The sequence below is a fragment of the Mustela putorius genome, unplaced genomic scaffold, assembly GCF_011764305.1.
Source record: "Mustela putorius furo isolate JIRA1106 unplaced genomic scaffold, ASM1176430v1.1 tig00000827_pilon_pilon_pilon, whole genome shotgun sequence".
NCBI lineage: Eukaryota > Metazoa > Chordata > Mammalia > Carnivora > Mustelidae > Mustela > Mustela putorius.
Window position 1 is genome coordinate 3971971 of NW_025421489.1, and position 72089 is coordinate 4044059.

General features: G+C 40.4%; 1 long non-coding RNA gene and 1 other non-coding gene across 2 annotated transcripts; both read right to left on the bottom strand.

Annotated features, from left to right (window-relative positions):
- Positions 1–3013: 3013 nt before the first annotated feature.
- TRNAK-CUU lies at positions 3014–3086 on the bottom strand. The gene has a single exon. It is a non-coding gene; the product is annotated as a tRNA-Lys (tRNA).
- A 5292-nt stretch (positions 3087–8378) lies between these two features.
- On the bottom strand, positions 8379–16156 carry LOC106006306. The gene is made up of 3 exons (XR_001180272.2): positions 15454–16156; positions 11996–12137; positions 8379–9483 (listed from the first exon to the last, which is right to left on the bottom strand). It is a non-coding gene; the product is annotated as an uncharacterized LOC106006306 (long non-coding RNA).
- Positions 16157–72089: the final 55933 nt, after the last annotated feature.

Consider the following 72089-nt stretch of genomic DNA (forward strand, 5'->3'; position numbering starts at 1 on the left):
AGGGAGAGGAGGAAGCAGGCTCCCTGCTGAGCAGAGCCCAATGCGGGGCTGGATCCCAGGACCCTGGGATCATGACCCGAGCCGAAGGCAGAGGCTTTAACCCACTGAGCCACCCAGGCGCCCCCTTAGAAATAAATTTAATCAAGGAAGTGAAAAAATGTGTACACTGAAAACTATAAAATACTGATGAAAGAAATTGAAAAAGACACAAATAGGAAGATATTCCATGTTCATGAATTGGAAAAATTAATATTATTTAAGTATCCATACTACCCAAAGCCATCCACAGAGTCAATGCAATCCCTATTAAAATTCCAATGACATTTTTCACATAAATAGAATAACAAATCCTAAAATTCTTATGGAATACAAAAGACCCCAAATAGCCAAAGCAATTTTGAGAATGAAGAACAAAGCTGGAGGTATCATACTTCCTGACTTTGAACTATATTTTTAAGTTACAGTAATCGAAACAATATTGTATTGGCATAAAAACAAATAGATTAATGAAACAGAATGAAGAGCCCAGAAATAAACAGATGCATACCTACATAGTCAATTAAATTTGACAACAGTGCCAAGAATATACAATGGGTTAAGGACAATCTCTTTAATAAATGGTATTGGGGAAACTAGACATACAATGCACCATACACAAAAATCAATTAAAAATGGATTAAGACTTGAATGTAAGACCTGAAATTCTCAGAAGAATACACAGGGAGTAAGATTCTTGACACTGGTCTTGTTAATGATTTCTTAGATTTGACACCAAAAGCAAACATAACAGAAGCAAAAAGTAAAACCACATCAAACTAAAAAGCTCTCTGCGCAGCAAAAGAAACCATGAACAAACTGGAAAAAAACCTACATAATGGGAGAAAATATTGGCAAATCAAATATCCATTAAGAGGTTAACATCCAAAATATATAAGAAATTCATATACCTCAAGAGTGATCAGTCAGTCAATTGATAAAAATAACCCAATAAAAATGGGCAAAATATCTGAAAAGACATTTTTCTAAAGAAGACACACAAATGACCAACAGGTACATAAAAAGATGCTCAACATCACTCATCATCATGGAAATGCAAGTCAAAACCACAATGAGATATCACCTCATACTGTTAGAGGACATCTATTATCAATAAAACAAGAGATAACAAATGCTGGAAAAGATTTGGAGAAACGGAAACTCTTGTATACTTGGTGGGATGTAAACTGATATAGCCACTATGGGAAACAGTATGGGAGTTCATCAAAAGATTAAAAATACAGTTACTTAAGGCGCCTGGGTGGTTCCGTGGGTTAAAGCCTCTGCATTCAGCTCAGGTCATGATCCCAGGGTCCTGGGATTGAGCCCCACATTGGGGCTCTCTGCTCAGCAGGGAGTCTGCTTCCCTTCTCTCTCTCTGCCTACTTGTGATCTCCGTCTGTCAAATAAATAAATAAAATCTTTTTAAAAAATTAAAAAATAAAAACATAGTTATCATATGACCTAGCAATCCAACTTCTGGGTATTTATCCAAAGGAAATGAAATCATAATCTCAAAAAGATATTTGTATTTCCATGTTCATTACAGCATTATTCACAAAAGCCAAGACATGGAAACAACCTAAGTGTTGACAGATGAATGGATAAAGTAAATATGATACACACACACACGCGCGCGCGCACGCACACACACACACACACACACTCACACAATGGAATATTATTCAGCCTTTAAAAAAAAACAACACCACAACAATCCTGCCATTTGTCACACTATGAATGAACCTGGAGAACACCATGCTAAGTGAAATAAGCCACATAGAAAAAGACAAATACTACATGGTATCATTTATATTGTGGAATTGTTTTTTAAAAAGTCAAACTCTTAGGGGCATCTGATTGGCTCAGTTGGAAGAGCATGCGACTTTTGATCTCAGGGTCATGAATTCAAGCTTCACATTGGGTATAGAGATTACTAAAAAATAATAATTTGAAAATAATAAATAAAAATAAATAAATAATAAAATAAATAAATAATCAAAACCATAGATACAGAGGGTAGAAAAGTAGTTGCCTGGGGCTGGGTGCTGGGGGAAATAGAAATCAATAAAAGAAGAGTAGAGAAAAAGAGAAATTGAGGAAGAAAAGTTGATAAAAGGGTACAAACTCCCTGATGAGTAAGGTCTGGGGATCTAATGTATAACATGGTAACCAGAGTTGATACAACTATACTATAGAGTTGAAATTTGCTGAGAGAGTAGAACTTTAGTGCACACCCACACGCACACACACAAAGGTAAATATGAGAGGCAGTGGATGTGAGAATCCATGCACTACGTATACCTATATCAAATAATATCAAATCTCAATAAATATCAATAAATACAAATACCAAATAACATTGTATACCCTTGATATATCACATTCTTGTTTGTCAATTATATTCAAAAAAGCTGAAAAAAAATTCATTCTAGCACTACTTGCAAGGGGATGAAATCAACATAAATGTCCCTTAAGAAAGGAGTCGTGCAATAAATGAGAGTTTATTTACCAATGAAATTATATGCAGTTGTTAAAAAAAAAAAAGAGAATAGCATATATGTATTGACTTGGAATAGTCTCAAAAAGATATTAAATGAGTAAGTAGGGTACAGACCACTGTGAATATCATTCTACTGTTTGCAGAGAGAAAGCTCTGGAAGACATACAAGCTATTGATAATTGTCACATCTGGGGCAGAACTGAATGACTCGAGAGCCAGGGTAGGAGCAAGACTTATTCTCAGTGGTATAACATTCAATATCTTTTGTGTAATATGGGATTACACTGACGATTTAAATATTAAAAAGATCATTTATAAATAGAGAATTAAAGCAAAAATAAGAAGGAGAGGTGGAAGAAGAAATTTGGATCTGGGCAGCCCTACCCAGAATACCCTACCGGGCTTATGAAACCATGGGTGTATCCAGTTGGCTCCTTTTTTGTTTTTTAAGACTTTATTTTCAAGTAATCCCTATACCCAGTGTGGGGTTTGAACTCACAACCTTGAGATCAAGAGTCACATGCTCTACCCACTGAGCCAGCCAGGTGCCCCCAGTTGGCTCCTTAAGCCAGAATTCAAGGTCCTCAGCTATGGGACAGTCTGAGGTGACAGGAAGAACAGTCAGCTCATTCCACTGCTGAGAGACCACCAAACCCAGTGTTCTCCTGCCCTGACAAGTGGAAAAAGAACTTAGTTCCTTAGAAACCCGTGCATTTCGGAAACAAATCTGTCCCCACCTCTCTTCTGACAGCGAGTGCTCACCATATCTGAAAAGGTTAAGAAACTTGAATGCCCACCTCCCAAGTCAACGAAGATCTTTCTTGTTTTTCTCTCTGCATCTCAGGAGGACGGGAAGAGGCAACAAAACTCACTTGTGTTTTACTCATACTCCATCTCTGGAACTAGGAAATTTGTCTTTAATTAGACTATTAGTTTCAGAAGCAAAACTGTAACACCAAGAAGAATCTATTGAAAAAATTACATTTGATTACTTAAGTTTCTGCCTCACTCCTCTATCCAGATTTTGGCTTATTGTGTATTTAATTAACTAAATATAAGACCCTCTTCCTCAGGAACATATAGTAAAGAATATAGTAATTATAGTACTTATACTAATGCTTTATTTTAGTAAGGTTTTTTTACTTAAAAATTATTGTTTTTTTCTACCATTTATGATATATAATTATTTTTCTGCAAATATATTTAGAATATCTCTGGAGAAATACACAATAAATTGTAGTATTAGTAATTCCAGGGAGAGAACTGGGGAACTAGAGGCAAAAGGAAGACTTGTTTTTACAGTATATTTTTTGTACTTTTTGAATTTTCTATCATGTGTATGTACTTCCATTCTTTCCCCAATCTGTTCTTTAAAAATCACCATTTACCTGACTAGATAGTAAGGCTAAATAAATTCTGATCATTGGTACAAAAACAAAACAAAACAATTGTTGTTACACGGATGTTTTCTACTTTGATTCATCTGAATTGCATGAATGGATTAAAAATAGCTGCACTATACCTATAAAAAGCGTAAGGTAATTAATGACTACAAAATCGTTGTCTTTTATAAAAGCTGTCAGTAACTCCCCAGTTCTTGGCCTCCATGATTAGATATGAAAGTATCAGGGGGAAGCAACAGATGGCATTGTTCAAGAGACATGTTCCTTTGACAAGTTCAGGAGGGAAGGAAGAAAAATACAGGAGAGCTCCAAAAAGTGGGTGGTACAAGCTGAATTTCAAGAAATGATTGTTTTCACCAGAGGGACAATAGGTGGCTCTCATTTCAGATAGAGGAAATAATATTAACAGGATACATTTTGCAGACTGCAAGAAAGTTACCATGACATGAGTCCCCAGAGTCTGTGTGAAGGGACAGGAGGTGAAACTGGGAGGTAGAAAGAGACCTCGCACCCAAGACATTGACATAAAACATTTTGGGTTTTATCCTGAAGACTTTGGGAAACCACTTTATAGTCTAAACCAACTACTGAGATTCATAAAACTAAAATAGAGCGATTTGCATCTAGGAAATTCTACACACAGATAGATGTCTTTACAAACAGTATGGTGACCTGTCTTTATCAACATCCCACACAGGATGTCCCTTGCAACCTTCTTTGGGGAGAGATCATTAAAGGAAATCTAGGTTGACCAGCTGTCCTTCCTGATGGTACAAAAATTCAGACAGTGACCTGCCAAGTGATAGAAAACCCGTCCTTCCTAAATTTTGCTGTGCCTCTTTTCCCAGATTAAAATCAGATTGAACTGGCCTGGAAGTAAAGGCATACTTTGCAAAAATTAGAAATCAAAAGGTCATTACTCAAGTTTTCCAGGAAACATCCTCGGGCAGCATGGCATGAGCCCACTACGGGCTGGGATTTTGCTGACCAAGATCCTTCACGGCACCAGTTTTGGGGAATGTTAGTGACCACTCTCCACCCCCCCACCCTCCCCCCAGGATAAAGGACCACATCCCCAGCTTCGTTCCGGGCTCACAAAATCTGCAGCACAGATGTCACTTGGGTGTAGATGGCTTTTCGTCTGCCCAGCTATGGCCTGGTTGTGAAAGAACGAAAAGAGGCTCTGGCTCCTTGGGTGTTGGGCAAGACAGTTTGGCTTCTCTCTCTTTGCAGGGATAGGCTGCAGCTGGCTTCCACTGACTCAGCTGGGAATTAGAATTCTTCTGAGACCACAGACAGCCTAGTCCTCCTGTTACAGTGACAGAGTCCATCTATCTTACAAAAAAATGCCACTTACTCTGCTGAAAGAACATTTGCCTCCTACTTGGGTATGTTTCCATTAAAACGTGCTCTCCCATCCAAGTACTAACTAGAAGGTATTATGCTTAGCGAAATAAATCAATTGGAGAAAGACAACTATCATATAATCTCCCTGTTATGAGGAAGTTGAGATGAAATGTGGGGGGTTTGGGGGGTAGGAGAAGAATAAATTAAACAAGATGGGATCGGGAGGGAGACAAACCATAAGAGACTCTTAATCTCACAAAACAAACTGCGGTTGCAGGGTGGGGGTGGGGGAGAGGGTGGTTGGGTTATGGACATTGAGGAGGGTATGGGCTACGGTGAGTGCTGTGAAGTGTGTAAACCTGGCGATTCACAGACCTGTACCCCTGGGGCTAATAATACATTATATGTTAATTAAAAAATTAAAACATTAAAAAGAAACAAACAAACAACAATAACAACAAACAGTGCTCTCTGTTTTACAAGAAAGATCTCTTCGTGAATCAGACAGAGAAAGCTACCTTTCTCCATCTGTTTTACTTTGATTTCCAAATTCCTCTCATGCTGGAGGGGTGGAGGGAGAAGGGGAGGGTCACAGATTAGATCCTCCAGAAAGCAGCTGTGGGGGTGGAGTCAGGGGTATAAACATTGGATTGCGGAGCACAAGTTACAAAGGGAAAGGGGAAGAAACAAGACTGGGCAGGGGAAGCTGTAAGACCACAGTGCAGACCCGGCAGAATCCACCCCCAAAAGGCAGGACCCTAGATCAGAGAGTGCCCTTGGGCAGAACAGAGAAGTTCTGCTTTGGGCAGAAATGACTAAGCCTTTGATCCATTGCCTTGCTCATCACTGACTAGAAGCCACCCCGAGAATTGTGTGATGTTGGCTGAAAGCTGAGGAAGATCCCCTCAGCCAGCACCTGGATGAAAAACACCCTGCAGAGTCTCCCAGAAACACGATGAATGTCATGTGAGCGAGAAATCTTTGTTGTTTTCAGCTCCTGAAATGTGAGGATCTTGGGTATGTGGTTTCATAGTTTTCATCTATTTTGGAAAAGTGTTGGCTTTTATTTCTTCAAATATTTTTCTGCTCCTCCTTCCCCCTCTGGCTTGTGACGGATACCAAGTATCTAGATCAGTGTCTACTAAGAGGTCCTTCTAGTCACTACTAGTAAATAACATCACAGTGCATAGGAGTTCCGGAAATGCATCATTCCTTCCTTTGTGCTGCTGCTTTGCCATGCACTTCCACTGTTGTGTGTATAAAACTGAGAATTAATTTCCTTGGACTACTGGAACCAAGTATCACAAACGGGGTGGCTTAAAACAAGAAAAATTTATTTGTTCACAGTTTTGGAAGCTAGAAGTCCAAAATCAAGAGGTAGGCAGAGCCAAACTCTCCAGAAGGCTCTAGAGAAGAATCTTCTTTTTTCAGCTTCCTAGCTCCTGGTGGTTGCTGGCAATCCTTCACATTCTTTGGCTTGTAGATACATCATTCCAATCTCTGCCTCCATCTTGGTGTGGATTTCTCCTCTGTTTTTCTCTGTGCTTTTGCCTTCATGTGGCCTTCTCTCTGTGTTTCTGTCCAAATTTCCTCCTTTTTTATTAGAATACTAGTTATTGGACTTTAATCTAGTATGGACTTATTTTATCTTGACTATCTCTGCAAAGACACTATTCCCAAGGAAAATGGCATGATAAGTATCAGAGGTTAGGATTCTACATATCTTTTTGGGAGACGTAATTCAACGCCCAAAGAACTACGTTATCCTTATATGCTTATGTGTAAATTTTCCTTAGTAGACTGTTAGCTTCTTGAGAGCAGGAACTTTACCTTTAAACTCTTAGTGTCTAGTATAGCATCTGAATTATAGTTGGGTGAATTTATACAGATATATCTCAGTAAATTATTGTATGAAAGGCATATATAATGTATAGATGGCAATTTAACCAAATAAGAACAATGCTTGCATTGCTAAAGACCAATTTGGGAGAAAAAATGTAAGAGAAATAATAGAATATTAAATATATATTTTAATTTTTTACTGAGACTCCAAGTCTTTATATAGTATTCCACTTACTATATAACTTTTGGTTGTAGGTAAGCAGAAAAACCCAACTCACACTGTCTTACAATAAAATGAGAACATTGGCTCATGGCTCTAAAAAGTCCAGAGGTAGAGTCTTTTTCATGTGATTCATTGGCTCAATGATACTAGCCAAGAGAAAATGTAGATTTCTTTCTTCAACCATGACAGAATACTGGCACTGAACTAATCATAAACAACTAGAAAATTGGACAAAATGTCTGAAACAACAGTTTTTAGACACTGTCAAACAGTCAGGACTGAGATACTTGAAAGAAATGAAACAAATAAGGTGAAACTGATGATCACTACTGGCTTCTGCCTAAAGGCATTTTCCGGACTGTAGCACAATAAGGGGAAGCTAGGCAGACCACCGTGTTGTCCCTGAACTGAAGAGAGTGGGATTGGAGTTTGGGGGCACTTAGGTGAATGGAATTTGCAGGGCAGAATGCTGGGGGAAATGGAAATTGTGCAGAACAAGAGTTCAAGAAATGTGCAAATCTTCATAAGACTGCTTAGTTTTTGGCAGGATACTACATGGCACATGTGCAATGCAGAACTCCATGAGGTCTTGCAAAAGAGCTGTAAGCTGAAAAATTCCCAGAGCTCACATGGGGCTGGGAGATATTTGATTTTCCAACTAGTGAAAAAGGAGAAACCATACTGATAACATAGAGCATCCAGTGGAGACCCCAGAAGTTTAACAACTTAGTGCTAGAGTAGTCCAAAGCTGAGGCTACTATACGCCCACCTTAACAAAGTTTATAAAGATGCACCAAAAGAATCAAACTGATCCACAAATAACTTGCCTTCCAGTCATAACAAACTTCAGCACTCTTTGAAAGAAGTTTTCATAGGGATGCCTGCGTAGTTCAGTGGAGTAGGATGCCAACTTTTTGTTTTGGCTCAGGTCATGATCTCAAGGTCATGAGATGGAGTCCTGAGATGGCTCTGTGCTCATCAAGGAGTTTGCCTCTTTCCCATTCCCTCTCCTTCTGCCCCTCTCCCCACTCATGCTTGCACTCTCTCTCAAATGAAGAAATAAACCTTTAAAAATAAAAGAATAAAAGAAGACACCCAACAATGTAATATTCACAATGTCCAGCATCCAATAAAAATTACTATAAAGGCAAAAAAAGCAGAATACTATAACTAATATAAGGAGAAGAAATCTGTTAATAAAATTAGATCACTGGCACCTGGCTGAGTTAGATGGTAGAGGACATGACTCTTGATCTTGGGGTCATGAGTTCAAACCCTACAGTGGGCATGGAGTCTACTTAAAATAAAACTAATAAAAAATAAAATAGACTCAGAATGATAGTGATAATAAAGTTAGCTGAAAGGACTATGAACTCATTATTAAAAATTTAGTAAGGAATTAAAGGAATACATGAACATAATGAGAGAAATTAAATCATATAAAAGTAACTTTTAGTGTTATAAAATACAAAACCTGAAATGAAAGTTTACCAGATAGATTTAACAGCTGGCTGGACTCTGCAGAAGAAAAGAACAGTGAACTTGAAAACATAGCAAACAGAATCGAATATGAAACATGGAGAGAAAATGGCTAGATAAATAATGAAAGAGTCTTAATTATCTGTGAGACATGATTACATATGTGTAATTGGAATCCTAAAAGAATAGGGAGCAGAAACATATTTGAAGAAATAATGGCAACCATTTTTCAAATTTGGTAAGTATAAATTCTCAGATCCAATATATTTTCCTTCTTTCTGAGTATGATGACTTTGTAATGTGCCAACTTGGCTAGGCTGAGCTACCTTTCCCAGAGTTCCCTTTCTTTTATGTTTCCAGTTAGACTTCTCTCACACGTTGTTACTGATCTCCTAATGTGTCCCACGGGCAGGAAGGAATTGCAGGAAATTGTTTTACCTTCCTCTGGATCATCCTTCCACTTCTCTGGCACCCAAGCCAGGCTTGCATGTTTAGTTCCATGACACAAGGCCTGGCTTCTGAAAGATACCTTTGTCACCAATGTCAGAATTAACAAGAATGGGCACAGATTTCAGTCTCTCCTCAAGGGGTTCCAGTTGGTGTTTGTGGGCTCCATCCTGCTCATGATCTTTCCATGCTGAATGCTAGCCCTGTGGATTTCAAGCTTCAGTATCAAATGCAGAGACAACAGTTTCACAATCTGCTTAACCAGCATAATTAATATAATATGATTAATTATTAATTAATTATTAAATTAATATAATATAAAAATTGGCGTCACATATAATTAATATAGTAAATATTAATTTTATATAGTAAATGTTAATTTTATATAGTAAATGTTAATTATGTATGATTAATCATTATTAATTATAATCATATATATTATATATGATACTAATTATATGATATACAATTATATGATATACAATTATATATGTATAATGATATATAATTATATACTTATCCATATAGAATATAGGGATATTTATAATAAATATATTTATTTACATATATTATATAGGGATAAATATATTTATTCCTATGTAATCCCTATAACTAATCCCTATATGTAATACCTCTATATTATATACACATTCCTATATATATTCCTATGTACAAAGAGATTTGTTCAGGAAATTGGCTTACTCACTTACTGGTATATTTCTATCCACTTATACAATATATATGTAGTACTTACACAGTATATATAAACATATACATATGTATATAATTTATGGATAGTGTGAGATACACACACACACACCCCTACCCTCCCTGTTTCCCCACTTCCCTAACTGATACACGGCAATATATCTATTAATTTTTAAAAATTCTCTTCCAGCAATTACTCTTAAATTTCCAGCCATGACTTTTAAAATTTGAACTTCTCTGCTTTCCATATTTTACAAGCATCTCATAGTTTTTGTTCTGCAACTTCCCCTCACCACCACCACCAAACAATCAGGGATTTATCAGTTTTTTTTTTTTAATTTTTCTCTTATTTCTAGGATTTGGAAGGTATAGAATAAGGCTTTGGTCTGAGCCCAATCTGCTATCATGAACCAGAATCCTTTAGTAGGCTGGGGTTTCTTTTGTTTTCTTTTGTTTCTTATGTAATCTCTGCATCCAACATGGGGCTTGAACTCACGACTCAAAGATCAAGAGTCACGTGATCTGCTGACTGAAGCACCCGGGCCCAGTTAGTTGGGAGTTTCTTGTTTGTTTTTTTTTTTTTTTTAAATAAAGTATCTGGAATCATTTTTTGATAGGTTTAAAAAAATGTCATCATTATAGCTAAGCCTTCTTAGTTTGGACAGTATGAATTTGTGAAAGGTTTAAATATAGAAATTTTAAAGGAACAAAGTGTGAAGCCATAACTTTCTGCAGCTGAAAATCACTGAGAGGTAGGTTGATATATTGTTAGAAGTAAAGAACATGTTCTCAAAAAGACATATGATAGAATTTCTACCTATTTAGGGGGAAAAGGAACAAATAGTCTGCTTAAATGGCAAACAGCTTCTTTCTGAGAAGAAAATTAATTATCAACTTTACCTTAATTTTTTTATGTCACACTAACATAAGCTTGATTTCAGAAAAAAAAGAAAACTCTCAAAAAATTATTGTCTATCAAACTTTGAACTCTCAAATTTGTAAAATGTTAACTACATTAACAAAGCATTGTCACATAACAGAGTTCTTAAATGAATCTCAATTAGCATATCAATTCTTATGTAAATGATGCTTCTGGGAGCTAGAGAAATGAATTCTAGCAGGATTTAATTCTTAAATAAATTAAGTTGAATAATCTTTTTCCTCTGTTAATTGTCACTCAATTTTCAAATTATTTATTTATGTTCTTTTACACTCTGACTAGCAATCAAGGGCATAAGGTATATAAAGCATTTTGTAAACTACAAATCACCAGGAAAAGGTAAGGTAGCATATTGTAACCCTTAGTTTAAGTAAGCCCTAATCTACTATAGTGGTCACTGAAAATGTCATCTCTCACTTGTATATCTTGTAATATTAATATTACGTCAGTAAGCCTTTCACTTTGTTAGGAGGAAATTGTACATGAAGTTTAAGTAACCAAAGATGAAAGTAACCAAATTAAAGTGTGCTAATGGTATTTGAAGACTAAAACCTCCCTAAGCCCCAATTTGCTCTTTTCTGGTCTTTGGCCTTATTATATAGTTAGGAAAGGAACACAGACTCTCCTGGGCATCATCTTACCAGTTCCAAGATCTGTATGGTGATGAATTAACTTGACTCAAGAGAGGTTTGGCCTTTGTCCCTCCTCCTGGGAGTTAATCTTTGTACCCTTGGAATTTCCCGAAGAATTCTAATAAAAATGTGTTATATTCACAGTGGGCCCTCAGACTACACCTAATAGTTTCTGCTAATTAGATGATTCATTGTGGGCATCTGACTGGTTATGCAAAGAGATAAGTCATTAGAGGGGCCCTGCCTACACCAATAGTTTTAAAGTGAGCACAGACCATACCGTAAAGACTTTGAGCCACATTATGACCAATCTTACCTCCCAGGAGGGGAGAGGGCTGGAGACGGAGCTTAACCATAATATGGGCCATGTTCAATAGTCATGCTTAATGAAACCTCAGTAAAATCTCAACACCAAAGCTCAGGTGAGCCTGTTACCTGACCACACTCCATGTGTGTACAGCCACCAGGAGAGTAACACTTCCTTGAGGACATGCAAGCTTCAAGCTTGGAGTCTTCTCAGTCCCAGATTCTGCCCAATACATATCTTCTTTTGGCTGGTTCAGATTTTTATCTTTTGCTACAAAAAAAAAAAAACTGTACTCATATACATAGTACTTTCTTGAGTTCTGTGAGTCATCCTTTCAAACCATCAGGCCTGAGGGAGTCTGTGAATTTGTGCCCAGTTAATCTGATGTGAGGGTAGCTCCGGGAACCGTCAAACTTCTGGGTGGTGTCAGAAGTCTTGAGCAGACTTGACAGTTTGGAGGATGGTGCCCTTCACCCAAAGCTGAAGTAGAGATATAAGATATGCAGGGGCTGGATTGAGTGGCTGATTGGAATTTGGAGTTCTGAGTGGGAGGTTGGCATGGAGGACTTGAGCCAGTTAGATACCTATATCCCAGTTCTTTATCTCCCTAGTGCCTCTGTAACACAATTTGCTTCCAGTTCTAGTGGGACCAATGAGTGACTTTTCTTTCATTCATCCATTCAACAAACGTCTCTTGGGTGTCTATTGTATACCCAGCATTGTACTAACATTGGACACTTCTTGTTCTCGTGACCCCCACAGACCAGTGAAGAAGAGAGATACAGAATAATTACACTGCAAATAGTGAGAACACGGAACAGCAGGCCCTGAGTTAGTCTTAGGAGTCAGGGAAATCTTCCTAGAAGTAGATGAGCATTCTAAGCAGAGTGATTAGCATATGCAAAGGCCAAGGCAGGATGAAGATCCCCCTGGAAACTGAAAGGGGCCACCCTGGCTAGGCAGCAGAAAGTTGAGGTGAGGGAAGATTGTGCTCATGCAGAGTCTGGTGCATGATGTTAAAGATTTCAGAGTTAATTCTTAGAGACGTAGGAAACAAGACTTTGAAGGGTTTAAAGCAGTGACAATTATTTTTGCGCATTTAATAGTTACTTGACATGCATGGTGAGACCCTACACACAATCCAGGGATATGACTGGTATTAGATAACTGTTTCGAGGTGGTGATAGGGCAGCTAGGAGTGGTGGAGATAAGTGGATAGATTTAAGATGATGCAGAAGCCGGATTCAATAGGATTGGGTGCTTGACTGGAAGTTGGACTACTGATATAGGAGGTCATGGATGACTCCCAAGTGTCAGACTTGGACAACCAGGGACATGGTGGTGCCATTCACTGAGGCATTATACTGGAAGAGGACAGGTTTGTCAGGGAACAATCCTAAGATCAATTGAACTTGCTGAATTTTTTTAAAGATTTTATTTATTCAGTTGACAGAGAGTAAGAGAGAGAACAAGCAGGGGAAGCAGCAGGCAGAGAGAGGGGGACAAGCAGGAAGCCTAATGTTCAATCCCAGAACCCTGAGATCATGACCTGAGCCGAAAGCAGAAGCTTACTTGCCTGAGCCACCCAGGCGCCCTGAACTTGCAGAACTTGATGTACCTAGACACCATGTGTTTGGAGATGTCTATTATGAAGTTCCATTTATGCGTCTGAAGCTCAGAGGGAAGGTCTGTGCTGTATATGTAGATCTAGAAGCTGTTGGTATAGAGAAGGCATCTGAATTTATGACAGTGATAAACTTACCTGAAGGTGCACAAAGAGAAGCTCTAGTACAATGTTAGCTGTATGCTCTGTTCAAACACATCAACCCTTGAGACCTTTATCAGGGAGTAAAGAGTAGGGTAGAGCAGAAGATAGGAGGAAGAGCCAGAGAAAGTAGATACAGAAGGTCACCATCTTTCCCTCCTTTTCCTCCTTCCTCCTCAAGGAGGAAGTTACAGAAAGTTGTAATGGAAATGGGTAGGCTTTAGGCATTTCTGGGGGCTGTCTGGAGATCAAACTCTTACTGCTGTAGGCAACTGCCTTCCCAGAGCTAGATTGCTGCTCCTTTTGTTAAAAAACATGCAGTAACTACATAGCTAGCACCGACTTTTCTGTGAGGCAATAAAAGTGTTAATGAACTAGATGGGGGGAAATCCTTTCACAATTTTTATTATATCAAATCATGTCTTATACTTTGAATATCTTACAATTTTATAGTAGGTCTCATTAAAGCTGAAATTTTAAAAAAATAAGAACTTCAGATAGCTTTTTTTTTTACTTTGTAGTTTTCTTTTTCAGGGAACAGGAAGATCTGTTTTCCATGTAAATATTCAGATTTTACTTTTTTCTATTCTTGAAGGCTCTTTTTTTTATGATTTTATTTTTGATTTAAAAAAAAAAGATTTTATTTTTAAGTAATCTGTATACCCAACATGGAGCTTGAACTCACAACCTCAAGATCAATCAAAAGTCTCACACTCCACTGACTGAGGAGGCCAAGCACCCCTTATTCTTGAATGTTCTAAGGCTATTATTCTCAGAGATTCTCAGTCAGAAGTCTTGTGGGGAATGAGACCTTTCACAGGTCATGTACTATTGCCAGCCCATTTCTCAGCCCAGAGACTCCACAATAATATGCCTTTTCAACCCATTCAGATACACCAGGGTTAAATCATATTCTATGACACAGAAAAAGTGAAATAACATGAAATTCTCAGCTGCATTCCCTCAACATCAATATTATAAAATGATTTCAGTCTCTTCAGAAGAGGGCCTGACAAAGTAGTCACTAAGCTATGGAAAGACTGGGTTTTAGCCAATATCATTTTCTGTCTTTAACCACTTAAATAGCTATATGGCCATTCAGCTCTCATTATGACCTTCATTTGTCAGGTGCTTGAAAATAGCCCAGACACTTTTTCCTCCAAAGAAAGGCACCCTCCTGGGAAGGATGAGCCAGAAAGAGAGAGAAGGGGAGAGAAAGAGCCATCAAGCTCACAGCAGGAGCTAGACGTCCTATTTCCTGGGAGAGCCATTTTGATTTGTGCGTTGATGAGACTGCTTTCTGCCTAGGAATGCTCTTTAAGGGACGCAGCTCTCCCATCCCAAGCATAATGTGTGATTTCGTCTCTAGCTTGGCCGTGTTTGCTTCCTTGCATTCCCATTTTCCCCCACGCTGGCCCTTTCTGTGCGCCTCCCCCATCCCAACCAGGCTCCAGAAAGATTTTACAACTATAAAGCTCAGAGATAGCCTTCCAAACATTTTTTTTTTCAGAAAAATATACATAAAGTGCTTGGCTACTTGCTCTGCTTCTCAAGCTCCTAGTTACACAAAATATTTCTAGAGTATATGTTGGACGCCCAGTTCTTCTTATGCCAGGAGAAAACTTTGGCTGATGAAAAATGTTTATCATCTTTACAACATTTCATGGAAGTTGATATAACTGAGTACTATACTCTTCTCTCACATCCTACTCTTATATTTAATGACCATGTGAGGAAAGAAAGCAGATTAAGAAGCCATTTGAATCTAAATCACTCTATATTTGAAACTAAGTGAGAGCCAGGACAAATACAAATACGCACAATAGTCGAGATGTTCTTTGTGGCCAAGCCTCCTTTCCTGGCGTGATTCCTTGAGAGTTTCTTCATATTTGTGAGGGTCCATAATCCAGGTTCATGGTCATTGATGAAAATGCCCTGAGCACAAAAGGGCTGGTTTTCACCACATCAACAATATCTTCTTGGTTATTTACACCGATCCATTTCAGGGAAAGAGAAGAGAGTAAGGTCTTGATATTTGTGATATTAAAAGAAAATCCAAAGGATCATGAGGGAACTTCTGTGGTTCTGTTAATATTTCATCTCATGGATTCTAGTTAAACAGCTATGTTTTTTAATGACAAGTCACCCAATTATACTTACCATCTGTGCATTTTTCTGTATGTTTAATACTTCAAAAGAAGTTCATATTTTTAAAAAATCCATTAACATAATTCATCTTCCAAAGCCTGATGAGCAGGTGACATCCAATCCATGGCAAATTTGACCTAGAGCTGTGTGGTCGAAATGATATCCACTAAACACATGTAGTTATTGAGAATTTGAAATGTGGCTAGGCCAAACTGAGATGTGTTGTAAGAATAATATACACACTAAATTTTAAAGACATGGTATGAAAAACAGGTAAAGTATGTTATTAATCATCTTATATCAATTATATGTTTAAACAGTATATTTTAGATATATAGGACTAAATAAAATATATTGTTAAAATTAATCTCACTTGTTTCTTTTTGCTTGTTATATGGCTACTAAGATATTAGATATTACATCTGTGGCTCACATTATGTTCTCTTGGACAGCATGGCCCTAGTGTCACCAACTCTGCCACTATGCTGAGTGTGAGGTCAGTTAGTGTAAATCCTGGCTTTACACACTCATACCTAATGCATATGCACCAGTTCCCAATGAAACAGCACAGAATATTTTTTTTATCTTCCAGGGAAAAAGAACAATGATTTACCTTGATTTGTAAATTTGGGTTAAACATACACACATTATATTTAACTTACTTTAATTAACACTCAACCAAATTGTGAATTAATAACAGTGAATGGTGTAAAATATTTGAAAGTTAAAAACAATAAAAGTAGGGACACCTGGCTGGCTCAGAGTAAAACGTGTGACTCTTGATCACTCTTGATCTTGTGAGTTCGAGCCTCATGGTGGGTGTACAGATTATTAAAAAGAAAAAAAAGCAAAAGTAACACTTCTAAATGGACAGACCTGGTAAGTCAGAATTCAGACAATCATTAGTCCAGGCCACTCTAGATAGGGAAATAGTACATTCTTTCTCAGGTTAAAAGTTTTCCCCTTTTTCTAATATTTCTACTTTCTGCTGGATACTTTTTCACAATTGATATTCAAGCTGTAGAAAACATTCCTCCATCAGCGGAATCTGGCACAATAAGAGGCTCTTTAGATAGCAGGGTTGGCATTTTTCAAATTCACTCTGGATTTGTTAAGTGGTTTGCAGCTGAGAAGCTAGACGAGCTGACTTTTCACTGTATGAATTCTAAAAATGCTCAGAGGCAAGCATCTTAAGAACTGCAATATTCTGTGGGCTATGTAATCAGTACATTATCAAAATATATGCATTTTTTATTATTACAGTAATCTAAAAATTGCTAATTATATAAGAGCTTGCTAACTAAAACATAATTATGGTTAACACATTATTTGATGTGTATTCCTGTTATTGGCAAACTCTGAAACCAGTTACATATTTTTCCTTGAAAATTTGAAATCCGTTCCAAAAGTGTTAGGCTCAGTCAAAGCTAGAAGCATTGCAGTAGGCTTAGGAAAATTACAATCTTCTACCATGACAGTTGCTGGGGAAACATCTACCAATGGAAGTTTGAGAAAATTGTATACCATAGGCAAGGGGGATGGAGGACTCATTGTGATTGCTTTCTTCTGTTTGCCAAGGTTCTAATTCCCACTCTTAAACTGATTATTCCCTTGCACAGAGCTCACAGCTAGAACATTCGATGTTTTTGTACATAACGCTAACCACTTTTATATTTGGTAGCTGTTGGAAAAATCAAAGCCTCAGCATCTATAGGACAAACATTCTTTAAAAGCAGCAAACTATCAAATAAATTTCATTCGGTCTTGCACTTGACTCAAAGATTGCTCTACTTGTGCTACTTACTGTAAGCCAGGTATTCAGAACAAAAAAGAATGTGGGAAATGAGAGGGAGGGAGAGGGAAAGCAAGGCTGTTGAGGGGAAGGAGGAGGAAAGAGATTGGGATGGTGCATCTTCTGGAAGTCAAAATCGCTGATTTGAGCTCATCTTATACTTGATGTAAATGGTATAAGTGTAAACCCATCCAAACCCTAGAAAGGCAAGTAGGCTGACAAAATAGCTATAGTTAACTAAGTAATGCTAAGTAGTTAGTCTTTCGAGCCTATTAGGCTTGAAATTTAAAATATATTGTCCTTACAGCAAGCCAGAAGCCATTTCTTCTAGGCATGTGTTGGCTAGCTCCCCAGCCTACATTCCTTTTTACCACCGTTTCAATAAGACCCCATCTGCCCCAATATCAAGGTATCCTATTTGCCAGGCCAGAGTACTCTGTTAAGGAGTAGGAAGAATAGCCAATCGGTGTAGTGGGACATCAGAAGCGATGTTTGGGGGCTCTCTGGGAGAGAATTATCAGAGTTTCCTGTAAGGTGCTTGTTCTTCTCCCTACACAATCATGAAACCAACAGCCCCAGTTGTGCCTGGCGCCGTCCGGAAACTGGAATGGTTAACCACTTTGAAAATGGAGCTGATTCCGTGACACACAGAGAGGAAACACAACTGGATCCCTGGTGGTATCTTTGCTTATTAAATCTTTATTAAGATATCAATAGCATAAGATAAAATACACCCACTTCAAATATATATATAAAGTTGGTAGTTCCTGGGTGCCTGGGTGGCTCAATCCATTAAGTGTCCCACTCTTGATTTTGGGTCAGGTGTTGATCTCAGGGTTGTAAGATGGAGCCCACCTCTGGCTCCACCCTGGGTGTGGAGCCTGCTTAAGCTGCTCTCTCCCTCTACCTCTCCTTGAGCGCAACCCCTCCCCCGCCCCCACTATTCACACTTTCTCTCTCTTAAAAGAAAAAAAATTGCTAGTCTTTTTAACTTTTTATTTTGAAATCATTTTGGACTTACAGAAAAGTTGTAGAGGGAATATGCAGAGCTCCAAAACACCTCCCCAGCTCCCCAGTGTTATCGCTGCTCAAGGATTTAGAACATCCATCTTGAACTTGTCTCTGTCCACTTTCATGTAATAGTATACCACTTCACACAGATAGCATGGTTTGCTCACCCTCTCCTGTCCCAGCGCTGCTATCATCACACACTTTGCTTCTACATGTGGTAAAAGCCACAAATACATTCTCATTCATTTTGATTGGCATACTCAATTATTTGAAAAATAATAAAAAGTGAGGAAAAAAGTTATTAATATTTACTAACATATTTACTGTGTCTGCTATTTTTCATTCCTTTATAGATCTGAGTTTTATCAGGGATCCTTGTTTCATCGGCCCAAAGAACATCGTTTTGTTAAATTTGTAAATTTTGTAAAATTTGTAAACAAATCTTGTTTTAGCATTTTTTTTTTTACTTGCCCAAAAATGTCTGTGTTTTTGTCTGTCTTTTTGAAGGATATTTCTTCTAGATATAGAATTCTAGGTTGACTTTTTTCCCCTTTCATCATTTTCAGAACAGAAATATTCTGTCTTCCAGCTTGCATTGTCTCTGATGAGAAGTCGCTGAATATACTTATTTTCCTCCCATGTGTAATTCTTCCCATCCCTTCTCCTCGTACTGTTTTTAATATTCTATGTTTATCATGGTTTCTCAATAGTGTGGTTATGGATTTTGCTCAGCTGATTTGGAAAACTGGGGGCTATTACTTCTTCAAACATCTTTTTCTTTCAATGACTTGTTTTCTCCTTTCTCCTCGCCTTCTGTACTCCAATTACATGGATCTGGACTGCTTGATATTTATTGTCTTCCTTGGTGCTACGTCTCTTCATTTTTTTCACGTTTTTCTTCTTTCTTTATATACATACAGATAGATAGATCTATATATATACTTGAGAGAGACTGTGTATGAGACAGCACGAGAAGAGAGGAGGGGCTGAGGGAGAGGGAGAAGCAGGCTCTCCACTGAGCAAGGAGCCTGATGTGGGGCTCGGTCCCAGGACCCCGGGATCATCACCTGAGCCAAAGGCAGATGCTTACTAACTGAACCACCCAGGCCCCCCACTTTTCTTCTTTTTGCTTCAGTCTGGCCACCCAACATTCTTCTGCAATGTTTTTAAGTTCACTGCTATGTTTTGTTATGTCTAATCTGTTGCCAATCCCATCCAATGAAATGTTTACTTCAGACATTGTGTTTTTCAACTTTAGAAATTTCCATTTTGTTCTTTTTAAATTTCTTTTAGCCTCCTCATTATGCTCTTGCTTTCCCTTAGATACTTGAACATACAATAGTTGTCTTAGGGGATTTTTCTGTTGATTCCATCATTGCTGTCATTTTGATCTTTTACTTTTCTTCCTGCTTTTCTATATTGACACTAATTTTTTTTTTATTGGATGCTGAACATTGTGAATATTATACTGTTGAGTATCTGAATTTTTCCCTTCCTGTAAAAGACGTTACACTTTGTTGAAATTTGTTTTGGCTGGTAGTTAAGTCACTTGCAAGACAATCTGACCCTTTTGAAGTCTGTTTATAAGATATTTTTTTTAATTTTATTTATTTATTTGACAAAGAGTGAGAGAGAACACAAGCAGGCAGAGCAGCAGGCAGAGGGAGAGGGAGAAGCAGGCACCCTGGCAAGCAAGGAGCCCGACATGGGGTTTGATCCCAGGACCCTGGGATCATGACCCGAGCCGAAGGCAGTTGCCTAACCAACTGAGCCACCCAGGCACCCCTATAAGTTTTTTTTTTAGAATATGTCTAGGGTAGTTTTTAAACAAAATCTAATTTAATCCCACTACTAAAATGAGACATTTCTATCAATTGCCTAAGTGTTCAACTAGATCTCTGAGTTCTGACTGGTCAGAACCTGATTATCTTCTAGCCTTGCAGGATTCTGGGGAGGGCTCAGGTTATATTGTTGGTCTTTGCCAGGTTGTAGTATTTCACTAGACATGTGTATAGCTCAGTATGCAACCGCAGACTTAAGACCATCCTATGCAGGCTTACCCATTTCTGGAACTCTGTCTCTGCTGGTTTTCTGCTTGGTGTTAACACCCACACCCACACACAGCATGGTTTAAGAGCCTGCTAGCTCCAAAACAAGCCATCTTGGCTATGTTGGGGAATCTGCCACTGAATTCAGAACCATACTACCCCTACGGACATTCCGCCAAATAGATGCCTCATTCTTGCCTCTCGCCTCGATTATGTCAGCTCCAATTAAGTCTCATGTTGTTGGAATCTAAATCATTTCAGGGACTCCAGATGGAAGAGAGTCTGGTTTTTAGATATCCATTCTCTGAGCTCAGAGAGGCACATTGGAAGGAGATTGGTATGGATCTTTTTAGCAAGGCAATTCATATTGACCACACACAAAAAAATATTTCAAACCATGAAAAAAACCAGAGTGAAATTCATTTAATATCCATGAGCAAATCAACCCACTTACCAAATACTAAAGTTTGCCATACCTGTTTCATCTTATTTTTAAAGACATAAAATTTAATAGATATGTTTTAAATCTTATTTTGACCCTTGTAGTCTTCATTCCTTTCCCCAGTAGTAATCACTATTTTGAATATTCATTTATTTTATTGATATGTACCAAAAAAGATATATCAAGAATATTCAACACACAAGTGTGATTAATATTTCCAATGGCAATTTCCATAATTTCTTATTGAAAGATACTTTTAGGGGCACCTGGGTGGCTCAGTCACTTGAACATCCAACTCTTGATTTCAGCTCAGGTCATGATCTTGGGTTGGAGATCAAGCCCTGCATCAGCAGGGAGTCTGCTCCAGATTCTCTCTCTCTCTCTGTTTCCCTCTGCCCCCAACCCCTGCACTCACTCACTCTCTCTCTCTCTCAAATAAATAAATATTTTAAAAATATTTTTACATGTATGTAGCTCCTGTGATGGACACCTTCTTGTGGTCTCCTAGGTAGGTAGCCCTCGCTCTCCCCTGAGAAAAGGAAATCTGGGGGAAAGATCATTTTCTCTCTCCAGCTATGTCATTTCTCTCAGGTACATGTGCTTCACTGCCCTTAAATCACAAGGTGTTCTCTGTCTCTGTCCATCACTGACTGAAGCGAATGGGGTGGGGCCTCCAGCTGTCCCAGTTATCACCTCCCCAGGTCTGCTCAGAGAATGAAGTGACTACAACCTGGAATCCATGAAGGATGCAGCAGTTCTACATTGAAGGGGTTTGAATGTCTACAGAGTTGGGATTTACTGGGACAGCTGACTGGAAGGGTGCCTACACTCTGGGTCCATAAGTTCTCGGTCAGAATACCTAAAACAAACAACTCTTACCAACCAAAAGAAATTTTTTTTTTTCCTGAACCTGCCCAACCCACAAAACATTCCTATTTTCCCACTGATATCATTTTGGTTTTGTTTTTTGAAAATGATGTTTTTATGCACAGACAGCATCAATAGTTTCTCTGACTAGAGTTGCTTCACAATGGAGAAACTCAAATCCACATTACTTCTCCAATTCTAAGAGAAAGAGTAAGATAAACCGATGAAATGGGAAGGGAGAATCTCAGTGCACATTACATTTCACGAACACATCAACAACCTAGACAAGAGGATGAACTACCTCATCCTCAAGATATATCAAAATATATAAAGATATTTTTTCAGTATATGAATCACAGGACTCCCTCCCCCTTTTTTTATTCCAATAATTCTATAAAACATGTTGTGCCAAATGACATCTCCCAACAGTAGATGATAGTGTATTTCTGTCAATAGGGAACAGTTATAATATGGCCATGCTCTACAAAACTGGAGATATGATTCTAATTACCCCATTTTTCTTTTACTTTCTTTTGTTTGGTGACATACTTATCTCTCCAGATCTAGTTTCTCTGTGGAAGAAACTAAAATTATGCTCTAGAGCGGGTTTCTCTGTGCTTCTTTCTACCTTATCTTTGTAAGGGACAATGGTTTGTCTATAAAAATTTGTTGTCCCATTATTAAATTTTAGAAACCAAGACCTACTATCTAATATGCATCACTTCCTTTCAGAGCTACTTTATTCTTGAGGGCAAAAAAGAAAAAAAAAGAGAGAGAGAGAAAGAGATAGCTGACCTAGGTCCCTGGCTAGCTTACAAAACCTTAAATGATTTTTCTTTTCTTAATTTAAAAGATGGCAAAATGATTTTTCTTTTTTTAATTTAAAGGAAGGTGATTTATCTGAAAATTGTCAGCAAATAAATGAGCACAGGCCATGTACCATTAACTTCCTGAGAGTCAGGGTAATGCACTGCATAAGCACACAGACTGCAGAGCAAGAAAACACTAAGGACTGAATCCCGGCTTTTTTTTTTTTTTTTAAGATTTTATTTATTTATTCGACAGAGATCTCAAGTAGGCAGAGAGAGAGGAGGAAGCAGGCTCCCTGCCAAGCAGAGAGCCCAATGCGGGGCTTGATACCAGGACCCTGATATCATGACCTGAGCCAAAGGCAGAGGCTTTAACCCACTGAGCCACCCAGGAGCCCCTGAATCCTGGCTTTTAAACTAAATAGATAAGTAATTTGGACATAACATTTTACCTCTAGGATTTTATTTTCTTATCTGTAAAAGGAGCTAATAATGTCTTATCATAGCTTTGTGAGGATCACCTGAGATAAGTTTTGGATACACCTGGTACATGGTATTCATTCATTCATTCATTCTATGCAACATTTCACTACCTACTTTTCTGAAAACATAAACTAGTTTGAAGGAAAATCCTACACTAATGCTCACAATGAGTAATTTTAAGCTTTTGGGGGAAATAATTGATAAAAAATTTGCAATAGAAATATCTGACAGAGGGGTGCCTGGGTGGCTCGGTGGGTTAAGCCTCTGCCTTCAGATCAGGTCAAGATCTCAGGGTCTGGGGATCCAGCCCTGCATTGGGCTCTCTGCTCAGCAGGGAGCCTGCTTCCCAACCTCCCCCCGCCCCCGCCTCTCTGCCTACTTGTGATCTCTCTCTGTCAAATAAATAAATAAAATATTTTTAAAAAGATTAAAAAAAGAAAGAAAAAGAAGTATCTGACAGAGAAATTTAAACTACTTTTACTACTACTGTTGAAATAGATATATATTATAGTTGACCAGATAGACGCTTACAAAATATTCAAAACCTGTGAATAAATCTGTGAAGTGCTATTTTATTTATAATTTTTTTAAAAAATTATGTATTTACTTGAGAGAGAAAGCAAGCATGGAGCCAGACATGAGGCTTGATCTCATGACCCTGAGATCTCAACCTCAGCTGAGACCAAGAGTCGGTCACACAACTGACAATGCCACCCAGACGCCCCATAAATTATTATTTTAAATAAGTTTCATTACAAATTCCTATCCCCCTTCACATGAGAAATGAACATGAAAAGAAAAAAAAAATCTTTTTATTCATAAGCATTTGCCCAGGGACCCTCAATATTTAAAGCAGCCATAGATGTCAGCGGAAGTTTTGTGGAACATTTTTCCCCATTGACTTCAATTACAATTTCAAGGGGAAAATTTAGTAATTTAGTATCATCCCTTAAATTCTATTTCAGATACATTCTATTTCAAGGTCATGTCTCCTTGTGTTTAAGACTAAGTCCAAATAACCATCAATAGTGGAGCCGTTAAATGAATTATGGTAGAGCCACACAACCAAGGCCTTAAGTTGAAAAAGACCTCTCTGTGGTAATATGGGAAAGATCCCCCCCTTGTTTTAGTTAAAAAGCTGAGTGTTAGAAAGTGTGTAGTATGTAACTTTTTATGTAAGAAGTGGGGGTGGGCAGGCAGAAAAGGTATATAAATCTGTATTTGCTATATGTGCATCAAGTAAATTCTAGAAGGACACATCTTTATCTATTACGGAGGAGAAAAGGGTGGCTAGGCATGAAAATAGCAGTGGCATTTTTAATGTACATATTTTGATATCATCTTGATTTTTAAAAACGTGACAGAATATAAGAATAGAGTTTTAAAAAATCAGGAAAATGACATTACAAATTCTGTTTGGTGGAAATGCAGGTTATGGAGTAATATATAGTGCATGATGCCATTTTTGAAATATTGCATGTACATATGTTCACACGCATGGAGATATATAGTGGGGTGTGGAGCAGAACTGGAAGGCCTGGTAAGATTTCAGGTCACGTTCGCTTCTTTCTTTTTTACTTTTTTTTCTAAACAGACTGAATATCTATGTTTTAAGAACAATTAAACTATGAATAGAACCTGACCAAAGGAGGAAGAAGAGGGTGGGAGAGGAGATGAGGAAGAAAGTGTGACTATAAAAATTAGAAGTGCAAATTGTACCACTCCCCCCACCTCTCTGACCCACCTTTATTCAATTTTTCTCTTTCTACTTCTCTTCTAGCATTTATCCCCTTCCAACAAACAGTATTTTTAACCTCCTTGTTTAAGTACATAGAGGGGGAAAAAAAAGCCTGGCATTTAGTAGATGCTCAATAAAAACTTGTTGAATGAATGAGCTAATTATTGTCTTTAGGAAGGTCAGTGGTCTACAGAGCTGAAGGACAAAACTGCTCACCTTCAGCGACATCCCTGTCACAGAAGACAGAGTATTTTTCTCACTTTAAATTTGCAAGTTCTGTCCACAAACACATGACTTGTCAAGTTGTTTTGGAATGATTCAACAATAGGAAAGGTTGTAAATATATTGTTTGTTATCAGATGCCACTAAGGAAGTGGTGGTTAAGCTTTCAAACAAGAAAACTGAATCTCCTGTTTCCTTCTTTTTTGTTCCATTTCCTTTGCCTCCATCGTCTTTCTTTGCTCTTCTTTATCAACATCTGTGCATGATATGATTTATTTATAAATGATGGATTTATTCTTGTGATTGGGGCCTCAGCAAAGTGAAGCCAGGGTGAGGGAGAAGGGTATGAAATCTGGATGAGCTTGGCACTAGGTACTAACCCTTTAAGCAGTCTTTTGTCCAAAAGGATGCAGCAAAACCCATCTTGATTCAATTGGTGTGATTTCCAAAAAGATCCAAGAACAAGAACTTCAAAGCTATAGAAGCAAGAGTCCAAGTAAGAGAGTCATTCTTGAGAGGGGAGGCTAGGAAATGTCCTTAATCACCATTTTCCAAGATATGGCCAGCAGATTATAATTTTCCATAGTTATTTATAGATTTTATACAAGCAGGAAGGATTCTGTATTCACATCAGCTTGGGAAACACTGCGCTAGATAGTGTTTCCTTCATGCAAGACTGTCCTGAGTCTTTAGGATTCTACTGTATAATATGAATCTCCAAGGGGGAATTTTCAACTATAGCATTTCTACATCTTTTGTTTGTTTGGAACCCATTTCTCTATAAATCATCTTGTAGACAATTCTTCCATCAGGAACCTTTGAGGAAAAGGCAGAGGGGACTGGCTAGAAATGGGCAGGGCCCCATGTTTTCTGCCAAGCAGTTTGGGAATCAAGTCAGAGCTTGCTCCAAATGCCAAGGGACCAAGGCGTGCAATCTTCCACGGAATGCGTGTATGGTGGAGTGGAGGAGCCCAGGCTTGGGGAGATGTGGCGACCAAACCACAATCTGGTGGTTTGGGCAAGTCCTTTAATCCTCTGCAATCTTGTGTTTCTTCACCAATGAAATGCAGATTTATGCTCCCACCCCCGCCCCCATCAAGTAGTGATGAGGAATTAAATAGGATATTCTATGTAAAGCATTCTGCATAATGCCTAGCAGAGTGACTTTTCAATTAATGAGAGTAGCTATATTCAGTAGTTGGGAAAATTTTATATTTGTTTGATAGTGTTGAGTTTCTGTAGGCTGGTTCAATTCTTCATGGCATAGGGATATTTTGCTATGCCCTGGATGCCTTGGCTTCCAAACTCACTCTGATACCTCAGTTTCCAAACTTCTCTCTAGACCTGCAGTTTCTGCAATTGCAGAAATTATTCCAGATCCCACTAGACAAATGGACTCAGGTTATGGCTTTCCATGTCCCTGCCCCTGGCTCTGGTTGGAAAAGCTCAGGACCAGGTCTGAGTGAGTTTGTATGTTGAAAGAGTCAGTACCTCCTACTAAGACTGTAGCTCATATCTGTATCTCTCCTTCTTTATTCTACATTCCACCTGACATACCAAGAAACAGCAACACAGTGGCTGATCGTCCATTAATGTAACAAACCATATCAGAATAGATAATTGAGTAGATGATTGTTTTTTACATGTGGCCTATTTTTCTTACCAAAACGTTTGCATTAACTAAAACCATTTATACATTCCATAAAGAAAATGCCAAGCCGTGAACACCAACAGTCCCAGGATGGACTTTCAGGTACAATACATTCTTTGGGCCACAGTGCAGGGGACGGCCTGACAGATAAAGGGATACTTGATCACAGGAGTTAACAACACCTATTTACTATAGGTCAATTTTTGCAAACAGTAGCCTTCTTAGCCTGGTCTAGATAATCCTGCATGGCAATGACGGTATGACAAAGTATCTGATTTATATGTTTAATTCAATCTAATTTTTTTCAGACTGTCTTGTTCATTTTTGAATGCGTGCTTTATCCAGAAATACTAGCTTGCATATGGTTTTTTTTTCTTCTCATAATCAGAGCATTTGGAGCCGGCTAAGAGGATCTCAGCATATGGCCCTCACTGATTTGCTACTGCTGCTGAACACTTCCAAGTATCTTGTCCAAACTTGAGAGGGGCAGGAAAACACCTGACTTCCTCTTACAGTTGCTTAGGACAACTGATCTGAGGGCTTTTTAGAGAAAAATCCACAAAGGTTTCTCCTTTTCTCCAAATAATCTTGATTTCTAGGTGCCAAATGTATCTTTTCCCATTCTTTCACTGTTTAAATCAGTTAAAGATTCTATTTAGAAAGAAGCAAGAGTTTGATCAAAATTCAGTGACTTTGCCAGGAAGAAAAAAACAAAAAAAAAAACAACAAAAAAACCCCACCTTGGGATTGAACTCTCTTAAGTCGTATGCGCCCTTTCCTTGTTCGCTCACTCCACAAATATTTATTGAGCACTGACTGTTGGAAGACATTACGTAAGATTCTGTGAGTGAAACAGAGATGAATTAAGTCACCAGCCCTTTCCTCAGCAGGCCTATAGTTTCTTAGGGGAGGCAAGATTTAAGCACAAGTGTTTGCAACAACACTTAGAAAGAGTCAGAAGGAGGAGAAGAAAAGGAGATGAAGTGCCATCCACCGTAACTCAGCCAAGGAAGGATTTGTGCATGCTGAGGTGTATCCTTTCCAGAGCTCTCTCTTGACATTCACTCTTCTTTCAATCGATGCCTGATGATGCCCTTAAAGTGTGCGAAACACCAGGGAGTTAGTTCTCTTAACACTGATAAAGGCCTGCAGGAAGATGATGGAGGCACGTGGAGAACGCCCCCTGCACAGAAGAGAAGCCCCAGGAGTCGTAGATAACCACTCCGGCTGCAAATGTTTGCAAACAGATGCCCTCCGACACAGCCCTGGCATGAAGGGAACTCGGAGAACATGAGTCACTTCCTCACTGGAGGACTGGGAAGGCCAGCATCGGTCTGCTGGCGAACAGCAAAATTTAAAATAACCTGACTGAATGAGAGAAGTGGTCAGAATGCCTTTTTTAAGTTCCCTGGAGATAAATACAGGGTAGCGCCTTCAAGAGAGGGAAATGAAGTGTACAAATAGAAAGTGAGACGTGACTGGCTCCAGGCGAGGGCAACTAAACAAGAGCCAGCCATGAAAATAGATAAGCAATCAGTCATCACACCAGCTCTAAAACCGCCGCACAGTGTGGGGATGAGCAAACAAGCGCCTGGAGGAACAGTGAGATCATCCTCCCTTTTTACTTGGTATTGGCTCAACGTTCCCCAGGGCACTGCGTCCATTCCTGAGGTCCAAAGTGAGAGGGACACCAAGAACTCGGGGAACGTTCTATCCCTAAATTCAACAGGGATTAGAAAACAAGACGTATGCAAACAAGTGAGAGCGATCATTGGGTCTAAAGAAGAGAAAGCCAAGAGATGATTAGATTGGCGTCTTTAACTGGCAAGCTTGTATACGTATTTTCTTATTCAGCTGTTCTCTGTTTTCACTAGGGAGCAAACACACTTTTTAAGCTCCAGCACAAATATTTGGGGTTAAATATTAAGAGAATTGTCTCAAATGGGGTTCCGACCCTAGTTTCGACAAATTTCTTGTCTGGCTGAAAGCCTCCTTTCCTAGGGGAAGGGCGTTCGGAGAGCTGCTTGGGGGTACCTGCTTTTCTTGGTTTAAATTAGCTTAACCCTGGCAGAGATTAGTCGCTAATAGGTTCCGTTTCTTACAATTTTTTAAGGCTTTTGTTCTCTTTCTGGCCTGCGGTTGTAGTACTCTGTTTCCTCTGTGTTCTAATAATAATGCTCTAGTGGGAGCCCTGATCTAGTGCCCTGCCCCTCGCTGGCCGTCAGAGAAACTCTCCAGGCTCCTCAGCTCTCACTGACCTTCCTTCACTCACCTTGCCTCACCCGAGACTTCGCCTCCCCTCCAGGTCACTTCCTCTGATTGCCCTCAGGTTTCTTCCCTCCGGTCCTCACTACTTTAGTATCCAGAGGAGGTAGGGATGCCACCCTCCCTGCTCATTTCTACTCCCACCTCCACCATTGTTTCATCTTGAAGAAAAAAAAAAAAAAGAAGAAGAAAGAAAGAAAAGAAAAAGAAAAAAGAAAGAAAAACAACCAATTCTACTCTTAGCCTCTGGCCTACAAGCTCTGCTACCCCCAGGAGCTTCAATGCACACGTGACAATTATTTGACAAAACGGCCCCTCATTCCTCACATGCTCATCTCCATTGGTTTGCTCTCCTCCAAGTCACCTCCTTTGGTGCACATACATCGGGTCTAGCCAACACGCGCGGCTCCTCACGCTCAGAACCGTGGACGCCACCACGCTCTCTGCACGCCGCTCCTCGCTCCGGGCTCATTCAGCTCCTCCCACTGAGACCACTCCCTTCAGCCACTTCCGGACTTCGACTTCCGGACTTCGGACTTCCGGACTTCGGACTTCCGGGCCTCCGGACTTCCGGTGCGGTGCTCCAGTCTCCGACACAGGGCATTGACCTTCTCCTCTCTTCACTTCCCTCCTCGTCCCGCAGAACCCGTGCTTCAGCACTTTTCTGGCCCTGTTGCCAATACTCTAAGTTCACTTGCCCCTTCAGCTTTTTTGTTTCCCTTGTCTGGCAGAATCTTTCCCCTGCTGACCCCGACGGTCTCCGTCCAGCCCCGAGCGCCTAACCCTTCCGAAGAATGCCGTGCAACAGAGAAGATTTGCTTTTCTGTCAATGCAGAAAAACAAATCACAGATGAAGCCTCTTACTGCCTTTCTCCGATTAGCTAACTCACTCTCCTCCGGCCAGGCTTCTCACCTCCTCGGCCGACGGCGGCACTCAGCACCACGTGCACACACAAGCACGCATTCGCCCCTCCCTCGATCTCAGCAGCAAATTTGCTGCAACCCAACCAAAATTGAAGCTGTAACATGAGGTCTCTTCCGTGGCCTGGATACGAGACATTCACAGCCATAATTACACTCGGGTTTTGGCTCCCTTCCGGCTTGTCTCCTCAGGACCCTTGCACGGTCTGGTAACTCTCCTCCCACAGAGAGAATCTCTCTTGGCAGAATTCTTTTGTGCACACTTTAGGACCGGCCACTTATTCAGCCTCTTATGGCCACTCAGCCACTTCTTAGGTTCCTCATCGCTGTCAAAGCTTTTGAGGTTTGGTTTTTTTTTTTTTTTTTTTTTTAATCCTGCCTTCCCCAACCTCCATTTGCCACTTACTTCCCGACCCCTCATTCTGGCGGCTACTCCAACCTCCACTAAAACTGCTCTTGTCAGGGTCACCATAATCTTCCTAGGTCCCTGGTTCAGTGGCCATGGCACAGCCCTCAACTCACTGCTCGGACAGCTCTGTGCAACCCACTGACCACAACGTGGTGGTGGGGAAACTTCTGGGCTGTGTGATGCAGGATTCTGCTGGTCTTCCCTACCACCTCTCCTTTGGGTACTCACCCTCTTATGCTTGGCCATTAAATAGTCATCGTGGTACCAGGCCCTCCCTTTTTTCCCCCCACTCTGTGTTCTCTTCCCATGCATTTGCATCAATTGCAACCTTTCCATGTGATTGATAAATATGTCTTGGGACCAGACATGCCATGGGTGCTTCAGACCCATTTATCCACCTGCTGCCTTTTCTCCATATGGATGTCTCACAGGTACACCTACAGTTCCAGAACTAACTTCTTGATCTTTCCACCCACCAATCCATAGAAGTCTTCTACTTTCCTTTTCTCAGCACAAGACACACCCACCTTTCCTGTTATAGAAGCCAGGTATCTAGGACTCACCCTTACCTGCCCTTTCTCCCTCACCACATTCTGATCCCCACATCTAGTCCTGTGATTTCATCCCCTAAATATCTCCCAAATGCATTCTCTGTCTCACCCCAAGCCACCATGGCCTCCTGTGCACATGACTTCAGGACCCTCTTCCTGTAACAATCTGGGTCATTCACTATTCTTCCAGTCCCCACACTCTTCCCCGCCCCCCACTCAGAAGCCAGAGTGACCTTTAGGAAACAGCATTCTCGGAATGCTGCTTTTCTGCTTAAAACCCTCCAACAGGTTGCATTGCTCTAACAATGAAGAAGATGCCTGGCGGCTCAGTTGATTATGCACCTGGCTCTTGATTTTAGCTCAGATCATGATCTCAGGGTCATGGGATGGAGTCCTGCTTGGGGCTCCACGCTTAGCATGGAGTCTGCTTCTCCTCTCCCTCTGTTTCTCCCCTGCTCATGCACGTTCTCTTTCCCTCTCTCTCAAATAAATAAATAAAATCTTTTTAAAAATTAAAAAAAAAAATAAAAATAAAGAAGAAACTCTTTATCCTGCTTCTTCAGATAACCGCCATAGTGGCCTCTCAGGTCATGATTCTTCATGCCAGAGGGCCTTTTTGCTCACATAGTTACCTGTGTTTGAAATTGTCAGTTCCCTGGTTAAGACTTCTCTTGTGGCTCTGAGGCAAGTCTCCCTACTATAAAATATCCTCTAGTATGGTTTCAACTTTGCAATTGTTGATATGACTGGTATGATTGTTTGATTAATGTCTTCTCCCCTAACCTGGTGGAGGGCAAGAGAGGGGAGGAGCTCTGTGAATACAAGGACCGCAGTTGGCCTATCTCACTCCTGTTATGCCCAGGGTTTGGCACAGAGTCAAGATCAAAGTAGACAATCAATAAAGAGTTGCTAAAGGAAGAAATGAATGAATGAATGAATGAATGAACAAATGAAATGATCAATGAACAAATGAAAGATCAGTATTAATTTTTGGTGTCAATCTTTATAAATATGCACTTACCATCTAATTTATAACTTAATTCTTGGGAAAGGATAATTTTCTTTAAAATCAGCTCTTGAAAGATAGAAGTAGCATGTAATAAATCCTTTGTTACCCACATCTTCCTCTTCGATTAAAAAAAAAAAATCTAAATATTCTGCTCATCTACCGGTGTTAATTCAGAGTTTCCTGATGGTATATAACATTATTCCATTTACCATGGATTTTGAAATAAAGGAAATATTTTGGCTTTCTGTTTGCAACTTTTGGTTTCTCTTCTTTATTTTCATTCCCTGATTTGCATTTAAGCTTCTACTTCCCCCTGCTTACCAGATTTTGCTTCCTACCAGCGGCCTACTGGAATGAAAGGGACGTTTTGGGGGGGCTGGAGCTCAGCCACGTTGGTGATGGACGGTCACAGTAACTGCATTGTCCAGGGCGGCGCCTGTTACTGTTGGAGCTTGGGGATCCTCAGCTCCAGTTCTGGTACACATTGTCCTCTCTGCTGTTCCTCTGATGAGTTGTTTCTCTCGTTTTAAATTTGGCTTTGCAGTCTGAGTTATTCCTGTTTTAACCTCATGTGCAACATGGTATCCGCCCATATCTCCTGAGAAGGTTTTCTCTGATGCCTCAAAGAGAGCCATACTTTGATCCCCTGTGAGGCATGGACCCTCCCATTCTGTCCTTTAGGAGAGGAAGGTGGTGTCCTTATGGAGGGGACAGACCCACATGTAGGCACATGTGTCTTAAGTTCCCCTGCCCAGTCACACACACCTGCTTATTGCTCCTCCTTCTCCCCACTTGGAGGCCTATGGCTGCTGCAGCGCCTGCCCATGCTTCCTGTCTCTGCGCGACTGCATGCAGTTCCCACACTCCCCACCACGTAGGCACTAGTGCGACTCAGGCCACCACTCTAACATCTCCTCTCTGCATGTCACTCGCTCTCTTTGGGAACTCTTGACCTTGCAATGTGTGGCAGCCACTCAGGCCTCATCCTGATTTGAGATGCATATATTCAGCACCCACCTGCCGATTTTAACCATTCACCACTATTTTCATTGGACATAAAGGTGTGTCAGGCAAAGTAGACAGGATGATGGTTCCATAGGAAGCCCCTACTGCTGCAGGCAAAGAGCCTTGCAGTAACCTTCGACTGCATCACATAGGCTCTATCTGTATTACCAAGACTGGTTCTGCTCCCTCTGCAGTGGGGACAGCTTCCAGTAATCATCCTCCTGTGTGATAACATCTTTCTAAGTGGCAAGTGACATTATTGTCACACCACCAATATAGTCGAGGACATTAGTATGCACGGTACATTCATCAATATACTCTTTCTTCCAAGGTGTGGAAAGATACAGGGGAAGACTCCTAACTCCAGAAAAACTTCCTCTTTGATAATATCCATGGGAAAATTGTCCCCTGGAAAAAAACCTAATGATAGAAACATTCAGGCTTTAGCATATAATGACATTTGATGGCGAATGTTATTCTGTGAATTTATCTTTAAAATCAGGCACTGTTTACATTAAATGATTGCAATGTAATTATTAATTATAATTACAGTTTGCCATACAAAAGAAACATCCCTGAAAGTCCTTGGCTTTGTATTTAATTTAATTAATGAATTTAATACATGTCCCCTAGATTGCTCATTTTAAACCCTTGCTAAAGGAAGGTGGTTAGCTTGTCAGGAAGAATTACTTACAAATTGGCTAATTAATTACTTACATCTTTATGCAATGAGATTCACATGGAAATAAAAGAGGGTAGTCTAAGGACAGACAAAGAATCTGCATGGTACCATCCTTCTTGTCATCAGCTCTAAAGAAATGTCTATTTGTGGACATCAGGTCAGTAAAAGAACTGCTTGTCTAATAAAGCAGATTACCTTCAGGAAAAAATATACATAAATGGACATTTCTATTACTTATCCAAGTAGAGAATATACAATACCAAAAATGAACTTCTAAACATTTAACATAAAATGAACATTCACACAAATGAACAGTGCCCACATATATCAATTTTAAAAAGCAGAATAGAATTTTTAAAAAAGATTTTACTTATTTATTTGAGAGAGAGAGGAAAGAGAACAGAAGCAGGGGGTTTTGGAGAGGGAGAAGCAGGCTTCCTGCTGAGCTCCTTGACATGGGGCTCAATCCCAGGACCCTGGGATCATGACCGGAACCGAAGGCAGATGCTTAACCAACAGAGCCACCCAGGCATCCCCAAAACAGACTAGAATTAAGACAAAAATATGTTTACCAGACAAGATAATGGAAGACTGAGGAATTTAATTGTAACAGGGTACAAGGATTCAATAAAAAGTTGTAATGCTGACCTAATAAAACATTTTACCAAATACAGAGTCTCATGCTTTGTTCTGAACTATATCTAACTTAGACTGCAAATGACAGATCTCAGACCTACATAGTCATGCCAGAATTCCCTACATCTTAAGAAAGGTGCCACCACATCGTAGGATAAAAATCCCCTTCCCCTCCATCCAAATTCCCTTCAATTCACAGCGAAGTAGCTAAAACTTCCACATTAAAATTAAGCAAAAGTTGTTGCTGATATGTCTACTAACCTCTGCACTGTCTTAAACTCCAATGGAGCACTATTTCCAACCAGCTATGCCTGAAGCTTTCCTAGTAACCCGTGTTTTGTGAAAGCTAATTTATTATGTGAGGGCAACCAGCAAAGTCCTAGTCTTCAATCACGCAGGGCAGTCATGCTCCGAAACATACTTCCGGTCTCACCTTGTATCCTACTCTCCTCCAAGCTCTCCCCACTTGAATAAATGGTGAACAGATGTGATCATAGTTTCAGCAATTTGTTGAAAAGTTGGTATCACGCGACAGGTTAAGGGCAGGGTGCAGAACCTGGCTTTAACCCATGGTTAGTCGATCTCTTGAATTAGACTCAGAATCTTGCATGTCCTGTGCTGATAATCTTTCGGTGGCATAGTTCTGATGTTTTCCTAGAATCAAGGTGTCTTTCCTAAGTTCAAACAAGTTGGTAGAAGAATTAAATATAAGCAGGATGATGGGTGGATGGATCCAAGTGAATGGGATTCTAGCTCTTGTCTGTTCTGTTATCACCCTTACAGACTGGAAGAACTTGGATCTACTATAGTTTTTTTTTCTTTTTTTTTTTATAAAGATTTTATTTATTTATTTGACAGACAGAGATCACAAGCAGGCAGAGAGGCAGGCAGAGAGAGAGAGAGGAGGAAGCAGGCTCGCTGCTGAGCAGAGAGCCCGATGCGGGACTCGATCCCAGGACCCTGGGATCATGACCTGAGCCGAAGGCAGAGGCTTAACCCTCTGAGCCACCCAGGCGCCCCAAGATCTACTATAGTTTTTAACGAAATAGATTGGCTAGGTCTCCAAGTCACCTTCCTATGAGACCATAAGGAGAAAAATATCAAGGCAAAAATGCAACTTTCCATGATCAGATTTTTAAAATATTAACTATGCGGTATGGATGTCCTTTAGGGAATGCTGGCTATGGGGTTAGCAACAAAGCAAGTATAATTCTCCTCGGTTCTGGCTCTTTCGCTCATTTGTTCATTCAAGTCAAGGCAGTGAGGAAAATTAATATTTAGCATTTATGAGTTTAAGTGGTTCAATCTATAAAGATGTTGGAATAGCCACAAAATGTAATAGTACTAATGACAAGACTAATTCTTAAAGACAAGATAAACATTGATGTTGTTAATTATGTTCATCCAAAATTCCAGATTATATCAACCAAAACTAGACAGTGAAGTATTTCTGCTAAATTTTTCATCTGACCCCAAAGCAAGTCAATAATTCTTTCCATTGAAGTATAATGTAATTATTGACATTAAAATGAGAGAAAAGAAGTCCCAGTATTCTTAATTTACAGCTTAATGCTAGTAGGAAAAAATAAGAAGCTATGTATAATGAGCACTGAGGGTTATCACCAATATCCCTTCTTTAGAACTGAGGCCTTTATTTTCCAGCTGCTGGGAGTATTACCCCTGAAGACTCCCCCTGGATACCTCCCCCAGGAAAGTGCCCTCAACTGGAGGAGCTCCCTTGCTTCTAGGACATGACCACATGACCCCTCTCCAGGGGCAGCCTGCATCCATGACTAGTGATACAAGAGCATAAATGCCAGCCACTGGCCAATCCTCCCACTCCCGCCCCCCACACTTCAATCTGGAATGTTCTAGAAGGGCCATCCCAATCTCAGAGCTCCATGTGAGTTAGGCTGAGTCCTCTGCTGCAACTGCATCACAGTTCAGCTTCTCTCCGCCTACTCCTATGTTCCTTACACCCTTGGGGATACTGTTCCTGAGCATGTTTTCCAGCAAACTTCTTGCAGGCAAATCTCTACTTGTTTCTTGGGGCAACCAATAACCCTATGTGATTTCAAAGTCACAATGGGGTGGAAAAGACAAAGGAAACACAGTCCTTATAGTTAAAGCAAAACACAATGAAACCCAACAAAATATTTACGCAGAGTGCTTTTTGTAACTGAGAGCATGAAACAAGCTAACGGGTAGATATGTGTCCCTGTGCGTGTGTTAAAACCTCCTCTATTAGAAGACAAAGACGCCCCAGTGGATCAAAAAACAAAATCCAACTGTGTCCTATTTTGTCAGTGTTATTTATTTCATAGATGCTAGCTGAGGTCATCTTGACCTTTTAAAATTAAAATAAAATTGGCTTGAGCCTTTAGATCTATGTCCCTAGGGAAGCACAGTGCCCTCCTCTGATATTTCTGCAAATTCCTGGGCACTTACATTGTCGCTGTTTCTTCTGTTCACCTCTAGACCCTTGATCTCATTCATGACTCACTGGGCTATTTACCACTCCCCTCGCCTCCTGGCCCCTAACTCAAGCCTCGTCCTTGATTCTTCCAAAACATTTCACACAAAGCAAAGGTGTGCAGTGGGGTCGGGGTGAGGGGCATTGTTCTAAATCACAGCAAGGCAGACGACTTCAATTAGGATTTAATTTTCATGCTCTTCAAGTTCTTTGATGTCCAGAAGCAACTCAGCATGGTGGTCTCCTGGACAAAGATCCCTCTCTAGACAGAGCGTAAGATCAACCAGCAAAATACTTTTCATCCTGTATTTTTAATTTAAAAAAAAAAAATTGAACACTACTGAAAAATCCAACAGTAGTGAAGGGTTCCTTAAATTATGGTAGCTCCATAGGGTAGGACATTGGACAGCCATTTTAATCTTTCATTTTCAAATAATATGGAATGGCTTGGTAAAGCCTTCTTGGTATTATAAATAAAAACAGTCAGAAACATAATCGTGTATAGAATAATTGTATACCCTTTCTGAACCAAATTATGTATAGTATCATGTATATTAATAAAACAGATTGCAAGGAGACACACTAAACTGTTAACTCTAGTTTCTGGGTGGTGAGATTATGATGGCATCTCTTCTACTTTTTATACTTCTCTGAACTTTTTAATTTTTAAAAATGAATGTATGCCACTTTCAGAATTGGGCCAAATAGTGATATTTTGAAATATTTATTGGGAATTTGCTAGAGGGATTTAAAACAACTAATTATTTTAGGGGAGGGAAAAAAACAATCATCTATATTAAGTATTTATATTAAGCTTCAAGCCTCTTAATTTTTTATCAGGATGGGAAATTAGGGACTTTTGAAAAGGATAGCGGTATTTTCCATTACTTGGGTGAGTATTTGCTAAAAGAGGGTGGGGTGGGGGTGGGGCAAGGTCAGGGAGAGAGCAAAAGGGAGAGAGAAAGAAAGATTTATATCTGGAAATTTAACAAAAATTAGTTGATTGATTCTATGCTCTAAAATTCACAGACAGTGGGGTTTTTTTATTAAATGTAATTAGTTTGTATTTGTAATACAATTATAGTAAATATCAACTTATATTAAATAGAAAGCATACCTCGGGGTGTCTGGGTGGCTCAGTGGGTTGAAGCCTCTGCCTTCCGCTCAGGTCATGATCTCAGGGTCCTGGGATCAGGCCCCGCATCAGGCTCCCTGCTCAGTGGGGAGCCTGATTCCCTTCCTCTCTTGTAATCTTTGTCAAATAAATAAATAAAATCTTAAAAAAAAAAAAAGAAAGAATAGAGTTATCACATGTGCAGTTGTCTATTTTTTTTTAATTCTCTATCAAGTATTGGTTAATTGTAGAAGTGATGTATTCTTTATAAACTTTTTAAAAAAGATTTTATTTATTTGAGAGAGAGAGACAGAACAAGGGGGGTGAGGGTCAGAGGGAGAAGCAAACTCCTTGCTGAGCAGGGACCCCCATGTGGGACTCAATCCCAAGACCGGGAGATCATGACCAGAGAGGAAAGCCGACACTTCTTTATGACTGAGCCACACAAGTGCCTGTGATGTATTCTTTTTTTTTTTTTTTTTTAAAGATTTATTTATTTATTTGACAGAGAGAGATCACAGGTAGGCAGAGAGGCAGGCAGAGAGAGAAGAGGAAGCAGGGTCCCCGCTGAGCAGAGAGCTCGACGCCGGGCTCTATTCCAAGACCCTGAGACTGTGACCGGAGCCCAAGGCAGAGGCTTAACCCACTGAGCCACCCAGGGACCCCTAATGTATTCTTTTCTAAACTACAAGACCACGGGGCACCTGGATGGCTCAACTGATTAAGCAGCCAACTCTTGATTTTGGCTCAGGTCCTGATCTTGAGGATCCTGGGATCGAAGCTCTCCTGGAGCCCCACAATGACCCCCCCCCAAAACCTGTGGAGCTCCCCACTCAGCGGGGAGTCTGCTTCAGATTCTCTTCTTCTGCCCCCTCCTTCTCTTTCCCTCTCTCTCAAATAAGTCTTTAAAAAATAAATAAATAAACTATAGAGATGCCTGGGTGGCTCAGTCAGTTAAGTATCTGCCTTCAGCTCAGGTCATGATCCCAGATTCCTGGGATGGGGTCCTGCATGGGGCTCCTTGCTCAGCGGGGAGCCTGCTTCTGCCTCTGCCTGCGGCTCTCCCTGCTTAGGCTCTCTTTCTCTCTCTCCCTCTCTCTCTGACAAATAAATAAATAAAATCTTTTAAAAAAATAAGATAAAAATAAACTACAGAATTATATGAAATCCGCATTACAGAGTCAGGTATATTTACAGTGTGACAATGGTCTCCTCTATGAAATGGTAAACACAATTCTCTGTCACCAATAATCCTCAGCAGAAGACGAAGAAAATACAGCGATCTCCCTTTACTGAGAGGACAGGTCTTTCCCTCCCCTCCTCCACCCAACCCATCCCCCACCCCCGTGAAAGTGGATTCCTGGTCACATAACGGAGTCCCGTGGGCTGACAAGAATCATCCCGCTGCCCCAAGAACATGAAGGCGCTGATTGTATCCACTGAGAAAGGCACTGGTTTCTAATTAAAAAGCCAGTGTTGGGGCGCCTGGGTGGCTCAGTGGGTTGGGCCACTGCCTTCGGCTCAGATCATGATCTCAGGGTCCTGGGATCGAGCCCCGCATCCGGGCTCTCTGCTCAGCAGGGAACCTGCTTCCTCCTCTCCCTCTGCCTGCCTCTCTGCCTGCTTGTGATCTCTGTCTGTCAAATAAATAAATAAAATCTTAAAAAAAAAAAAAGCCAGTGTTCATGTTGAAAACAAAAGATGGATAATGGGCTGAAACAGCTCTTGTTAAGAAGTTTTGTCTTTCATAAAGTCTGAGGAACTGGAAAGAGGAAAAACGTTTTTACTAATTGGCCTCGGGTCCACCTTTCATCCATGAAGCAAATGTATCAGAAATGAGAAAAGGAGTTCCTGTACGAGCCCCTTCCTCGGTTCAAGCCACCAACACTCTCTCTGTCAAGGCGGAGCTTGATTGGTTGCATCCAAAGGGGGCTGGGTTTCCTGAAGGTGGGTTTGGTGCCACCTTCAGCAGAACCACCAAAGATCTCTTTAAAATGCAGAGCTCAGGACGTCCCCCAGAAATTCTGACTCAGCAAATCCAAAGTGAGCCTGGGAATCTGAATGTTTTACAAGTGCCCTGGGGATTCCTGTGTATATGTGGAAAGTTGAGAACCACAGAGCCCTGCTGTATGATGGTTTTAACAAACTCTTGGCAATTTAGAAATATGAGGGTTTGGTAAATTCCTATGGTCCATGGTTCAGAATATTGTTACCCCTTTAACAAAATACCTTGCTTATTAACTTAAGTCTTTTGGCAACTGGTGAGAAGGATAGGATTTCAAGAATTCATCTAATTTCTCTTCTGGCAAGACTGAAATTGAAATTTGGTGCCATCACGATTATGCTTTCTGTTCCATTTCTTCAGAATCACTCATGCTACTTCTAAACATTCCCAGACACACAGTTTAATGTATACTTTAAAATACCATTTGAGGGGTGCCTGGGTGGCTCAGTGAGTTAAAGCCTCTGTCTTCGGCTCAGGTCATGATCTCAGGGTTCTGGAATGGAGTCCTGCATCAGGCTCTCTGCTTGGCAGGGAGCCTGCTTCCTCCTCTCTCTCTCTGCCTGCCTCTCTGCCCATTTGTGATCTCTCTCTGTCAAATAAATAAAATACCATTGGATGTGACTATATAAATCACTAATCAAGAATATCTGAAAAAAAAGATTATCTGTAATTACTACACACCTGTATGTATGCAAATATGTGTGGGCATTTCAACCTCTAACTGGTTGTAAGATCTGGACACTAATTTTAAAAACGCTTTTTAAAAAATGATTAGAGCCATAATAGAGTCAGACAAAATTCAAACATATGTCAAATATTTAAGATAGAGAATGAAAATCTACCATAATCCCCAAAGCAAACTAGATATTTCTCAGTGTGTATATACATATGTGTGTATATCTTTTTTATACACATGGAAAACTCTTGGAACACTTTTTATACATATGGAACATAAATGGAATTCTATAAAATATAGTGTCATACAGCTTGGCAATACGTGTTGGACTTGTTTCCATGGTAATACCTCCTTCTTTTTATTTATTTATTTATTTTTATTTTTAACAATTTTATTTATTTGAGAGAGAAAGAGCATAAGCAGGGAGGAGGAGCTTAGGAAGAGGGAGAAACAGACTCCCGGTTAAACAGGGAGCCTGACATGGGACTCAGTCCCAGGACCCTGGCATCATGACCTGAGCCAAAGGCAGACACTTAACTGACTGAGCCACCCAGACACCCCCTCCTTCATTTTAATAGTTGGACAGTATTCCATTAAATGGCTGTATGATGATGGCTTATTTAATCATTTTTGTAATTAAGTTAATCCGCATTTTTGTTTATTAGAAACAATGCTACAAGAAACAGTGCTACTTAGTCTTCAGATTTCTGCCCATTTGTCTCTTCCTCAAAATATCATCCCTGGTCCCTAAGTTAGCTTTGCTTTCCTAATTTAGGAATAATGCATGTTCTCAGACTACCATGAATCTCTCCACTCTTGTTTGATTCAACTCAAATCTTATGTGTACTTGTGTGATTATTTGACTAAAGCCTAATGCTTTTACTCAACTGTGAACTTCGTGATTTTTTTCCTCCATTTTTATCCACTGCATTCCCAGTGCCTGTAGTAGAGTATCTGGAAAATTGTAGGCTCTTAATAAATACTTTTTAAATGAGCTAATAAATCTCTGCCCCTTTCAAAACCTGTTCCTGTAGGATAAATCCCCACAGAAAATTTTTTGGAAAGCCTAAACCACAAGGTATGAATCTCTGTTTAATTAATAGCTTTTCGTTGAATTCATAAAAAATACTCTTCGTTATAGAAAAGCTTCATTTAGCTTTTCTACTCAAGGAACAGAATATACAAATATAGTCGTTTATATTAATACGTGAGTTAGAAATTAGTATTTCAATGTGGAGGTTAGTTACTGGAAATTTGTGTTGGTGGAGCGTACAGTTAAGGAATGCTAGGATCACCCCAGTAGAGAACGAGACAAGGCCCCCAAAGCAGGGCGTTCAAAGTCCTCCACCATCCAACTCAGCCTTCCCCTTTCTGCCTGTCTTCCAGTTTGTGGGCCACGAACTCGGTCACAGAGCTGGGTCGTATGTTACCATTTCCCCTCCACACTTTACATACTCATACCTGAAATGCACTTCTTTAAAGTCCTATCTTGTCACTGCCAGATCAAATGTGATGTCTCTCATAAAGCTTTCAGGATGCCCAAATTGGAATTAATTCCTTTCTCTTGAGGAATGTGTGCTAGGAAACCCTTTCTTCCTCGTATTATTTTACTTACTGTGTAGGGACTAACATAGTTATTAATGGTCTCCCTCAATTAGATTGTAAATTCCTTTAGGATAGTAGGCATTGTGACAGACAGATGATAGATAGATAGATAGATAGATAGATAGATACATACTCCTTATGAATGAACTATTCATTTATTTACCAAATATGTATTTACAGGATGCTTCCTATGTGCCAGGAGCTATGCTAGGAGATCACTGTCTTGTATAGACCTTTATTTAGTCTAAAGCAGAGGGAATGGAGTGATGATAAATGTCTAATGACATATTGCATTGGATATCCCAATGATTTGAAAGTGGATTTCTGACTTAATAAGTTTCATTACACTGATAGTTTCTAATTAGCTTTTCAATGTATTAATTTATAACATTATCTTTTTTTTTCATTATAAACTCAGGTTTTAAGACATTTATTGACCCATCAAAACTGTATTTGAGAAAGTTTTGTTTGCACCCATTAAACTACCAGGCTTTACTGAGGGGTACAATTTAAGTGCAAGGTGAACAGAATCCCTCATTCATTGTTTCTTTTTTTTTTTTTTTTTACAGAGAGAGAGATCACAAGTAGGCAGAGAGGCAGGCAGAGAGGGAGGAGGAAGCAGGCTTCCCGCTGAGGAGAGAGCCTGATGCAGGGCTCAATCCCAGGACCCTGAGATCACCACCTGAGCCGAAGGCAGAGGCCTAACCCACTGAGCCACCCAGGTGATCCTCATTGTTCTTTTTTAAAATATCAATTCAGTAACCCTGGACTAAACCAACAGAAAATGGTACCTCTACAAATAAAATAGAGTAAGATTCCATTAAAGCCTTGGCTTCCTTCTTCTACCCATCACTGGTGCCTAGCACAATTGGGTCCATCTTTAACTTTATCCTTAAACTTGATTAGAAAACTTATTTCTATTCAATTTCTCCCAGTTTTGGCCATGTTCCTGGGAATTCAGACCAAGTTTGGCAACAAAAAGACTTTGTGGTTTCCTATCGCTGCCAGTGTCTTCTCACTTTTATAGCCGATAATCAGGCTATTTGTCCCATTTGGGCTATTTGTGCTGATTAATCAAATATATATTATCTTTCTGGTAATATCGCATTCCCTCTGACCCCTTTGTCTTTCAGCTCCTCACACAAACTAGAGAGAACAAACCAACATTGTGACACTAAGTAGAAAGGGCAGAAGTTTTTTGGTTAACTCTTTTCAAATCCTGAAGGTTTCTGTACACTCAACTTTCCCCATACTCTCCACCATTTCTTCCTTCCCATTTGAGAGAGAGAAGTTTCACTTTCTTTCTCTATTAGTCAGAAGCTGCTTTTGCCTTTTTCTTTTTGCAGTCACTTACTTATTAATTTCTTAATAATCTGCAATTTCAAAATGACTTGTGATGAACACTTGCTCAAAAGCACAGGGTCATCTCTCGAATCATTAAATAATTTATAGATAAATACAACTGTATTTAGAAGTGTTCCCAGATTTTAGATTTGAAAGCAGAAATTTATCCCACCTTCCTTCCAAAACAGAACAAAAATAAAAACTCATACTGCTTATTATTCTCCATTCTCGCCATCCCATTAAACATTATGAAATGTTAGATACAGCCTTGGTTTTTTCAATGATCCCTCAAGGATACTGTGCTCTGATTCATTCACCTTTCATTTAGTAATTCAATATCCATTGACAATGGTTCTATAGCAGGCACTGGGATACACCACGGAACTCACAGAGCAGTAGGAAGATGGAGTAAAGAGAGCATAGTAACAGCTGCTGCTCTCAGCAGAATCTTAGATCCCAAAGCTGACTCTCTGCCAGGCCCAACCAATCATCTGTTCTACCCTTTTCTTCCCAACATCATGGAGAATCATGACAGGCACTAGAAAAAAACAGTGTCATTACTAATACGTTTGATATATAACATCTATGTAATCGATCTGTGAATTTCTTCTTATTATTTTTTAAAAGATTTTATTAATTAATTTAACAGAAGAGCATAGGCAGGGGGAGCAGCAGAGGGAGAAGGAGAAACAGGCTCCCTGCTGATCAGGGATCCTGATGTGAGGCTCGATCCCAGGACCCCGGGATCAAGACCTTAGCCAAAGGCAGACACTTAACCAACTGAATGACCTAGGAACCCATTGATCTATGAATTTCTTAAAATAATTTACAAAGAGAAAACCTGCCCCTGGACCAAACTTGAAATTCTAATATTCCTCACTTGAGAGTTTACTTCCCGGGGTGCTTTGCTGGCTCCGTTGGAAGAGTGAGAGACTCTTGATCTCAGAGTTTAAGCCCCATGTTGGGTGTAGGGATTAGTTAAGTAAATAAAACTTTTGTTTTGTTTTGTTTTTAAGTGTATTTCCTGGGGCATCTGGGTGGCTTCGTTGGTTGGGCGACTTGCTCTTTCTTTCAGTTCAGTCATGATCTTGGGGTTGTGGGGATCTCCCCCTGTGGGGCTCCACTCTCTGTGGGTAATCTGCTTGAGATTCTCTCTTTCCCTCTATCCCTGCCTAGCTCACACTGTCTCTCTCTCTTTCTCTCTCCAAAATAAATAAATATGGACACTTGTGTGGCTCAGTTGCTTATGTGTCTGCCTTTGGCTCAGGTCATGATCTCCGGGTCCTGGAATCAAGCCCCATGTCTGGCTCCCTGCTCAGTGTGGGAGTCTCCCACTGCCCCTTCGTTCCTGCTCATGCTCATTCTCTTGCTACCAAATAAATAAAATCTTTAAAAATAAAATGAAATAAAATAAGTAAATCTGGGGCGCATGGGTGGCTCAGTGGGTTAAAGCCTCTGCTTTCGGCTCGGGTCATGATCCCAGGGTCCTGGAATTGAGCCCCACATCGGGCTCTCTGCTCAGCAGGGAGCCTGCTTCCTCCTCTCTCTCTGTCTGCCTCTCTGCCTACTTGTGATCTCTGTCTGTCAAATAAATAAATAAATCTTTAAAAAAAAAAAAAAAAGTAAATCTTCAGCTGCCTTGGGGGGCTCAGCAGTGAAGCAACCAACTCTTGATTTTGGCTCAGGTCATGATCTCAGGGTCATGAGATCGAGCCCCACATCAGGCTCTGTGCTCAACAGGAAGTCTGCTTGAGATCCTCTCTCTCCCACTCTCCCTGCTCTCTCTCTCTGAAATAAATAAGATAAGATAAAATAAAATAAATAAATCTTAAGAAAAAGATATATTTCCTTACATCATGTGAATTTTCAAAAATTCATTTCACAGCTTCTATTCAATTAGTAAGGAGAGACTCAAAGTTTTTATAAAATAGGAAAAGATGGCTGAACCAGCAAAAACTTCTTAGATGTGTAAAGTTGTGCAAAATGCCTGCAAACATTAACACAAACACAAAGCATCAACCTATGTATCAACAGTGAAAGGATTTTCCTAGAGAGAGTGACCTGGCATACCACAGAGCTGTAGAAAAAGGAACTCCCTTTATTTTTACAAATGATCCATAAGCCCCATTGGTACAGTTGGAGACTCTAGTCTGAGTCCTTCTGTCTGGAGCAGTGACCCAAAAAAGACCCTGAGGAAAAACACCCTCGTAGAGCTACCAGCCTGTACATGAGAAATGGGTGCTAAGCTCCAGGCAACTAGCAACAGTGTGGAGAGCAACAATGGTGGCCAAATATTGCATTCTTATTGCTCTGGTGATAGCCAACCCTCACATTAGAGGATGGTCAGCCATGATATTTGTGGCTAATTGACTACTATATTCTCCTCAGTTATTAAGTGGTTTACATTGCCTATAAGGGGAAACTTCCTGAGAGCAAACCAGCTGAACATTAAGAGGGGAGGTAAGTATGTACTGACCTAAAATGATGGACTCTTTGAATGTGTTTGCATTGTGTAAACATTTTATTCTTTTTTTTTTTTTTTAATTTATTTATTTCACACGGGGAGAGAGAGAGAGAGATCACAAGTAGGCAGAGAGGCAGGCAGAGAGAGAACAGGAAGCAGGATCCCTGCTGAGCAGAGAGCCCAATGCGCGGCTCAATACCAGGACCCTGAGATCATGACCTGAGCCAAAGGCAGAGGCCCAACCCACTGAGCCATCCAGGCGCCCCAAAACATTCTATTCTTATTTTGTCTTCCGAATTGTATTTTTGAAGAGAGACTTGTCTACCTTCCTGAACTCTGTCTTCCTGAACCTCTGTCCCTCTTACACTTTGTATACCCAAAACTTAGCAAAGGCTTGATATACATTAGGTATTTGGTAAGTATTGATTGAATTAAATGTTAAAGGTGTTATTGTTTGGTAATTTCTATACAACCTCTCACTTAGATACATGGAGATCCTATGATAATGATTTCATCTTTTGCCAAAGCAATAAAACATTAGCTCTTTGACTACGGAGAAAGACCAAAATTACATTGAGACATACTTCAAATTTCTACAGAAAGGCTTTTTAGGGGCCCACTCTTGGTTTCCACTTGAGTCGTGGTGTTGGGGTGGTGAGACTGAGCCCTGCATCAGGCTCCGTGCTCAGCATGGAATCTGCTTGGGATTGTCTCTCCCCTCTCTCTGCCCCTCCTACTCATGCTCTCCCTCTGTCCCTCTCTCTAGAGCGAATAAATAAATCTTTAGGAAAAAAAGGGAGATGGGTGCTTGGGTGGCTCAGCTGGTTGAGCGACTGCCTTCAGCTCAGGTCATGATCCAGGATTCCCAGGATTGAGCTCAGGTCATGATCCAGGATCCCCGGGATCAAATCCCACATCAGGCTCCCAGCTCCATGGGGAATCTGCTTCTCCCTCTGACCTTCTCCTCTCTTATGCTCTCTCTTTCACTCTCTCTCTAAAATAAATAAATAAAAAGAAAAAGAGAGAGAGAAAGAAAGGAAGGAGGAAGGAAGAAAGGTAAAAAGGTATTCTTTTTCCTTTTGGATTACATGGTGTAGTTAAAGATCATAAGGTACCCTAAAAAAATACAGAGAGTAAGATAAAATAATAAAATAATAATGCCAATAATTAGTAATACTTATAATACTAAGTCCTGTATGACTATAGATAGAGTTTACTCTTTAGATCACTTCCATAGATACTTAGAAAGGCCCAACTCTTTCTTAAATATGAAAACACACTTTCATAACTAAGGCATTAACCTCTATCCTCTTTCAATGAAAACATGCGTGGGACCATGTCTGTAACAAGTGTGTGTAACAAGTTGGTGTAAAATGTCTCGATTCGTATTCTTCTGTTCATTAATTCCATGAAACTAGAATCACAGATAGTTAAGGCGAGTCACATGAGAACCTGGGTCCTCTACATTTTTTCAGAACCCCTCCAGCTGTCTAATTTGGACAATCCTCACCCAGGTTCTGAATGGAGTTGGAAGGTTTTGACGCTGTGTCCCATGTACTGAACCCTCCATTTATTATTCTGGGTTTAGGGAAGCACAGGTCTGCGGGCTTGGGCACTGTTAGACACTGATATGAAGAAACAGGAACACCAGCACACATGCATTATTTTTATCCCGGAATATACCCCATGTGGGACAGCAGATCAAACCTGCCTACTAACAGGTTGTCATAATCCCCTCCTGTCTTCCGCATCTGCGCCTTCTCTCCACCGACCAAGTGGCTGGGATTTGTTCAAGTTGCAGCTTTCAGAGTATCTTGTGTTGTGCCTCTTAGGAAATTCGCAGTTATTACAGAAAAGAAACCAGGCTGGTATTGCAATAAATCCACCTTTTTTTAAAATATCAAAGCTTAGAGAATTAATCTAGTGTATGAGTGTGTTATCTTGTGCCCTAAACTGCCGTCTTTTCTTTCCACCACACATGTGTTTAATGATGCATCAACCTCATTGTCCAGAACCTTCCATTCTTCTTCAGAATGGCAACAATCAATATACTGCCCATTTTGTCCCTTTGTCTTTTTCAACAATAAGTTCTCCCAGCAGAGCCAAAAGCAGAAAAGCAAAACAACAACAAAAAAAACTATGACCTTTCCAATATGCCATTAGAACTAGTCAGAGTTCAGAAAAAAATTACGAGAAATATTCAAATAAGATTGTGACACATGCATAGACATTTTTTCAGCTTTCCTTGAAAACATTTTTACTTCTTGGTCTAAACTATGAGTGTAGACAAAATGGTATGTGTGCATGTTTGTATGTATATGAAAAGCAATAAACAGAAAACATTCATGAAACACTACCAAATATACTGTGAAATGTATTTTGGCATTTTCATTAAAAAAAAAAAAAAAACCCACCGTGCTTCTGTTTCCATAGAAGACACTAGAACTCTCAGAATGTTATTTATTCCATTTTCAGCATGTCTTCTTCCAGAGACAGGGAACACAAAAATAAGGGTTCTTTCAGTCCAGACTATCACATCACAATCCATCTGCATCCTAAAGGCAAGGGCATTTCCAAACAATCATTACATTGTCCTTTCAGCAATAATACACTGTAACACTTTTCAATTGTTTCCACACAGTCAAAGGGATTCATCCAGTGGCAACAGCCACAGGCAAAACAGACACCAGTATAAACACATCCTTTATAGCTTCTCATGGGGAAATGCAAAAATAGATAACATAAGCACCTCATGACAAAATATTACAGGCTATTTTAACCATGCTAGAGTTGTAGGTGGCACATTCTAGAAAATTACAATCAAATAAAATAGCTCCTTTCCCTCAAGAGTCTGAAATCTATGTGGCGAAAGCATGTATTTATTTGGTTTTGCTCTAAACTACCCATTTATAGTTTGTCTTTCAACACATCCAGGAACGCCAAGATTCCTCAGTCCCTCAGGAGAAACAAAGTGGCCTGTTCTGAACCCCTCGGTGGCTTGATAGCAGTTCAAACATCACTTTGCTTCACACGGCGTTCTAATTGCCCTCGTCCTATCTCCTACCCCTTCATCAAGAGGATGGAAGTGGGATTTGACCTCTTTTCTCCTTCAGTTATGCAGTTGATTAGACCAATGGAGGAAAGAGATGTTCTGAGGGAAAAAAAAAAAGGATTACGCATGGACGTCATGTCTGTCTACAGTCATTGCCACTGAGCCAAACAATCTGACTTGGCCGACTGAAAAGAAATTACCTGTCAAATCTTCATTAGGCACAGAATCAGTGTAATTCAATTGCTGAGGTCACTATCCTGTAGGGCCAGGCATCTCTGAGATGGAGCCTTCCATCTCTATAATCATCCTCAAAAGAAAAACTAGAAAAGGGACGCCTGGGTGGCTCAGCCAGTTAAGTGTCTGCCTTTGCCTCAGGTCATGATCCTAAGGTCCTGAGATCAAGTCGCACATCAGGCTCCTTGCTCACGGGGATCCAGCTTCTCCTGCCTGCCTCTTTCCCTGCTTGTATACTCTCTCTCTCTCTGACAAATAAGTAAAATCTTAAAACAAAACAACAACAACAAAAATCAAGAAAGAGAATCACAGGTTGAGATCTGGTACCTCAGTTTCTAGTTTCTGGTGCGAACTAGTCATTATCACCTACCCGGGCCCATTCACCCAACAGAGTTCGGCGGCCCACTTTGACCCAATGATAAAGGTCAGGGCAAGGCCAGACCCAAGGAACGATGATGTGGCGGAGGGAGGGACAGCTGTGTTCAGTTTGGTTTTACTTTTTCCAGTTGCTTTAACATTTTTTCAGATGGTCAGAGCAATATGTGCTCAATTTAGAAAATTCAAAAAGTAGAGAATTAATAAAGAAACAAAATAGAGACACCTGAGTAGAGAAGTCAGTTAAACATTCAACTCTTGATTTCAGCTCAGTTCAAGACCTGGGGGTCATGAGATTGAGCCCTTCGTTGGTTCTGTGCCCAGCATGGAGTCTTCTTGAGGTTCTCTCTCCCTCTCCTGCTCCCACTTGTGCTCTCTCTTGCTCTCTGAAATAAATAAATAAATCTTAAAGAAAGAAAGAAAGAAACAAACAAAATAATGCTACCACCTGGAGAAAAACACCACCTGGTTCACACCAGAAACTAGAAACTGAGGTACCAGATCTCAACCTGTGATTCTCTTTCTTGATTTTTGTTGTTGTTGTTGTGTTGTTTTGTTTTAAGATTTTACTTATACCAAAAAGTATAGAGAAGGGGCGCCTGGGTGGCTCAGGGGGTTAAGCTGCTGCCTTCGGCTCAGGTCATGATCTCAGGGTCCTGGGATCGAGTCCCGCATCGGGCTCTCTGCTCAGCAGGGAGGCTGCTTCCCTCTCTCTCTCTCTCTGCCTGCCTCTCCATCTACTTGTGATTTCTGTCAAATAAATAAATAAAATCTTTAAAAAAAAAAAAAGTATAGAGAATACTTTTTCCTGGTTCAAGAATTTACCAACAGTGGAATGGCTAGTAAATCTCCCAAAAGCCATGCTGTCATTCCTCTGGTTTCGCCTCAAAAGCACCAGAATGGAGTGGTATTTCGTACAGGATATTATAGCTGCCCATTCACTTGTTTGTCATGCCTTGTTCTTGAGGCAGTGTCTGTCACATAGTAGTTATTCAATAAACCTTTCTTAATTGAAGTTAATTCAATCTAATTAACCAGTAAGGGACACCTAGGCAGACTTAGAAGCGCAGAATCAGAAGTTTAGTTTTGGTTCACAGTTCTCGCCAAGAGCAAATCACATTTTATCTGATGAAGAGTATATACTTTTCTTTCAAAGTAAAGCATCTACCTTCTTAACCTTTAATTAGCTTGATGGAATTTTCTATCTTTGATGATTCTGACATCTCATAAATGTCCAGAGAGAGAAAGAGAAAAAGAAGTCACAGAATGATCAGCATTTAAAAATGTCTAATTAGAGTATTTCCTGCTGTTAACACATATCTTATTCTCAAACTTCATTCATAACTCTAGGTAAATATATATATATATATATATATATATATATACACACACACACACACACACACACATACATACACACACATATATAATCTCAAAAGCCACCATGAGATATAACTGAGAGATCCAGACATAAAGGTATAGGATGTAGGCTTAAAATTTGGTTCTGGTATTTTCTTTTCCCAACTTTATTATTTTTTTTTAAGTTTTATTTATTTAGGCAGTCTCTACACTCCATGTGGGGCTCAAACTCATGACCCTGAGATCAAGAGTCACATGCTTTTCCCACTGAGCCAGCTAGGTGCCCTTTCTTTTCCTGTCTTTATCACAACATGGCATAAAATAACTATAGATATAAAGAGTAACTTAGGTAATTATTATCCTGTGCACTCTATAAAGGAAAAATACTCACACTCAGCCATTAAGGTTGTCTCCTTGAGACAATTTGCCCATCATGCAGGGTAGTTTGGGTCAAAGCACTTTTTCCCTTTGCCTTTTAAAATGCCTTACAGAGAACTTGTGGGAGAGACAATTGTCTTCTTCACCGAAGAGCTGATTGGGCCACACTCTCTTGCTGGGATGAATCAGGAAAGTCACACAATTCGCATCCTGGGACCTAAGATGTTGGTGTAAAAGTTTTAAACGGTGAGCAGCAGTCCCATCTCGGGGTCTCCTCGGGGAAGGACAGCAGATCACCCACCCAAGTGACAGCAGTTCCCATTCACCACTGTCCAAGACCTGCTCACTCACAAACTCACTCCTGTCACTCGGCAAAGTTGACTGGGCTCGGGGGGCCTGATGCGTCCTGACAACATCACAGGAGATGAAGTTAATAAATCTGCAGGCCAGGAGGTTCGCCTATAATAAAAAATACAGTGTGTGGATAAATCAAACCCTGACTTCTCCACCCCCAACCCCAGGCCACCCCCCACCCTGCTGTAAGTGAGCTTTGTGGAAAACCAGTATATGAGAATTTTGTTTTGTAAGCCTAGAATTGTAACAAGAGAAATTAGTTGTATAATTCAAGGATCTGATGGTATCAAGTGTTTGGGCTCTGTCCATCTCACTGAGTTCTTTTGTTGTCTTTCAGTCTGCAGGTAAAACAAAGCCCTTTCGGGCATGGTTATCGGTAGCAATATAACCGGGGTGTACTGGAACTAAATGTTGTAGTCAAATTTTAGTGGATGGTGGGGTCCAATCAGAAACGTCCAGCTTGTTGGCCAGACTCCTTGAGTTTTAACATATATATACTATTTAATTAAAATAGAGGGGGGAGCTAAATTGACCCCCAAAATGCAGCCTGATTGCCAGGATCCTTAAATGAGCACTATCTTAACCTGCCCAGACCCAGGTAGGGTGAGGAGCTATGAATAAGCTGTCTTTAGCCTCTTATCCACACCTGTGGCTGGAGAGTTGGAGCTAACTAGTGAGTTAGAGGGGATAGAGAGAGAGGCAAGCAGCACAGACATGGCCTGGGGGGAACCTTGGGAACCTGGGTTGCTAGACTCACCTGTCTCCGTTACTTGGTAAAGAAACCAAATGTTGCTAGTTTTTAATTTCATTTAAGTTTCCATCCCTCTCTCCGTGTTTTAACAAAACACTTTTAACAAAATCATCAGTGGGAGCAACTGAAGGGCCACCTCAAAATAATATGTAAGGGTGCCTGGGTGGCCCTAAGCATCTGCCTTCAGCTCAGGTCATGATCCCAGGGTCCTGGGATAGAGTCCTGCATTGGGCTCCCTGCTCAGTGGGGAGTCTGCTCCTCCTTCTCCCTCTGCCTGTTACCTGAGCCCCGCCCCCCTGCTTGTGCTCTTTCTCTATCAAATAAATAAAATCTAAAATAAATAAATGAATAAATAAAAATATGTAAAATCTCTTTGATTTACAAAACTTCAAATCAACAAATTGTGCAGGGAAAGCATCTCAGATCTGAGACTGCCCACCAAGAGAACAGGCAGGAGACAGGAATTCCAATTTAAAACAGACTGGAAAGGGGCGCCTGGGTGGCTCAGTGGGTTAAGGCCTCTGCCTTCGGCTCAGGTCATGGTCCCGGGGTCCTGGGATCGAGCCCCGCATCGGGCCTTCTGCTCAGCAGGGAGCCTGCTTCTCTGCCTGCCTCTCTGCCTGCTTATGATCTCTGTCTGTCAAATAAATAAATAAAATCTTTAAAAAATAAAACAGACTGGAAATTAACATTACCCAACACCATGATCAGTTTCTCCTGATGAGCTGGTTAAACTTTTAAATCCCACTTGCACAAAACTTGGCCAAAAATGATGAGGGTTTTGTTTGGTTTGTCAATTGTTAGCTTTCTAATTAAGCCTTCTTTACTGACTTGATTGAAACATGCTTCAAAGTATTTCATTGAAATAGTTCTGATGGGCTACATATGAAATTTTATTGCAGAAATGTCTTCTAATCCAAGAATCAGTTTGACATGAAATCTGTTGTTTGTCATAAGCTCCCATAAACTAAAAGAAGACACAAGTACCTTTTAACCTAGTGGAGAAAAGTTTCTCTTTCCTTTGCTCCCAGTTGTTTTTAGGCAAAATGAATCACGGTAGAAAGACTGTAATATAGTAACTCACACAAAAGTATTAATGACCAAAATAGCTTACAGTATTGACTCATCCAAACCATTAGTATTTTAACGAGACGATGCCTTAATGTAAAGGAATGAATCACAGTTTTTGGAATGTCAGGCATCTAAGACTCAATGAGGGAAGAGATGGGTCAGATAACAACGACTCCATCAGCAACGTGGCCGAATGGTTCAAAGTGTGAGCTTTGAATTCACTCAGATCTAAATTGGGTCCTGCCTCTGGATATTTCTAGCTTTGGATATTCTAGCTGGATATTTCTAGCTGAGCAAGTAAATTACTTAACCTATTTCAGGGTCAGTTTTCTTACCTTCTTCACACAATTGTTTTCTTGGGATTTCTGTTTTTAAGATTTTATGTATTTATTTGACAGAAAGAGAGAGAGCACAAGTAAGCTGAGCAGCAGGAACAAGAGAAGGAGAAGCAGGCTCCCTGCTCAGCAGAGACCCGGATATGGGGCTCAATCCCAGGATCCTGGGATCATGACCTGAGCCAAAGGCAAATGCTTCACAGACTAAGCCACCCAGGCACAACTGTCATAGAAATTAAATGAGGGGCGCCTGGGTGGCTCAGTGGGTTAAGCTGCCTTCAGCTCAAGTCATGATCCCAGGGTTCTGGGATGGAGCCCCACCTTGGGCTCTCTGCTCGGCAGGGTGTCTGCTTCTCCCTCTCCCTCGTCCTCTGCCTGCTGCCTCCTGCTCTCCCTTCTTAGGCTCCCTCTCTCCCTCTTTGTCAAATAAATAAAATCTTTTTTAAAAAATTACATGAAATAACCATAGAAAGTGCTTAATGCAGTGCCTAGCATATAAAAAGTCACATGAAATGAGTTTATTAAAGGTCATCCATCAATCCTAAAATCACAAAAGGCTGGGTTTTTTTTTTAAGATTTTTTTTTTAACTTAGTTGACAGACAGAGATCACAAGTAGGCAGAGAGGCAGGCAAGGGTGGGGGGTGGGAGAAGCAGTCTCCCTGCTAAGCAGAGAGCCCAGTGTGGAGCTTGATCTCAGGACCCTGGGATCATGACCCAAGCGGAAGGCAGAGGATTTAACCCACTGAGCCACCCAGGCGCCCCAAGGCTGGGGTATTTAAAAATATTTTATTTTCTTTCTTTATTTGAGAAAGAGAGAAAGAGAGAGACCATGAATGGAGGGAAGGGTGGCAGAGGGATAAGGAGAAGCAGACTCCATGCTGAGCCGGGAGCCTGATGCAAGCAAGGCTCAATCCCAAGACCCTAAAATCATGACACAAGCAGAAAGCAGCCGCTTAACCAATGAGCCACCCGGGGGCCCCTGTGAAAGGCTGGCTCTACAAGAAGCTTCCAAATTCCACATTGTCCGCCACCCATTGACATTTAAGGAATATTCTACTAACTTTCTAAGTTTAGAACTATAGCACCCTTACAGTTATGGGAAAGTGGTTTGTTATTTAAAACTATTGACAGCTAGTTAACCCTATCTACCAAGTGATGTATTTTTAGGATCTGGTTTCTATTTATTTTATTTATTTTTTTAAATTTTAATTAGGCTCCACATCCAATGTGGGTCTTGAACTCATGATCCTGAGATGGAGAGTTGACATGCTTTACCCACTGAGCCAGCCAGGGGCCCCTAGTTTCTACTTAAATGCAGAGAGTGGCCGCTGGGGGGGCTCAGGGGTTAGCGTTTGCCACCCTCGATCCCAGGGTCATGAGTTCAAGCCCCACACTGGGTGTAGAGCTGAGTTATAATAAATAAGTAAATGTGTTTGTAGAGTGGGTTAAAGCCACTATATTGAACTCTCACACTTTCTGAGGAGATGTGGTTCTCTGGGATAATAAAAACTGGTGAGTCAAAGGCTAGGACAAAGACAAACATGAAGAATCGAGACAATCAAAAAGGACGTCAGGGAAACCTCTATGAAGACGAAAGATCTGGAAGTGTTCATTAACTCATTGGGGGAAATCCATTCACAGCGAGTACATCTCAAACCAGCGTTCATACACTTTAACTGTTTTACAGTTTTCTTAGTGGATTATACCTCAATAAGCTGAAAATAAGGAAAACTATATCTTCCATTAACAAAAGAGAGAGAGAGAGGAAAGGAAAAAATTTTTCTTCTTGCCAAAATTAAGTAAAGGATGGAGTCATAGCTGAATTGACTTTTTGTTTAAATTTAATTTTTACTGTCCCGATTCTATAAATGACAGAATGCCTGCAGAAAGAGGAGAGGCCTTTTATAGGTTAAAAGATGCTGCGGGGCGGGGGGGAGGGGGTGCGGGGGGGGCGCTCCTGGGTGGCTCAGTGAGTTAAAGCCTCTGCCTTCGGCTCAGGTCATGATCCCAGCATCCTGGGATTGAGCTCTGCATGGGGCTTCTCTGCTCAGCGGGGAGCCTGCTTCCTTCTCTCGCTCTCTCTCTCTCTCTCTCTCTGCTTGCTTGTGATCTCTGTCAAATAAATAAATAAAATCTTCAAAAAAAAAAAAAAGAATAAAAGATGCTGCAGGGAGGGAAGAGAGAGGCAGTTAACTGGTGTTGGATGAATTTGAAAAACAACTTGAAGCTTCTATGAGGCAGGACGTTCCGGAGAGCCTCGGGGTGTGACAGGCTACACACGTTCTGCGTTAAAAATCTGATGTACCAAGTCATGAGCTTATTATATTCAAGAGGAAGCTGCAAGGACCTTAGGAAAAGGAAATGGCATTTTCCCGGGACTGTGACTGCGGTTACCATCAGTTTAAACACTTTATTTTGCACTTCGTGGCAAACAATCAGGGAAGCTCTTGTTTTCCCCGCAGGTTGATGTAAGTACCTCCTGTATGTCCAGATCCGCTGGGAATTTGAATTTCCCTTTGTAAGCGTTAGACTTAAATTGTCTTCTAAACTGGTGGGAGCTTAGGCTCATCATTGTGGAAGACAGTAAAAATTCATCATTCTGGTGAAAAGATCAAGAAAGGGTAACTATCTAAATGTGAGATTTGACAATTTATTTGTCCTTAGCCCTAATGAGATTTAACTCCCAGGTGCTCCAAAATGACTTACTATTAGGGGACAATTAGTAGAATTAAATGAAGCAGAGATCCTTCATGCTATTCCTCATTTTGATCTGTTGATTAAAATGACAGTAAGCACCTCTCAAGTACTACAGGAGAGGACCTGTTGTGTTCAAACCAAAGGTTATGACTCTTCTATTAGAGACAAATGCATATACTTTGGAATATTCATGCATTCTGACCCTTTTAAATGTAGCACTTTCCATCTCATGACCATCAGACATTTTTAAATTTTGATCCATCATTTAAAAAAAAATTTTTTTTAAGTAGGCTCCCTGCTTGTCGCACCTTAGGTGGCTCAGTCCATTAAGCGTCCATCTCCTTGTTTTGGCTCAGGTTATGATCTCAGGGTTCTGAGATCAAGCCCCGCATCAGGCTCCACGCTCAACATGGAGTTTGCTTGTCCCTCTCCCTCGGCTCCTACCCCTGCACTCATTTTCTCTTTCTCTCACTCTCTCCCTCCACTCATATATAAATAGTCTTTAAAAAAAAAAAAAAAAAGTAGGCTCCTTGCCCAGCGTGGGACTTAGACTCCTGACCTCAAGAATGAGAGTCATGGGGCACCTGGGTGGCTCAAAGCCTATGGGTTAAAGCCTCTGCCTTCGGCTCAGGTCATGATCTCAGGGTCCTGGGATCGAGCCTCAGCAGGGAGCCTGCTTCCTCCTATCCCTCTGCCTGCCTCTCTGCCTACTTGTGATCTCTGTCTGTCAAACAAATAAATTAAATCTTTAAAAAAAAAGAATGAGAGTCACTTGCTCTACCAACTGAGCCCGCCAGATGCCCCGATTCATTATTTAAAAATTGAAATCAAAGCCCTAAAGCTGAACCTATCAGATTAACGATAATTCTGGGTAGCCTCACCTAGTGACACTGTCTGCGATTCAGAGCTTCATTGGACAAAAAGAAAGAGACTTTGGCCAGGATCCCCATAGACTCACTTCCTCATAAGCATTTGATGAGGAAGGACCACCAATCACTCTGTGCTTGCGACAAAAAGTCACAAACAGTCCCTGCCTTCCAGAACTTCTAAGTGGAGAGGGACAGGTGGACAGACCTGTATCACATCCACTAATCCAATCTGCACACTCTTGCCATGTCTCAGCTGTGCTGTAGAAATCAAGTGCCCATGTTTGTCCCATGCTTGGGCCACAGTAAGATGCAACATCCTGTTATTTCAAGATGCCCATAATGAGGACCCAGAGAAACTGAGGAAAGAGTAAACTGTATGACATTTTTCAAAAGATCTCCATGTCTAGAAAGTTTTTGTTTTGTTTTGTTTTGATTCTTCCAGCTGGATGCTTAATGGTAGGTTTACACTATCTGGAAAATTCAGCTGGAACACGTTATCCTCTTATAGTGCAAATGAATGAATTATTAATGGGCCTTATTAAAAAAAGCAGAAAAAATTGGCATTTTTTGTTACATATCCTATGAAAAAGTATATGATTTGTCTAAGAAGACATTCTCTAATGTCTAATTCACTTAAGAAGCACGATATCTAAGTATGTAATAAAGATTATTTTCTCTGCTAGAAATCCGAAGAGCCTAAAACCAAACAGAATTAAGGGTCAGAGACACAAGTATCAGGACAGAGCCGTAAACTGTATAAGATTGGAGATCTCTGGCAAATACACACACAAAATTTGTTTATTGTTTTTATTTTATTTTATTTATTGTTTTCATTTTAATTGGTAATTTTACTGCACTTAAAAATCAGCAAGGGGCACGGTTATGACGTATCACCTGCTTACTTCCAATTAGAGGCAAGGCCAGTCCATTTCAAAGTCTGTATGGTTTCTGCAGGTAGCTAAAAGTTATAAGATTGTTACTTTGCTAATGAAGATGGACTTTTTTTTAATCACTTTTTTTTTTTTGAAGAAAGGAACATAGGTCATTATAGTCCCTTATGCAGAAAAATATCCCTTTGTCACATTTTTAAATCTATCTGGATAGCATCTTTTTTTTTTTTTTTGGTATATTTTTAATAAGGTATCTGAAAATGTTGCCCTATGTTCATCTTCAAGGTTGTTGATGTATTTTTAATCCAGTTTGACTTCTTGGGAAATTTTAGATTTTCTTTCTTTCTTTTTTTTTTTTTTAAATAAGTTTCAAGGGACTTTAACTCAGAAGACAGGAAACTAAAATAATTGGACAGTTTAAACAGGAAGACATATTTTTAAGAGAAATATTTAATAGAAAATGAATTCCTAGAAAACCAAAGATTTTTAACTATTGCTTTGGTTCAGGAAATGCACAATTTTTTTGTAAGAGAGCCCTCATCTGAAATCAGTTTGTAGTTGGTTCATGAAAGACATAATTTAATAGACTTCCTTCCTTCCTTCCCTCTTATTTTTGTGAAATGCTCACTTCATATTTTATACTGCTTAGAGTGTTTGGGCCTACAAGGCAAGTCCCACAGTCAGCTATCTCTTCTTTAGTTTCTGATGGCACACAGTGCCCGGGGTTAGGCTCCATCCCTGTGTGAATCACGAGGAAAACAAGAATATTGCACTTACTAATGCATTTTGTTCACTGATAAAAGGAAGTCATTCCTCAAAGAATATCTCTCAAAGAATATCAATTTTCTTGAACAGAACTGAAATATCCTGCCCATTAAAAATGAAATAGGGATGACTTTTTCAGAACTCAAAGAGAAGTTTAGGTTAATGATAGTGCTTTCTCTATTGGTTTTTATAAAGTTGGGTTTTTTTCTTAAGTCTTTGACTCTTGCTATAAATCGTGTATAGACATTATTTGTCTATTAGAGATAGCATCTGATTTAACACAAAAGTGTATATTTAATTCCCATATATTTACTTTACCCATATTTCATGATATTCCATTAAAAAAATCTTATGATTTTGGGGCACCTGGGTGGTTCAGTAGGTTAGGCCTCTGCCTTCCGTTCAGGTCATGATTCCAGGGTCCTGGGATTGAGTCCCACATTTGGCTCTCTGTTCAGTAGAGAGCCTGTTTCCTACTCCCTCTTTGCCTGCTTCTCCGCCTACTTGTGATCTCTGTTAAATAAATAAATAAAATCTTTTTAAAAAATCTTATGATATCTAGATGCTTTGCCACTTGAAACTATTAGAGAACCACTAATATAACTCTACTGTTAATTAACATTAAACATTTTGATTGAGCTCTGATTTTTATTGAGGGTAATATAAAATACATGGATATAGTGTATTCGAGTGTGTGTAAAACCTGCTTACATTTAATTGTGACTTTTTAAAAGATTTTATTTATTTACTTGACAGAGAGAGGGAGCACACAAGCAGGGGGAGTGGGAGAAGAAGAAGCAGGTTCCCCGCTGAGCAGGAAGACAATGTGGGGCTTGATCCCAGGACCCCGGGATCATGACCTGGGCTGACGGCAGACACCTAACTGACTAAGCCACCCCAGCGCCCCTAATTTTGACACTTTAAAATTGGACAAGTGTTTTGACATCTGCCCCTCCCTCAACATACAGTATTTTGGGCTAAATGTAAAATAATATACAAGTTTGCAGTCTTCTCAATTCATATCACTGTTACCTAATAACCTTTTAACAAACCCTTTCTCCTATTTATTCAATCTGTCCTTCTTACTTTTAACTACTGGTGATGTCTTTTCTTATCTATTTAGTTGATGGATGCAGATTACAATGTAGGTTTCAATCACTGCCTCCTGAATGTGGTTTTCAATTGTCACAGAGAAGGCCACTTGGGTCTTTTACATACTAGCTTGCCTCCCAGCTCACCAGAAAGACCCTAAATGGCTCGCCTTCCTCTGAATGGGCAGTGCTTGGGACTGGCTGTAGTTCAATGTCTCAGACTTGGCTGCACATCACCTGGGAAGCTTTTAACACCCACCCCACACCTCCTGATTAATTGAATCAGAATTTTGATCTGAGATCCAAGCAGTCTTTTTTTAAAAGATCTCCGGGTGATTCTGGAGTGTCCCTAAGGTTACAAACCACAGCTTTAGACAGAGGTCGTAGCCTACATATTATAGCCTGGCCACCACTGGATTCTTTAATACAGCACTATTCAAGGACAACCTTCCCCTTCAACTGCCCTCTGAAATAAAACCTAAATAAATGAAACAAAACAGCTATTAAGCAACTAGGAGAAGTCAAGAATAATAAAAACTGAAAGTAAATTACATACACAAATTAAATTATGTAATTTCATAGAAGATTGAAATTACTGGGGCCACTGAGAAAAGCTCTATGGACATGAGATAAAGACAGGCAGGATTTAGAAATGATGGAAGGAAGAGCTTCCTCCAAGGCAGGAAAATGGCAGAGGCAAAGGACCAGAGTTCAGAATGAATGTGGGATGTGCTCAAGAAGCTACTCCTTGTCAGACCCGAAGCTTGATCAGTCAGGCTGGATCAGAAATTTCCTGGCAGGGAGAATGGAGGTAGGGTATTGTCATGCAGTCTCTGGAGGTTGTATGTTTGTCTCTCCGTCCGTCCATCTGTCTGTGTCTGTGTTTTACGACTGGCCGAAATTTGAGTTTCAGTATAATTTATCTGGTGCAAAGTATGTAGGTGAAGAACCAGAAACAGGAGTCGATTTTTATTACTACGATAGCATACGTGATAAGTGGCAATGAGTGTGCGTGTAATAAGAACTAAAAAGAAGAGGTATGATAGCAAGAAGATTTAAGAAAAAGACTCCATGGGGCATCATGACTATTGAAACAAAGGAAAGAGAAGAGGCCAAAATGATTGTAAGGTTTAGAATCCAAATTAGTGAGGAGACTGAAGGAAAACAGTTCTCTCGGCTTTTGAAGACAGCATCTAGAATCCTCTTGTTAGGATTATAGTGGCAATCTCATGTACACAAGTTAGAAGTAAAGGTCTGTTCATTTCAGTGATCAGATCTTAGGAGGATGTATCAATTACGGAGGTAAATTCAAGCAGACATCTCATGTAACTTATTTTCAGAAGCACACATCTACATTTATTTCAATGCGATAAACTTCTAACTGAAAATGTCCATTCCAACCTCTGACAAGCTTTCTAATTTTATCACAGAAAAAGATTGTCAGTAGGGCAGTCATGTGCGCAACATGTTCTGAAAATCTATATCGTCCGTGAATTTATTGTCCAGAGTACATCTTTAAATAACCCAAATAAAACACAATCAGAACATGAAAGAATAGTAACACATTTCTTGTATCAAATGCACATTCTGAATAAATTTCATTTGTTTGAACTCTTTGAGATAGTAAAATTGTTGGAAACATCTTTGGTGGTGCAATACAAAAGAAAATATCCTTTGTAAACACTGGTAGTAATAATGTTTCTAGTTACAGCAATCATGAATAGCAACTACTTATACCATTGGTAACTTTGGTAAGCAGTGGCAGCATTCTCTGAGTAAAAAGAAAGCACTGGAGTCATCAGTTCAGACTCATACTTTCCCGTATCTAGGCCTTTGCTCATCGTGCCATCTCCCTGAGTTCTTCTCTAAGTGGTTAACTACCTACATTCTATGCATACTCAAGGGGTCTGCTCAAATATCATCTTCCCTTTTCTGAAATTCTATGGCACTTGCTGTCTTTGTACTTTGTCTTGGTCCCTTTGGACTGCGAAAACAAAAACCACAGAGTGGGTGACAAATCAACCGCAGAAATGTATTTCTCATTGTTCTGGAGGCTGGAAGTCTGAGCTCCGGGTGCCAGTATGGTTGGGGGAGGAGGTAGGGGAGCTCCCTTGGACCGCTCTTCTAAGGGCACTAATTTCATTATAGGGATCTACTGGCCTCTTAATGGCCCTACCTCCTAATAGCATTGCTTTGGCCAGTAGGTTTCAAGGTATAAATTTCAGGGGAAAACCATCCTTCCTTAGCACAGCTCCTTTAGACTGATTATTTTCTATGCTTACTACTTGCTTTCTTTCTTTTTTTAAAGATTTATTTATTTATTTATTTATTTACTTATTTGACAGAGAGAGAGAGAGAGATCACAAATAGGCAGAGAGGCAGGCAGAGAGAGAGGAGGAAGCAGGCTCCCTACTGAGCAGAGAGCCCGATGTGGAGCTTGATCCCAGGACCCTGGGATCACGAGCCAAGCCGAAGGCAGAGGCTTAACCCAGTGAGCCACCCAGGTGCCCCTACTTGCTTTTTTTTTTTTTTTTTTACCTTTTTTTCCTCTACTAGTGACTGAGGAGCAATCTCCCTGTAGGATGGAGGAACCAGCCGAATGATACTTCCTATAGGAAGGACCACATGGGTCCAGGAGATGGCACATTCTACAGTGGGATATTCTGTAATTTAGCTGGTCTTTTCTCTTTAATGAGACAGTACCATGAAAACAGAGACCCTTCCTTATGACATAGTGTCTACAATCTGTAATAATAATCAGGTGTGTTTCATGGTTTCGGGTCAGAACAGTAGTTTGGACAAATGAGGTAGAAAGGGCTATTTTAGGATGATTGTGGAAATGTAATACAAATGGAATGTTAGATAAAATATCCCTAAGTTTATGGACATGAAAAGTTGGAGACTGTTAAGTGAAAAAAAGCAACAAACAAGACAAAATGGACAGACAATATGATATCCTAGGGGGGGAAAAAAAAGATTTACAAGGATATACACTAAGAATTTAATAGTTTTATAAGTGGGTGATGAAATGAGATCTTCTTATGATTTTATTTTTGGCTTCTCTGCATTTTCTAATTTCCTACAGTGTATGTACATTGCTTTTTATTACAATGAAATCCTTTAAAAAAAAAAAAAGAGGATAATTATCCTTGTATTCCCAGCTAATTTGCTCCAGCTTCATGTCTGTTTCCACTCTGACATTACATGTGGGTTTCACCAAGTCCCATTCGGGAACTCAGCCAGTGACCAGGAAGAAACTCTAGGCATCTCATTTTCCCTCACCCATCACAGAGTCTACCTCCTAAACATTCTCCCTATCTTTTCCATTCTTTCCTTCTCTTCTACCACTTGGACCTCAATCCAAGCCTGTCATTTCTTACTGGAGGCTAAAGTGACACTTACTCAGCCAACCTCCCTGTCTCCAGTCTCATTCCCTTCTCCATCAGCCACCACGGTGAGCTACCTAAAGTTCCAGTCTAATAATATCATTCCTTTGTTTAAAACCTCTCAGTGGGGGCACCTGGGTGGCTCAGTGGGTTAAAGCCTCTGCCTTTGGCTCAGGTCATGGTCCCAGGGTCCTGGGATTGAGCCCCACATCGGGCTTTCTGCTCGGCAGGGAGCCTGCTTCCTCCTCTCTCTCTCTGTCTGCCTCTCTGCCTACTTGTGATCTCTGTCTATCAAATAAATAAATGTTTAAAAAAAAAATAAAACCTCTCAGTGGTTCTGTATCCCACAACTCCTGCAGCTGGGGGTTTCTGCTCTCCCACTAGCTGTCACCACTTCTCGGGGCACGCCAGAGGCAGCACCAGGACTGCGGATCAAAGACTGCCCCCAGAAAGAAAAACATCCACCAAGGGATGATAATAACCCCATCTGTGCTCGGTCAGATTGTGCAGTGACTGGAAAGCCCTGGACTCCAGATCCCCAGATGCCTACCTGAACCAACCCTGGGATGTGTCTCTTTCCATCTGGCTTCCTGCCATGTAGACCTGAGTTTTGTTCTGGCACAGATAGACACAGATGCTCTTTTCCTTCCCAAAAGTATCTGCTGCAGAACTTGACCTACTTTATCCAAACTTACTACACTCTAGTTTAGTCCCAGATATGGGCTCCTGGGCATTACAGATTCTGCTGACCAGTTGCTCCCTTGTCATTGCCTAAACCTCGCTAAGACAATGGGCCTTATCTTTCCACGTAAATCATAAACTCCCCAAGAACAGAGTTAATGCATCTCTATGTCCTTGTGAATCACGACTAGCTCAGTGCCTTGCATGTAGTAAGTTTCAACCCATCTTCGTGGATTCAGTTAAATTCTGAACAATACCTTTCAAGCTATTCATAATTTTGCGCTGATTGCTAACACTATTTTTAACAGTTCAAGAACCGCTCTTATCCTAATCATAGGTTAGTACGTTTAGCCATATCTCCATCTTTGGAGATTTTAAAGTCTACTACCAGTTCTCACGTGCACACTCCCCATTAATTCATTTCTTCTCTGATTTGCCTCTCAAAAATTATTTTGAACATATTTTAAAGCATCTTTTGACAAAATCACACTGGGATCAGCTATATTCTGAAAATACGCATATTTGATTTTTTTTTTTTTCAACGGCCTTCAAATGGATGGTTACATTCTCTTTTTTTTCCTTCTAAGTCCTATAGTTATTATTCCATTATTTCCTATGTTCCACTGCTGGAGAGAAGAAGTTGTATACTAAGCTGGATTAGTTCTTTCGGAAGTTATATCCTTCAATGCCTTCCCTCCTTCAGCCATAGGATGATGGACTGTCAGCTCTCAGCCTCACAACCAGGACAGCCCCTGCATTTTCCCAAGTAGAATCCTCTGAGGTCCAGTAGACCATTCGATTGCAGAGAAGAGAGAATGAGAGGGCCTAGAGGACAAAGCAAGGACCGGGGTGGGTTCTGGGAGTCACATGCTCAGGGTTTGGAATAGGAGAGCAGGTTAAAAAAAAAAAAAAAAAAGCCACACAGTCTCTGAACAGGAACAGAAAAGTCCTCCAGGCCTTCATTTCATAGGAGAGCAGGTGAGTCAGCCTGGATTCAAGGGTTGGGGCTAGAAAGATAAGATCCTTTCTAGATTTAAACATTTAGCTACAACATGTACTTTTTTTTTATACTGTCTTTGAAACACTCATGATTTATCTTCTTTCTACTCCCTACCTCTACCCTACCAGTGACCACCTACCTCGAGCCTTTGTTCTTAGGTTTATTTTAGATACAGATGTTAAATGCTTTTAGGTTTGTAAAGAGATTTTTTTCTGTACTTAGTATTTCTAATCTATTTGTTCTACTTACTTTTTTCCTAACAATAGTTTGTGGATTGGCAGCCCTCCATGTCTGTCTCTTTACTCTAATTATTTCCTGCAGAAGAAAACACAGGAGAGTATTTTTGTGGCTTCGAGTAAGGCAAAGATTTCTTGGATGGGGCATAAAAAGCACAAAAATAAAAGGAAAAATCAATAAATTGAACTTCATCGAAACTAATAATGTTTGCTTCTTGGAAAACACCAGAAAAAAATGAAAAGGCAAGCCACAGATTAGGAAAAAAGTATGTATACAATGTATATCTGATGAAGGACTTGTATTCAGAATAAAAATAGAACTCCTAGAATGTAATTAATAAGAAGACAAGCAATCTGATTGGACAAATGAACACAAAAGTTTGGACATGTCACAAAAGAATATTTATTTGAATGGCCAGCAGGCAGATGGGAAGGTGTTTTACATCATTAGTCAGTAGGGAAATACAAATTAAATCCATAATGAGATGCCACTACGTGTCCATTAAAATGGCTAATATCAAATGTGGGTGAAGATATGGTGAGAATGTAAACCCCTTTGAAAAAGTTTGACTGCTTCTTTAAAAGTTAAGTATAAATCTACCTTAGGTTTGTACCAATTCACCAATGTACCAACATTTTCATTCCAGCTACCTAGGAAAAATGAAATCGTATGTCCATATGAAGACTTTGACATGAATATTCATAACATTATTCCTAATAACACCCCAAATGAAAACCACTCAAATATTTGTCTATGAATAAGCAAAATGTTGTTTATCCATACAATGGACCCAACTAGAAGAAGAAACGAACTTCTGAAATACATAACACGAAAGAATTTCAAAACCACCATGCCAAATCAGGGGCGCCTGGATGGCTTAGTTGGTTAAGACTCCAACTCTTGGTTTCAGCTCAGGTGGTCATCTCCCATGGTGAGATCCAGTCCTTTGTGGGCTCCTTGCTCAGTGGGGAGTCCACTTGAGACTCTCCGTCTCCCTTTGCCCCCTACCCCTCTCTCCCTCTCAGAAGGGGGGGGGGGAAAGCAAAAGAAAACCTTAATTATGGTGGCACAACCATGTATATTTCTCAAAACCCACCAAACTGCCTACAATGGGCAATTTTACTGAGTGTAAAATATACATCAATGACACTGTAAAAAGAATTAAATATATATCATTTCCCTCACATCCTAAATCATTTCCTCAAGTTAGTCATCCACACATGATTCCACTTTCTGCAGGGTTAGATGAAATAATACTTTTTATTGTTTTTGATTTAAGCTTTACTTCAGTGTGTGTGTACTTATTCCAAACATCCTCTTTCATTGAGAACTAAGGAAGTATTTACTACATTTTTCTTCTATTTCATGAGGGGAAGGGGGAAGATTCTTCTCTAAGCATTTATAAATTACAAATTCGCTAGTGAATTTGTTCGTAATTCCATTTGTTTTCTATTTTCTCATTTTGGAGTATAATTTCTTGGTCTTTGATGACTATGTTGGGAACCTATTTTCCAAGCCTCAAAGGCTCGAGGGGAAGGCTCAGGGTGGGTGGAACAGAGGGTGTGTGGGACTCGGGATCTCAGAGCACAGAGCAGAAAGCAGGAGCCCACGGGAGATTTGCATGCCTTCCCCTGCATGTGGAGAGCAGGCCTCCGAGTAGGAGAAGGACAGCGCTGTCCAAGGCCCACGGCCCGAGCATAGACTGCAGAGACTGGAGGCTGAGCCCAGCTAGGGCAGAGGGAGATTGGGAAGAGTTTAGTGAGGGTTCTAGGTCTCTGTGAGGGCAGAGAATTGGAGAAATGCCTCCAGACAGAATCTGGAATCACTTCAATTGATCTCACGGTGGCTCCGGCAAATTTTCTTCTTATGGATGAACATACAGGAGGCTGAGAGTCAAGGCTGAGTGCCCCCATTAGACCCTTTCCTCTGAGTCCTCTCCGTGCTCCCGGTTGTGGCTCCTGAAACCCCTGCACTTTCAAAATGGGAACGTCCTTAAGGAGCTTTGTTTTTCAAAGGAAAACAACAACAACAACAAAACAACAACAACAACAACAAAACCATGAGGGCTTCCTTAGGTCTCTAAAGAACATTTGCCTTTGGTTCTCCTGAGGTGGGCTATAGAGCATGGGACCCTCGATCAGAGGGTGGTGATTTCGAGGCCCAGGTTGGGCATGGAGCCTACTTAATAAGAAAGAAGTGGTTTATTAAATGTGATTCTTCCCTTGTAAATTCCATTCTCATCCCTCTCCCTTCCCCTGCCTCCCTTCTCATTTCGTAGACCAAACAATCGTGTGCTTGCGCCCCCGCACAGGTCCGTCTGGTGAGATGTTCTCCGTGCAGAACAGAGCCCATGTTGAAGAGTAGCTTTGCATTTCCGATGTCCTTGACCTTAGTAGACTGTGCAGGACCTATTGTTAAGTGAGGCAGTGGGACAAGAGGAAACAGAAGCCTCTCGATAGACCTTCCAATGCAGGTGGAAAGGAGAAATAGGAATGATTCAGGGATAATTCCAGAAAGTAGGAGGGAACGAAGGACTTGAAGAACAAATGGGCTCCGAGAGAGTCTTATGAAAGAAGTAGCATCCGCTGATGACCACAGAAAGGAAGAGACGGTTATTATCTAAAGATTCAAAAAGACTGGCATCTTGTTCTGGCCCAGTGCCAGGCAACGTGACGCTCTGGCAAGGATGATCAGAGATCTGTTAAAACACCGGTCGCATGTGTGCTGGGAATGTGTTCTTTCTCTGGGTTGGAGGTGACAGACAGCCACATCACACACCATCCCTTTCTCCATCCTGGTTCCAGCCAGGCAATAAACCCAATTGTCACCCAGTCTGTTTCAGCCATGTGGTTTCCCTAGCCAGCTGAACAAAATATTTTCAGAATGTGGAATGTAAACAAGGTTCCTACTGTTAGCAATTCCGTGTCATTTGCTTGTGGTTTATTTTATTTTATTTTAAGGCACATTTAAATTCAAAAGATTGCCAGCCTGCAGAATGCATGTAAGCAAATCAGAAATATAGATTAGAATTGCAACTGATTAGTTAGCTGTGAATGTCAGTGTAAATGGAAGAGGGGGGAAAATCTATTATGCTCCTGGGATATTGCTTCTCCACAGGAAATTCAATTGTGAAAAGGGCTTTAAAAGCAATGACTTCAGTCGTCTGTGTTTTGTACACACTGGTTACAGTAAATGCTAATAGAATACCTAGGCAGCCTGCCCCCGGTAGCTTCACAAAGAAAAACAGGGAGCTGTCCCAAGGCGAAGTCCCACAAACATGCATTAGCAGACGGTGATCACAAAATGGGTGTCTCTCGCACTATTGAAGACGTTTTTCAAGAAAACACAATTTTCCAGCTCCATTATTCCCCGTTGTTTGAAAGTACACATCTACAGCGTATGTTGCCAAGTGATAAAGGTTGTGAGAGTCTTCTGATACTCCCTGAGAATCCAAATCAAGACTTGCCTTGGCTTATAAATTTCCTCAGAACCACTCTCTGTCTTCCAAATCGATAGGAAGCTAAATGAGGCATAACAATTTCATTATTTACCCACAGGCCTGTCCAATTGATGTTTTCCTGGCCCAGCGCCATGAATTATACATTTTCTAAAATTTTGTTGACTCTCCCTAGTTACGATACCCACCTTTTTTATATTGCATGGAAGCTGGTAAGCTAATGTGAAAATGAGCTCCATTATACATTTCTTTGAGCTGTTCATAGTGTCTTCTGATTGCGGTTAAGCAGCAATCCTGGGGTCACAGATGAGGCAGGCGAAAGCAGATGGACACTGTGAGCTCACCACAGTCCGTCTTCAGTTGTCTCTTGCTCCTGCGCTCAGAAGTAATTGGTTTCCAGCTCACCTAATTAGTCTCATCACACTTTGTCAAGTGATACCAGCTGTATCGTGAGTCACGAAAGAGTCTTCCACAGAAGAAAGCCCCGCAGAATAATGGTGTGTGCCCTACAAGACTAGGCACCTAGGCGATTAGAGGAGCGATCACACTGAACCACAAATTATTTGAATCATTTGGCAAGAGGAAAAGCAACTTCCTCTAACAGGTGAGATTTGCAGGAGTTTTTATCTGAGAAGGGGAATCGGATAGCTCAAGAATGGGGTCTCCAGGCATGCCAGGAAATACGGGGAGAGGATAATCCACGCTTTGAATGGTGTGGTTCTGCAGATAGATTTCCATCCCACACCTGAGAACCTGACAAACAGTGAAACTTCATTGTTCTCAAGGAAAGCCCCGAAACCAAACAGAACCTTCCTCCAGAGCAACAAGTCAAGTTTAATTTTCCTATACGTTTCTGGTTTCTTTTATAAATGGAAATTTCAACTCAGGCTGTCATTAATTTGTTCTGAAAACAGATCATCCCTGGCCAACTATAAAATAATTATTGTCAGTCTTGTTGGATTGCTGTCCTACGCTTTCCTATGCTTTACATGCCCAGAATCTCCTATTTTTCATTGCATTCCCCCCACCCTTTAATTCCTTTTACTGCAAGCATGAGCAATATAGAAATCTGACCTTTATTAGGCATCTGCTTGAAGGTCACAGCTTGAGCATTTCAGTGAGAACTGCTTTCATTGTGAATAATTCTCACTGAGAGAAGAGTCTTTCTTGATCTAACCTGAATCTCCTTGATCTTAATGAAAACCATGTTTGCCCATTTCATCATGAGGAGAAACATTTATTCCTCCTACTTATAATTCCAATTTGGCCCAGGAAGGAAGCAGCCATCTGCCCGCATCCCATCCAGGCATGCGGGGGAAGACACTGAAGAACTTGACAACCGATAGGCCACATTTCACCCACGGGAAGGGTCACTGTGTTGTCCTCCCCAAATCTTTCCTTCCTGCACTCCCTGCTATTTCCTGTCCTCCTGAGTGCTCCAACATACACTAAAACACACCCCAGGCCCCTCCCCGTCGGTACTCTAGGGCCTGGAAACCTTCAGAGAAAGAAGACAGAAGCCTTACTTTGGCCCAAGGTTGGGACTCATCCTCTGACACAGTCTTCCTGTGTTAGGGGTGGAGAAGTAGGGGAAGAGAGATGTTGATCCGACTGTTGTAATACGAGTGCTCTTTGTTCTCCATGAGATAGGTCTTCATTGCGTGCATCTGCTAAAGGCCGGAGGAGATGATGGTCTTAGGCCCTGCCATCATCTGAATGTTTGTGTCTTCCCTGAAATTCGTATGTTGAAATCCTAATGCCTATTTGTGATCGTATTAAGAAGTAGGGTCTTTGCAAGGTGCCTAAGGGTGAAGCCCTTATGGATGCAGTTAATGCTCTAAAAAGAGACCCCCAGAGCTCCCCTAACCCTTCTGCCTTGTGAAGCTACAACGAGAGGTCTGAACCCGGAAGAGGGTCCTCACCCAACCAGGCAGGCACCCTGATCTTGGACTTCTAGCCTCCAGAACTGTGAAAAATAAATTTCATTTTTTTCATAAGCCACCTATTATGTGATACTTTTTTTATATAGCAGCCTGAATGGACTCAGACCTCCACACCTAATATCTGTCGATTCTCTGTAGAGGCTACTGTTTTTATAACTGTTTTACATGCAAAATAAGGGCCTGTGTAGGTAGCGAGACACTTGGAGGGATCCAAAAAGAGCAAGTCCTGGTCTCTGTCCTCAAGAAGGTCTCCATTTTATTTCCATTGATTAAATGATTCGAGGGATATTAGTATTTCCATTAGGTCTCATTTTGCAAGCTATTAATAATTGCATAGCTTCCCTTCTGGATATTTCTATTTTCTCAAATGTGATTCTGAGAGTATTCTGCTAGGATCTCATCAAAATGAAATACTACTTGATCTCGCAGAGTCAAAAATTTGCATTGGGGCTAAACTTTAAAAATAACATCTTTGTCTAAACAACAGGCACCCCTTTGGCTGTCTATGTGGCATCTGCGAGTTTGTTGCTTTGTCTGCCATTCTTACACTGCTGGTGGAATGGAATGTGCTGGGAGCAGCTCTCCCTGATTCAGACAGGTATGTGGCACGCATCGTAGCACTCAGCCATCCCTTCTTGTTATTTAGTTAGAGAAGAGCACACAAGGGGAGCCTGGGTGGCTCAGTCATTAAGCATCTGCCTTCAGCTCAGGTCATGGTCCCAGGGTCCTGGGATTGAGCCCTGCATCGGGCTCCCTGCTCAACAGGAAGCCTGTTTTCCCTCTCCCGCTCCCCCTGCTTGTGTTCCCTCTCTCACTGTGTCTCTCTCAGTCAAATAAATGAATAAAATTAAAAAAAAAAAAAAAAGAACAGCACACAGCCAGAGAGCCGAATTACTCAAAAAGTTAGACTAAATGTCATTGAATGGTTCAAACCTGAGTGCTGAACAGAATTCGGGTTATTACAATATCTCCAGATTGTTTTGTTCAATTTTTGGTAAAAATGGCTCCAAGTTATGTTGATAGCACAATGTGGTAAACCCCGGTTCCAGCCTCCTGAGTCCTCTTCAGAATGTTGTATTTGTTATATCTATGAATTTTTCATTGGGTAGAGTTCTCTCAGGCTGAACTAATAGAGTGTTTAAAAAAGTATTTTTCCCTCTC